General features: G+C 38.4%; 2 protein-coding genes across 4 annotated transcripts; both read left to right on the forward strand.

Annotated features, from left to right (window-relative positions):
- The first annotated feature begins 27,531 nt into the window (after positions 1–27,531).
- On the forward strand, positions 27,532–45,794 carry LOC117402191 (myotubularin-related protein 9-like). 3 transcript variants are annotated; one of them, XM_034003097.3, is made up of 11 exons: positions 27,532–27,626; positions 28,483–28,760; positions 29,200–29,308; positions 31,415–31,540; positions 32,052–32,225; positions 36,371–36,588; positions 36,809–36,970; positions 37,281–37,422; positions 38,266–38,486; positions 41,373–41,524; positions 44,121–45,794. In XM_034003097.3, exons 2-11 carry the CDS (start codon positions 28,579–28,581, stop codon positions 44,282–44,284), a joined length of 1,650 nt encoding a protein of 549 aa, XP_033858988.1. In that variant the 5' UTR covers positions 27,532–27,626; positions 28,483–28,578; the 3' UTR covers positions 44,285–45,794. The 3 variants fall into 3 exon arrangements, with proteins under 3 accessions (XP_033858988.1, XP_033858989.1, XP_033858987.1); XM_034003098.3 differs by having other exon boundaries at positions 27,537–27,618; XM_034003096.3 differs by having other exon boundaries at positions 27,539–27,689.
- Positions 45,795–54,921: 9,127 nt separating this feature from the next.
- Positions 54,922–63,706, forward strand: LOC117402212 (L-threonine 3-dehydrogenase, mitochondrial-like). Its single transcript, XM_034003132.3, has 9 exons — positions 54,922–55,073; positions 58,779–58,972; positions 59,295–59,337; positions 59,710–59,780; positions 60,045–60,194; positions 60,308–60,480; positions 60,686–60,776; positions 61,553–61,822; positions 62,374–63,706. Exons 2-9 carry the CDS (start codon positions 58,789–58,791, stop codon positions 62,511–62,513), a joined length of 1,122 nt encoding a protein of 373 aa, XP_033859023.2. The 5' UTR covers positions 54,922–55,073; positions 58,779–58,788; the 3' UTR covers positions 62,514–63,706.
- Positions 63,707–72,089: the final 8,383 nt, after the last annotated feature.

A 72,089-nucleotide genomic window follows, 5' to 3' on the forward strand; every position in this document is an offset into this window, starting at 1 on the left:
CCTTTCTCAAGGGTTCAATATGATTGCCATCTAGTGGTCACATTTAAGAACACAGGTAACACGCCACATAACAGGTCCGCACACCGAGGGAAAAAAAACGTGCCAACGTTAAATTCAATGAAAAACAACAGACTGTATTTATTAATGACAGGCTAAGACACAATGTGCGTACTGTGCAAAAGTGCAAAGTGCAGACGTTTCGGTCAAACATTGACCATCATCAGTGCTACCAGAAACAAACAAACACGTTTATGAGTAGTTGTTTCAATTAGCTTACTTGATGTGATACTAACTATGTGCAAAACAGGCAATTGAAAACAATTAAAAACAAGTGTTCGCGTATGTCGACATATATAGACCATATACACTAAGCATTATGCGCATAAACAGAAATAATACCATAGTAAGCAGTACAAGGATAGACAGCATGTTCACAGCTAGCAGGACAATTACATCTCAATAAAGTCATATTCAAAAAGTTAATTAATTACATAATTCCAGCGCATTGTTGTCATCTTCAATATATAATCAATGTTCATAGCACATGATTAAATTAGATCAATTACACAGTTTCTACCATATCAAAGTTAACAGAAAATAAAAGAAAATAGCTTATAGCTTATTAAGGTCTACAGGAAATCAGACAAACATAATAGCACAGTAGTCTATAGAAAACACGCCAATGCAAGTTCTTCGTTCAATCCCTCTGGTTGTACCGTGCGTAAATAAAAAATCAATTTTGATTCACACTGTAACAATTTTTGGTCAAGGTTTCCACCCCTACGTGCTTGAAAAATGTAAGATCCGAAACTGAATGTCTGTCATCGAGAACATGTCTCTTGGTGAATGGATTTCTTTTCTCCGGATTGAGCTCTTACGTTCATTAATGAGCAGTCTTAGCTGTCTGGTGGTTTTTCCAATGTACTGGAAATGGCAAGGACAGGAAATCAAATACATGACATTAGTCGAGGCACAGGTAATCACCTGTTAAATACTGTACTTATTCTGGGTTGTGTTGCTTGTGAAATTATTGGGTTTAACCGCATTAACACATGCAGCACAATTACTACAAGGAAAGAAACCAGTGGATTTGTTCAGTACTTGAACATTTAAACGAATCACACCTAACCAAATTGTCTCTCAGGTTTCTCCCTCTGTAATGAGCAAATAACGGTAATTTATTTAAAATCCTACTGCCAATAGTATCTGCAGGCAGAACATGCCAGTGCTTCCTAATTGTATTCTTAATGTCCACACTTTGTGTAGTATAAATGAGTGCAACAAATGATAGTGTTCTTTATCTTTTTTTTATCTAGATGAGGGAGCTCATTAATAGTTTTGCGTCGAACCTGTGAGATAGCTTTATCTAACCATACTCTAGGATAGTTTCTAGATAGAAATTGGCTGTACAACTTCTGTACCTCAAATTCAAAATCTCTAGGTTTTGAGCAGATCCGCTTAAGCCTTAAGAAATGACTGTATGGAAGTCCCCGTTTAAGGGGTACAAAATGAAAACTTGAAGCATGCAAAATGCTATTTTTATCAGTCGGTTTTCTATACAGAGTGGCAGCCTATATAGATTTCCCTCAGTGAAACAGACTCGTGTATCTAGAAAATTAACGGTACTGGTGTTATAGTCTAAATTAAATCGAATGGAAGGAATCAAGCCATTCAGATGGTTAACAAAGGCTTCCAACTCGATAGACGTACCAGTCCAGATGATAAAGATGTCATCAATGTAGAGTTTCCACAATGTCATGTAATAATTTTTTTTTATTATTTGTAAAAAAAAAAAAAACTAACTCTCTCTCTCTCTCTCTCTCTCTCTCTCTCTCTCTCTTTCTCTCTATAGTTTCTGTTTGTAGAAGTTTATTTAATTCAGTAATTGTTCATATTTATATGATAAGTCCTGAGCAGCCATAAGTTTAAGTACACACTATTTTCCAGGATTATTCATCACCTGTTCACTATTGCTATAGAAAAGTGGTTGATATTTAGCCTGGGGTTGACATCTCAGATCTTTGAGATACTGCTATGAGGTCTAGTCATGAATAGGTTTAAAAGAGAATACCGATGCAGTTTCCTCAGACAGAGTGGATAGTATCATAGGTGTTTCTTGTAAGACGGATATATTTTCTTTTCATTCCACTTTAACTATTCCACTTTATTACTTTGGTAGAATGATAGACGGCGATACGCTGATCGAATTGCTTTTAAGGAAATATCAAACAGAAAAGAAAAAAAAATCTTGCAGTTTCACAATCAAAACAAAATACAAGATAACAACCACTCAGAATTAAACATTTTGGGCGTAGTTTAGTTCATATTTTGAGGAAACAAGAAAAACGCCTTAATTCTTTGTCCCAGTCAGAAACAGTAAAATTGTTAAATCGTCCCTGTTTTGCGACGTCTGTTCAGCAAGATGATACTAGCAGAGTAGGCCTAATTTGTTAGGTTGTGCTTGTGTTAGCGCCATTCAAAAATAAACAATCTTGTGGATTATTTGTTTAATCATTCTGAGTATATGTTTATTATGTTTAAATGGTTACGCTGATAGCTGATCTCTTTTTTAAATCTGGCATTTTGTACATTTAACATGTTTTAAGATGACAATATAAAGAAAATAATTAGTTGTTATGGTCTGCAATAAATACACCCGATGTTTAATTATTATTATTTTTATTATTATTTATTTCTTAGCAGACGCCCTTATCCAGGGCGACTTACAATTGTTACAAGATATCACATTATACATTATTTCACATTATTTTTACATACAATTACCCATTTATACAGTTGGGTTTTTACTGGAGCAATTTAGGTAAAGTACCTTGCTCAAGGGTACAACAACAGCAGTGTCCCCCACTGGGGATTGAACCCACAACCCTCCAGTCAAGAGTCCAGAGCCCTAACCACTACTCCACACTGCTGCCCTAAATTTTTAAACTATTATTGTGTTATTATATATTGTTATTTTAATGCCTTCACAGTTAGTACGGCATCAATGAATTGAAGCAAATCTGGTAACCCTAATTAAATGCTACCTATAGAAAATAGTACCGGAACCGCGTTCTGGCGCGTTCCGGCTCGACGACACGGCTGCTCGTGGATGGAAACCTTGAAAGAAGCAAGGGCGTGATATTGAAGGGTAAGGGTGTACAGCATTCACGCTATAGTAAATGCAGAGTGCTGAAATTTGGTCCTGTCACAGAATAATACAAGGGGAACACTGTTGAAGTCCTTTCACATTAACTAACATAGGCTAACTATAATTAGCTGAGGTTTAAACACAAAGCTGTATACAGTAGCCGCTAAGTTAATCAACCATGTGATATGCACATATACTTAGGGCTTCTGATTTTTGGTTTTAACCGATAAAACACCCACAAAAATGAAATCGGTGGATAGCCAATAAACACCGGAAAAACTGTGGAAATGTTTAATCAATTCACGTTGACTTTACCCTATTCCCATTAAAAAATAAAACCTACAACAAAAACAATAATAAATAGGCCTACGTTTCCCAGTGCTGCTGGGCAATGTCCCGCCTTCCTGACTTGCATCTAGTATTGATTCGTTCTCAATACTTTAAACCCGCCCCAACTATTGAATGACAGCACATTCCTACATTTCTATTGGAGACCCCGCTTGCCAGATTTGAAACGAGATTACAATCAAGATGGAGGCTTGTTAGCGGGATTTCAAGCTATTTTACAGTTAACATACGGAGGATTTAACAGAATTGTGGCGAAATGTATAAAAATGCTTACACACAAAACCCCCAAAAGAATTTGCCCCTGACTATAGGCATTTCGCCATGGAAGACAGCAATGGAAAGAAGGTACAACTTAAGTGTGCAAGTACTGTCGAGTTACTACACATATTTTGACAGAAAAACAAGCAAACAAAAAAAAGACGCGCAAGCACTTTGGAAAGTAACCAAAAACACTAATTTCATACAGTATATCAAAAACGAAAGCCCCGAAAAAAACGATTTACATAAAACTAGCTAAAAATAAGTACCGCAAAATACAATTAATAAAACCCGAAAAACAGAAGCCCTACATAAACTGTAGGCTTTAACTTTTTTATTGCATTGTTGTGCCTATACCAAAATTCAGCACAGGCAGTGGCAAATTGTATTGACCAGAACAGTGCACTGGGAGGAGGACATTGACACTTGTTAAGTGGGCCCACCCTGTATTCATTTGTTCTGAACTTTGCTAAAATCTGATTATGGGTTGTCTACTGAGTTTTTACCAGACCGAGCATGGTTAAAAAAGTGTTAAAATTATCACATGTTCACATAACAGAGGGCATGGGATCCATTACATTAGTGACATCCCTGCACTGTAATTGATGTCAGTGGACAGGAGTGCTGTGCTGGAGCTGTCCACTAAATCCACGACGATGTGATTCACACAACACTAAATCTCAACAAGAGACAGCCTAAGCACTGCTTTGTAGTTTTTCACGGGTGGTATGATGGGGAAGAGGCTGATAGGAAAAAAAATCATTAAAAAGGAAAGGAGGGAAACTAAGGAAAAATAACATAAACACAGAAAAACAACATATAATAAACTCAGTGTTGCTGTCATTTTGAATATAATGGTCATATTATATGAACCATACATTGTTATATATGTATATTTATCCATCATATTGTTATTACATACACTACTGTTGAAAACGCCTGTTTCATATGGGTAGAAAGACAGCCCTTATTAAATGTTATTCCACTTGGATTCTGGCTAAGCACAATGAAGCCGCAACAGCTGCTGCCCATATTTAGACGGAATTACCTGGATTAGAACAGCAAAATGTAAACCACCACATAAATCTCACCAAAAACCTGCATTGCTTGTCACTGGGGGAAAAAAGTCCCCAAGCTACAGGTAGAGTCTAAATCCTCTCACAAGGCAGAAGCATTAGCAAGTGATAGTGTTTACTTTGCCAAAACAGACTCACACTAATTAATACACCAGCATGAGTATCTGCTTACAAAGAGGCCAGACTGTGGCGGTGGGTATAGCTAAATTGCATTTTTTATTCTGGGAAAGTTACATTGAAATTTTTCATTTCAAGTGTATTCAATCACAAATAAAATTTTAATAAACACACACACATACATATATATATATATATATATATATATATATATATATATATATATATATATATATATATATATATATATATGGGGTAGGATGTGTAGATAAAAAACTATTTTAATGCATTTTAATTCCAGGCTATAAGGCAACAAAAGGTGACAATTTTGAAAGGGGGTGTAGACTTTCTATAGGCACTGTATATATATATATATATATATATATATATATATATATATATATATATATATATATATATATATATATATATATAGCAAATCTCCAGTACTAATATGTTGGATACCACTCTGCTTTTAAGACAAATGGCTTGTTATACAATATATTTATATTTTTAGGTATAGGAGGATGTTTAGAAAGCAAGGTAAAACAGGAAACTAACGCCCCATCTCTCCATCATTTATGAAAGAGTAAGGAGCCCACAATGTCAATACAATTCATGTTTGATATTCCTTTAATTCTAGATGGGGTTCCAGTCAGTTTGAATGGTTCCTAATTCTGCTGCTCAACTATTGAGGTTTTTTTTTTATTTTTGTTTTCTCTAAACCTCCTTTCACCTGGTTTTGAGCTTGATTTGAACTTGATTTGAACTTGATTTAAGCTTGATTGGAGCTTGTCTGGGGAAATGAAGTGCTGGCACTGAACAGCCTTCCTCATATTATTTAACCCTTTGCAGTCCATTTATTAAGTGCGTGTCAGGCACGTCAGGTCCAATTTATTGTCACACGCGCAGTTAATTTTAGACGCGCTGTTTAAAAGTATTTTTTTCCACAGTCAGACGGGTTTAAAAGGCCCTGCATAGCACTCACTAGGCATCTCCAGCCCCGCCCCACCCTTTCGTTCGCTATCGCTTTCACATATGCTAAGAAATAAATAAATAATAATAATAATAGTCGTACATACCGATCAATCATCTCCTGATCACTCGTTTTATCACCAAACTCCTCAATAATGTGATCCAAGTCATGATTTTATTACTATCTCAAAAAAGCTCTGCAAATGTCCGTGTTATTCTCTGTGCGCTGATTCAGTAACAGTCAGCTTGTTTTCTTATGGCCGCCCCTATCTGATGCCAGGGGCAAGTATGACTATATGACTAGTATGAGATACGCCCTTTTTGGGTTTTTTTTTCGGCTTGTCTCGGCTCCTGTCGCTCCCACTCAGCCATTGAATGGTTTTCTCGGCTTTTTCCAGAGAAAAAAGGACTAGAAACCCGTTTTTGTTTTTGATGATGTCGGACAGGATCCGACATTGGACCGGATAGGAATAATCACAATGTCGGACCAGGTCTGACATAGGACCGCAAAGGGTTAAATAATGTGACAATGTGTCAGAATCAATAACCACAACTGTAAAACGTGATGCTGAAATGAAAAGTGAAAATCACTCTACGTAATACATGTGGGTTCCTAGATGGACACATACATACAGCCCTAAGTGCTCTCAAAGTTAGTTAACACAAAAAGTCTTACTTTAACATGGATTTGAACTCTAGCTCTTTGATGTAATTATTTAATGGGAAGGTCTGCTGATTGAAGAAGACAATGGAAAAGCAAAGCCAAAGGATCTGCTCCAATCCTGCTGGACTGGGAACTGAAGAGTACAGCTTCATTAGAAAACAAGCTGGGTAAAGGTTCAAACTAAAACACAGGCCTTATTCTAATTAGTTCATTATTCAAAGTAAAAGATTTCAGCAGAATAACTTGACATTTCCAAAGTGACAGGAGAAGATAAATAAGAGGATGAAAGGATTGTGAAAGACAATTTGTGTGTGTGCGCAAGCCATAGATACAACTGCTTGATTTTGAAGTTTGCTTTATTGTTGAGAATTATACAGTTTGCAAATTATGAAGAAAAAAAAAATTGTTGCAAAAAATAACTCTATATACATAACTGTATACAGGCTGGCTTGTGTGGTGATGCGAATTTAATTATAAATAAAACATTTAAACAAAACACTTTCCAAAAGAAAACGGCATGTTGGCCAAAATAGACAAAACTAAACACTAACTAAAACAAGTATTGTTCTGGTATTGAACCAGCACACGTAGCAATTGTTTTGTTTTAGTTTTGATTCTCAGCTCCGTCTTTCTCCCATTCTTTCTCACTCAACGTTCAGCCAAAGCTGCGGGTCTTTTATATTGTGGCAGACGGATCAATTGGCTATCAATTAGCTAGTTTACCCCTCGACCACATTCGGCACGGGGTTTCTCATATGCGTGGTCAACAGCCAGTTTGTCAATGATCACTCGCTGTTGACCACGCATTCTCATAAGTTTATCAGGACGGGGCATTTTAACCCCATCAAGGCTGCCAAACAATAACGATAAAATAATAACACAATAAATACAAATACAAAATAATACATATGCACACAGTGGTGGGGTGTACCCTATCACAATAATGTAAAATTTAAAAAAAACACTTTCCTATCCCATAAATCGTCCTTAATGGTGAGATCTAGTACCTTTCTGTTTACAAATGAACTCCTGAGCAGAAGTAACTTATTAGACTGGTATGATTCAGAAGCAGCTTCATTTCCAGCAGCTCAGCACACCACTTAGGTTATAATTGCTTACTCAACATTATGCGCTCATACATTTGAACAGATATGCTCTCTGTGCTGAATGAAGAAACATTGAAGAATCATTCAGAATAAGGAGTCCCACACACTATTGTTTCCTCTCTCCATTTACCACATACTGTGCCATCCTGAAACGAGTAACGTTTCTCTGCAGTTTTACTGTTCTTTACCATATTAACTGTATAAGCATTTAATGTTTACAAAACATGAATCATGCAGCCATCATGTGTTTCTGCAGTTTTGGGAATTTTCTGTGCTTGACTACAATGTGCAGGTAGTTTTTTTTCATGCCAGTTTGCACTGGAGACCTGCCACAGATTAGCTCTCCTCCATTATTAAGCAGATCCTATATACTCTACACGTTTCATCCACAGTCCCTAGAGAAACAAGTTTGCATTCATAAAAAATTCATGTATGAGGGGGGGGGGGGGGGGTGAAGATTTCTGCAGCCTCACAATATATTTTCTGAATAGTTAAGTGATTCAAAATGTTTCGACACAGGAGAGAACCAGCTGTAGGTGAATAACCCAGAGCCTTGCCGCTTTATTAGGAACTAGAGATGGCACATCATAAAATACTCCAGATCAACTCTGTAGACTTAAAATGGAAAGAAGCAAATCATTTTTATAATTTTGCAGACATAAAGGTGGGTGCAAGGGCATCTGTATTGCAGACTACAACTGCACCAGTATGTCTTACATGCCAAACTGATTGGTGTCCATGCGTTCAAAAGAGACCGAAGTGAGAAGAAGACAGATTCTTACATGCGCAAGGTATTAGTCAATAAGCACAATAACTCACACACTGAATGCAGAATGCTTCAAGCTGTGTCAGCAATTCTGTATTATATACTAACTAACTCCATTATTGCTAAATACATCCCTTGCACTCTTTTTAAATTGCATTTTATGCATTGACAAGTGAGTTAGAAGAGGTAACTGGTACTGAGTTTATATATTGTAGAATCACAATACAGTTATTGATTTACTGGCTAAATATGATCATTGTCATTGATAATCACAATCTTAATCTTTTTCTTTTTCTCTGTGTGCTTTTCACATTTTAAATTAAGCCATACAACTGATCTTACCAACAACTGAAGTAATTTCCCCTTTGCCCATATAATAGTCAGGAAGAGACAGCAGTGTCTCAGTGGGGCTTATCCTTTTTAGATTTATATTTGTAATAGGGCAGAGACTGGGAATGAGCCGACGACCCTGTGCACAGCAAGTGAGCATCTAAACCAGTAAGCAAAAGAGCCGGGATTGTCTGCATTCGTGGTTTAAGAGATTTTAACCTCCTCTCATATCACAGACAGGGGACAGAATCTGTAACGGCAGTGTATCACACAACACTGCCTGTTACATATTACTATAAGAAACACAATCATATTTTTTTCAGTATAATAAACCTCACTGCAAAGCAACGGCACCGTTTGTTGAATGAAATATCTACAAAGATTTGAAGCAATTTTGTACTATACCGAGCATCTCTGTAGCCCAACCAGAAACGCCTGAGCAACAATCTTCTGTCTTGTTGAGGGACAGGTTTTAGTTCTTTACAAATATATATATATATATATATATATATATATATATATATATATATATATATATATATATATATATATATATATATGACATTTTATTCTCCTGGCGAATGTTCCCCAGTAAGCGTTGAGAAAAGTATTGCCAGTTGATTTCTGGCCCATGATGTGTGATTAAAAATTCAAAAACGAGTATGCAATATGTTTAAATATATACCTCTGTGATACAACAGGTGACACAGCAAAGATAACAAAATATGTTTCTTTGCAGGCTATTTAGTAACACTTTCAATACTTTCACATCCCTGAAAACAACATCACTCTAAAAGCCAATCTCATCATACATTCAGTCTGGGAACCTCCTTATTAAGATACATGTAATCTTAGTCATTGTTTTATGTTTAACTGATACATCATATCCCAGACTATTCCACGCCATAGGGGCGCTGTAGCTAAATGCTGACCAGCCAAACCAGGACCTTCTCCAAGGCATTTGATCAATAAGTGTAAGACTAGATTGTAAACTATACTTGGGTATATTTACCTGTAGCAACAAACCTAGGTAACCTGGTAAGAAACCTATTACAGTTTTACACACAAAAAGTACCCAGTGTAATTGCCTTCTACAATTCAGCCAAATCCAATTTAAAGAAGCCAGTAACTGGCAGTGATTGATTTGAGGATGGATTTCTAATACAAATCTGGCTGCTTTGTTCATTAGTCAATCCATTTTTTTTAATTGCATGTAAAACTAAAGTATCACCATGATCAAACAAAGGAAAAATACAGCTCTTTATAACATGATTTCTACTTTGAATTGTAAACTATACATCACCTCAAGAGGCTCTCCAGTCAATGAATGAAGGATTAAGTCTTAGTTCAAACTTTTAAATTTAGGTATAAAAAAACAGTAACTTTTTTGTATTAAGCAGCAGCTTCAAATTCCAAAAACATTGTTGTACAATATTGAAAGCCTCTTGGAGTTTTTTAATTGTGTCTGTGCCAGAGTATCCAGTAGTATAAAGCACTGTATCATCTGCATATAGATGACAATGGACTCCATTCAGATTCCGAAACTCCTCATCAATATACAGTGAAAACAGTGTTGGGCCCAGGACAGAGCCCTGTGGTACACCTTTTTAATCTGTAAGATAGAAGACAACATATCTCCTCCCTTTACCTGTTGTTGTCTATCTGTTAAATAACTACGAAATCAGTCAATGGCTTTATCAGACAAACCCAATTCCCCCAACCTATCACATAATAATTTGTGGTCCACAGTATCAAAAGCCTTGGACAGATCAATAAAGATTGCAGCTGCCACCTGCTTACAATAACAAGCCTCTTGAAATATCATCAACCACTTTAGTCACTGCTGTTATTGTCCCATGGTCTGATCTAAAACCATTGGGGACAACAGGCTTTCAACTGATCCAGCACCACCTTCTCCAAACATTTTGCCAGAACAGGCAACAATGATATTGGTCTGTAATTGGCGACCTCCATTTAAGAGCCTCCCTTATATACTGGTACAACATGTGCAAGCTTCCACAATGTTGCTATAGTTCTAGTATTTAAGGATAGAATAAACAATATTACTAGCTAATGTTAAAAAGAAAGGCTCCAATTGATCAGCTCCAACCCCCTTTGAAGTATTCAAACCTTGTAGTAATGCACACACAGTTGATGTTGTCACATTCTGGGGCATATAAATAATTGGTGTTTTGTTTGTGTTTTGGTGGTGGTTGGCAGGGATAGGGTTAAGTCCTGTCCATGCCAAAAACATAGAATAATTGGTGCTAACTGGGAGCAGCCACATCACATAAAAGGAGAGCCCAGGTCTACATTAAGAGAGAGGAGTTGGTGAGTGTATCTGCATTTCGTGTTTTGTTAGTAGTAAAGGTGACTGTCCAACCTACATTTTTGTATTTTGTTAAACGTTTTGTTTTGGCCCTTTTGAATTCTGTTTTTGATTATTGTTTTGTTAATTTAAAAATGCACCTCAGCACTTAAACTTAGTTTTCCCAGTGTCTGGGTCTCCTTCCCTGCCGCTCACACCTGGGCCCACAGCGCTATCCTGTCACAAACAGTACCAAGCGTTTCTTGTCTATTAAAAGAAGAAAAGTGTCTTGAGAGCTGAGGTGGATCATCTTTCTCATACATACCAGAATTACCATTACATGCATTAATAGCTTCTATAAAATATTGTTTAAAGGCATTAATATTTCCCAGACCCTGAACTTGTTCAGTTCTATTGTTAAGTTCTGTTGATAAACCATTCAAAGAGCAGGTACTGTACCACCAATATCCTGAACTACAGACCAACATTTTGGGGGATTGTTTTAGTTTTTCCCTAGGAGATTATTAAAGTATTTAAACTTGCACTTTTTAGTTAACAAAATACACTGGGTTCTAAGTTCTCTATAATTCACCCAGTTCTTCTTATGACCACTAATTTGTGCCTTCTTCCAGGCTAGATCTCTGGACTCATAAAGAGCAATTAACTCCATGGAGAACGTTGACTACGCAGCCAATGTTTTTTTTTTAAATGTTGCATGCTTGTTGATAACTCCTCAAATAACGGGACAAGTGCTATTCTATTCCAATTCAGAATATTCAAGTCCTGTAGGATAGCCTGCTCATTAAAATGTTTAAGCTGTCCCCTCTCAATTATCCTGGGTTTCAGTTTAGGAATTTTACAATTTCTGACACAAAAAATGACCTCATGGTCACTCAGCCAGCCATATACCAAGCCCACTAAGCAGACTTTTGTTTGTGTGTTTGTCAAAATAAGGTCAATTGTTGTTGCTTTTTCAGGATATTTAGAATTACACCTGGCAGGTATGTTAATAAGTTCACTAAAATCATGTTCATCACGCAATACTTTACTTTACCTTGAGCCCCAATCTAAATTAAAATCTCCAACAATGTGTAGCTCATGTTTACACTTAAAAGGGGAAACTGCCACCACTATCTGCATTATAGACATTGTCAGCTGAGGGTCTGTGATAACAAGCTGAAACAGCAAAAGGTTTTGAATTTGGAAATAATTCTTCTGAAATCAACAATTCATACTGCTTAGGGCAGGACAAAGCAACAATGACTCTAACATTAAATCTCTTCTTACAATAACTGGCTACACCTCCACCTTTTGAAGATCTATCCTTTCTTAGTACTGCGTAACCAGGTAGAGTAACTGTACTGTCAGGGATAATCTCCCTAAGCCAAGTTCCTGTCAGTATTAAAAAATCAGGTTGAGCCTGTTCCATCCAGAGTGTAAGCATATCTAACTTTGGAACTAAATTTCTGATATTTATATGAGTGGTTTTTAATCCTCTCATGTTCCTGAGATCATTCATAGAGATAACTGAATTTCCCAATGGTGTGATTTCAGTCAGACTGGGTTTAATTCAATGTCCCTACATAGAAGTAACATACTTAACGTGAGCACCCTTTTAAAATGTGGCTGGTAATGTCTCAGTAAATATATATAAGTTCACTTACAATTGTATTTTCAATAAAATGCGCAATACTTTTTTTTTTTTTTTTAACACGTTTCATTGTTCAGTAATTGCTAGTGGTTGGTTAGTTAACTGTTTTGGTCCCAGATACAGTCTCAGCAGAAAACGCAGGACCTTCTCTTGCACACCCCTTATTTGTTATTTCAAAGCGATCTAAACTGTGTTGTGTTGTTTGAAAATATAAGCTTTTCTCAAGCTATTTTCCTCTACCACACCGCTTCTTCTGATATTGTAGCAAGCCGGTGGGTGCGATAGCAGCACTGCTTTGGATCGCTGCGACCTTTCACCCGCTTGCGAGCGTTCGACTAGGTCTGCGTGTTTTATATATGTGCAAGCACTGAGGACGCTCGGTCTGTTTCTGTTTGCAATGTGCTGTGTTGCTGAGCTGTCCTTGGTGCTGAACTATGTCACCTGCTGTTCCAATTCAATAAAGAGCGTGTTGTTTTCCTGAAAACTGGTGTCTTGTTTGAGCCACAGCGTAGCTCGTTGCAAAATCCCCGGTTGTGCAAATTACAAATCAAGTAGTACACACCAGTGGCGGAGGAAGAGAAAGATGTGCCCCGGTGCAGGACCTTATTGTAGTCCCCTCCAAACTCGAATACAATATTTTATACTTCATAACAATATGTCATTGTCAGAATGTTAACATGCATGCAACAGTTACCTCGTTTCCACGATTACTATTTCCATATCGTGTCAGCATGGTACTTAAACAGCACAGTAATGGAAGCATGCCAAGTTGTCCCCACGAAATACAGAAATCTGTGTAGATAACAGAAATGACAATACGGACAATGGTAACCATGGTAACACATGGTCTCGAAGACGCGTCAAGGTGGATATGTTGAATTTTTGTTTGTTTGTTTATTTGTTTTGTTTTGTTTTTAAGCGATGGTTTTATTTATTTATTTTTTTATATATTAAAAACACTTATAGGGAGAAAAAAATAGCAAAAGACAACGTAAAGCCGCTGTAGAAGATTCACATTTTCACTCAGAACAATTTTAAGTTATATAAAGTTATATTGTAAATTCAGATTGGTTTTGCATGAACACTCTTTGACAATAACGTTTTGTTTACATTTAATTTAATTATTGATATTATTTACAGAACATTTATGAATTATTAAACTATTGAACTTTATGAACAAAAATGGAAATGACCGAAAGCAGAATAAAAATGAACACATTCTCGCACACTGCTCTGGGCAGCTACCGTGCCGTGCCAGTATCAGGTACGAAAGGATGCTGGCACGGCATGGTGCTGACAGGTAGGGCACTGGATGGGTTTTTACAAAAATCATGGAAACAATGGGGCACGCTTTCATAACAGTGACAGAACAATGCCCGCACGGTGCGCAAGGTTCGTGGAAACGAGGTAAGTGCAGCCTACGACTACATGTAATATAAGAACGTGTTCTACTCACCTACTTGAAAGGAATTAAGAGAATAAGGGAAGATAAAAATTGAATTCCTGAAATCAACGTGCCACATGGTAGAGAAACTAGAATAATTTTTCATTTAACTGCGACAAAAACATAAATATCTCACTCCAAAATCCCCGACTTGTGTTAAAGGAGCAGGCAACACATTTTAAAAATGTGTTGTGGCACTTGACAGGGTAATTAATATATATATATCTGTTTTGTTTAACGAATCAGTGATCCCTGGCATTACAAGGAACAGGCTTACAGACTTGTATGTAAAATCTATAACGGTAATTGTGCCGATGTTTAGTAACCTTTAGGCTATTACCATGCATTAAATATATCAGTATTGTGTTGCCAGGTATTACATTTTTGCTTTCTTTCATGTAACTCTTCCAGTAGGTACAGGAATAAACCAGTGTCTTGAAATAAAATCGGCCAGCCAGAAAGCCCTAATTTATAAACGCACCTTTTATATTACATGAAGAAAGCTACATTTGTATAACCAAATGTGTAATATTCTGTAGTGTATCAAAAGCTTAAATAAAGTCTACAAGGCTTGGTTACTTACTCTATGTTCAAAGGAAAAATGAATTTCCTCCAGTAATAATCCACAGTGACAATGAGATGCTGTGATAACTGGCATATATAACACCAAGCTTATAAACTTCATTATTATTAATTGTTATATATAAGGAGCAGGCATATATATATCTATATCTATATCTATATATATATATATATATATATATATATATATATATATATATATATATATATATATATATATATATATATATATATATATATGCCTGCTCATTGAATTTGAACTTTAGAAAATGCCTGAGTAAATGAGATTTACCCTATCCCCCTCTTTGGCTGTTTTTTTCGGCCACAAACCTGATTTACCCGAGTAAAACCCCATGATTCATAGGTAGATCTCATTTACTTGTGTAAATGACGGAACACACGGGAAATCCACGCCCAGTTTCGCATGAAAACCTGCATTTCACGTGTAAATGTTAATGAGCGTGTTTATCCTTAACTATAAATATTGTAAGGGAGCAGGTCAATTGTTAAAGTGGATTCCAAGATGGCAGAAAGTAGTGGCTGATGGGCGATGTTTGTTTATTTGCTGTGTCTGGACTGTCATGTTGTATATCTCTTATGGGTTTACAGTTCTGTATAAAAACCACTTACCGTGAACATTAGGAAACATTAGGAACACTTGATTTTGCTTAAGTTTACAATTATTGTGCACAAAAATAGTTATACATTGTGGAAATTATGCGTTCCAAAATCAAGTGTTCCTAATATTTGCACCATAGATTTATTTTTACTGTGCGCTTTATAGATATCAGCTGATTACATTCCCCCCCCCCCCCCCCCCCATTTTTTTATTACCGTTTTCAGAAATTGGAAAACTGAAAATATTTTTTTGTACTTTTGATTTTTCAGGGTTTTTTTTTTTTCATCTACAGTTCGAAAATTGAAGAAAAAAGCAAACATCAACCCGCGGTAAAACGCACATTCGTGTTTTTTTATTTGCAAAAAAGCAAAAAAATAAATAAATAAATAAAGCAAGCTGTAGAAATCAATAGCAAGCTGTAGAAACCAATATCAAGCTGGGAAATGAATAGCAAGTTGGAATAGGGAACTGCAGGCTGGAATAGCGAACTGGATTAACGTGAGCTGGAATAAGGAACTGCAAACCGCTTCTAACTCACTAACGTGAGGTATTTTGCTTTATTACAGAAGCTTAGATTCACTCGTGTACCAGTTCTCTGCACACTGAAACCACATTTTCACTAGTAATCTTCAAAAACAGAACTTTTTACACATAGAATTGTGAGGGTCTGGAACCAACTCCCCAGTAATGTTGTTGAAGCTGACACCCTGGGATCCTTCAAGAAGCTGCTTGATGAGATTCTGGGATCAATAAGCTACTAACAACCAAACGAGCAAGATGGGCTGAATGGCCTCCTCTCGTTTGTAAACTTTCTTATGTTCTTAAGAGTACTTTACGCATAGTTAATTTACATATCAACCTCCACCTTTCCCATTCATTTGCATGACGTCGGGTGAAAAGCCTGGTTTACTCGAGTAAAATAAACTGAGCGAACGGAAACCCAAAAAAGCATTTTACACAAGACATTTTTTCTCATTTAAATGTCTCGAGTTTTAAAAAAAAAACTTTCACGGAAACCCCATGATTGATGCTACAATCCAGAGAAACACAGAGAGAAACCATGCATTCTAAACTGTAGGAAGGTGACAAAATCTTACCGGAAACACAATTGCAATGAGGCCTTCTAAACTTATTGCTCAAATATTCCAATAACATTAGCCTCAATTAAACTGAACTGTACACTGTTTAGTACATATTATTATCTGTGAAATTAATTATTTCTCCACAAATAATAAATAAGCTAAATAATACTGTGTGCAAATGAAAGAATAGTGTTATTCCATTACATGCCTGTTTACGCGTTAGTTTGTCTTCAAACTCTGTACACAAGTATTTGTAATCCGTGCTATAGCACCCTCTTGTGGCTTGAAACAAAACAAATAAACATGACTTCCAATGTTAAATTATTTTCTAAAATCCGCCATGACTACGATGACACATTTTCTAGGGAACCACTTCTAGAATATAAACAGTTCTAACTCTAAATCTGCTTCTTAGTGCACATATAGCAACACTCAGAGCTGCGTACGATTAAGTAGAAAGTTAAAATGAAATATTTTTAAAATAAAATTAGATAAATATTGTAGATACACTCATTCATTTAATGCACATACAGTGGCTCTCAAAAGTATTCACCCCCCTTGGACTTTTCCACATTTTATTGTGTTACAACATGGAATCAAAATGGATTTAATTAGGAGTTTTTGCCACTGATCAACACAAAAAAGTCCATAATGTCAAAGTGAAAAATAAAATGTACAAATTGTTCTAAATTAATTACAAATACAAAACAGAAAATAATTGATTGCATAAGTATTCACCCCCTTGAGTCAATATTTGGTAGAGGCACCTTTGGTAGCAATTACAGCCATGAGTCTATTTGGATAAGTCTCTACCAGCTTTGCACATCTGGACACTGCAATTTTTGCCCATTCTTCTTTGCAAAATTGCTCAAGCTCCATCAGGTTGGATGGGGACCTTTGGTGAACAGCAATTTTCAACTCTTTCCACATATTCTCAATTGGATTGAGGTCCAGGCTTTGACTGGGCCACTCCAGGACATTGACCTTTTTGTTTTTAAGCCACTCCAGTGTGGCTTTGGCTGTACATTTGGGGTTATTGTCCTGCTGGAAGATGAATCGTCTCCCAAGTCCCAGGTCTTTTGCAGACTTCAGCAGGTTTTCCTCCAGGATTTCTCTGTACTTTGCTGCATCCATTTTGCCCTCTATCTTCACGAGCTTTCCAGGCCCTGACGCAGAGAAGCATCCCCATAGCATGATGCTGCCACCAACATGCTTCAGGGTAGGGACGGTGTTCTCAGGATGATGTGCAATGTTAGGCTTGCGCCAAACATAGCGCTTAGCGTTGAGGCTAAAAAGCTCTATTTTGGTCTCATCAGACCATAGAATCTTCTTCCACTTGGTCTCAGAGTCTCCCACGTGCTTTCTGGCAAACTCTAGCCAAGATTTTTTTTTCAACAATGACTTTCTTTTTGCCACTCTCCCATAAAGGCCAGTTTTGTGAAGCACCCGGGCTATTGTTGCCGTATGCAGTGTCTTCCAGCTCTGCCGTGGAAGACTGTAACTCCTTTAGAGTTACCATAGGCCTCTTGGTGGCCTCCCTGACTAGTGCCCTTCTCGCCCAGATACTCAGTATTTGAGGACGCCCTGTTCTAGACAGATTCACAGTTGTGCCATATTCTCTCCATTTCATAATAATGGACTTTACTGTGCTCCGAGGGATATTCAATGCCTTGGAAATTTTCTTATGTCCTACCCGATTGGTGCTTTTGAAGAACCTTATTCCGGATTTGCTGTGAATGTTCCTTCGTCTTCATGATGTAGTTTTTGTTAGGTAATGTACTAACCAACTGTGGGACCTCCCAGAGACAGGTATATTTAATTTGAAATCATGTGAAACACCTTAATTGCACACAGGTGGACTCCATTCAACTAATTATGTGACTTCTAAAGACAATTGGTTGCACCAGAGCTTATTTAGGTGTGTCATAGCAAAGGGGGTGAATACTTATGCAATCGATTATTTTCTGTTTTATATGCTCAAATGCTCAAATATATGGGAAAACCATATTCTTTTATTCTAATACAATTGCTCAGAGAAAAAGCTTTTTATTAACAAGTAATACAATTTTTTCTCAAAAAGATAGGTGTCAGAATTATTGACACCCCTAAAGATTCTTATAAATAAAATCGAACAAAATTAAATCTGCATTAACATTCTACTTCTTTAAGTTCATCTCAGTCTTAAGGAACTGTATTGTGGCCTTCCATGGCTTCCTGTTTCACTGGGGTATAAAAATGAGGTAACACACATATGAAATCCATTTGTCATCCATCACCACGGGGAAAGGCAAAGAACTCACAGACGAAAAGAGACAAATGGGTACAAAACAATAGCTAAAAAACTAAATACACCATTTACCACTATTAGGGCAATAATTAAGAAGTTCAAAACCACTGGAACAGTGGTAAACTTGCCTGGTAGAGGACGCAAGTGTATCTTGCCCCCACACATAGTGAGGCAGATGGTTCGGGAGGCAAAGGGAAATCCAAGGGCCACCAGTTGGAGAATTACAGAACTTGGTTGTGTCTTGGGGTCACCAAGTCTCCAAATCTACAATTAGACGCCACCACCATGCCAATAGGCTATTTGGAAGGATTGCCAGAAAAAAGCCTTTATTGAGAGCAACCAACAAACGTAAGCGCCTGGAGTTTGCTAAACGGCATTGGCACTTTGATTGGAACCAGGTCAGATGGTCAGATGAGACGAAAGTAGAGCTCTTTGGCCACGCACACCAGCGGTGGGTTTGACGTCGAAAGAAGGATGCGTGTGCAGAAGACCCTCATACCTACTGTAAAATATAGTGGGGGATCTTTGATGTTATGGCGCTGTTTTGCTTCCACTGGTCCTGGGGCCCTTGTTAAGGTCAACGGCATCATGAACTCTACACAGTACCAGGACATTTTAGCCAAAAACATGGTTGCCTCTGCCAGGAGGCTGAAATTTGGCTGCAAGTGGCTCTTCCAGCAAGACAATGACCCCAAGCACACATCAAAATCCACAAAGAAATGGTTAATTGACCACAAAATCAACATTTTGCAATGGCCATCTCAGTCTCCGGACTAGAACCCCATTGAAAATCTGTGGTTTCAATTGAAGAGGGCAGTTCATAAGCACAGACCGAAGGATATCAAGGATCTGGAAAGATTCTGTATGGAGGAATGCTAAGATCCCTCCCAGTGTGTTCTCCAATCTCATTAAACATTATAGAAAAAGACTCAGTGCCGTTATCCTTGCAAGGGGAGGGTGCATAAAGTACTGAACACAAGGGTGCCAATAATTGTGACACTTTTCCATTTTTTTGGAAATAAATTTATAATTTGAGAAATGTGAATTCCATTGAATCATTAATAAAGTCAAATATATTCCACATGTTGGAAAATTACAGTATAGCTCAGTACTGGTATTATTTATTTTATACAGTCTTTTTTGCTCATCTTTATCAAGGGTGCCAATAATTTTGGAGGTGACTGTATAGATAGATAGATTATAGATACATAGAGAGAGAGAGAGAGAGAGAGAGAGAGAGAGAGAGAGAGAGAGAGAGAGAGAGAGATCATTTCACACACATTAGCATTTACAAAATAGCCACCCCACCCCCTTCATGCGAGGGTGGATTGAATACATTGTAAAACAATTCTCTAGAAATAAACTCTAAAAGGCATTTCTCTTATCAGATGGGTCACTGCAAAAAAATGTTAAAACATGTTTTTTACTTTGAACGGTTTCCAATCAAGTCATTTTTATAGACACGGATATATTTTTTTGTTTTACAGAAAAATCTAGCCTAAAACTGAAAACACAAAAAAAGTACATCGTAGTATTACATTTGTACTCCCAGGGCAATGTTTTGGATTGAACTGTCACTCTTTCCAGGTTTCATTGTTCCTCACTGAATGTTTTTTCCCCAAGCAGCAAAGTAAATGGGTCAAGTGATTAATTTGGCCTATGAAGAATGATTCAGAAGCATGCAACCAATAGTATTTATTCAATACAGGCAGTTTCCTTTAATCAGACCCAAAAAATTCCAAGATTAGAAATGCACCTTTTCATTTTTTGAGATGGGTGCTCAAAAAACTAAACAAACACCAAACTGAAAGAAGTCCTTCAATGAAGCCAAGTGATTGTAAAAAACTAAAGCATTTAAATCATCCATATTTATTCCAGGCTTATAGAAAACGGTTATAGAAACTAAAATAACTGACAGGACCCCCTTGTAAATGAGGTCTAGGTCTCAATGGGGTAAATTCCTGTATAAATAATATAATAAAATAATATAAATAATAATTATAAAAAAAAAAAAACTGTCCAAAACAGTTCTTTTTTCATGGGTAGCCCCACTGGTGAACTAACCCGGAGCAGTAATGTCAGTAATTTGCTGTAATGCAAAGTGAGGGAGCAGTGGGTCTGTGAGGCACAGCGACAAAGCTGAATACAAACTAAAGTAGTTCTGACAGTTTCTCTCGTTTTTATTCCTTACCTCATTTGACCTGTTCTGAAAAAACACTTTGTTGTTGCTTATGACTGTACAGCCTATTGACTATTACATTGCATTGTTCCGTGGACGATTTTGTTTGGATTGTAACTGGTTGTTTTTCTGTAACTGCTGCTGACATTCTGCCCTGTGTTTGAGCTCTTGGATCTTAAGTCTTGTTACGCTTTCTTAGAAAACGTAGATGTGGATCTGGATTGGACACCGGTCTTTAGACATTTTTTGTTGTAGAATTATGGATAACTTCAGTGCCATTCCAGAACAATTGAATTTTTTTTTACTTTCACCACCACAAGAAAATCTTGGCATTCCTATTAGACTAATATTGATGACTTCTTATTGTAACGAAAGTACCCTTTTTATGAAATGGCCTGTTACATTTTTTAGTAATCTCAAAAATTCAATAGTGGTATACAACGTGGAATCTGAATAAAATAAAGCTTACTTCATTAGCTAACAGCGGTGTACATGTACATCATAATACCATTTGGGTTTATATGATTGACATGCGTTGTAATATCACTAGATCACCCAAAACAACATTTCACCTCCTTTGAATTCACAGGTGCCTCATTTATATCTGTACCTAGGTTCAGAAGCATCAATTTGCCCAAAAACAATCAATTCACAGAAATACTGTAAAGAGAGCAAGAGATCCACCATGGGGTTCACTTAGCAATGGTGTTTTTAAAAAAAAATTAAAAAAATGTTGTTTGCCTTTTTTTCAAAACCTTTTATTTATAAAAATCGCATCCAATGATGTGAAAAATATGCTGATGTGAAGTCTGCATTGCAATTCAGTCAAAAGTTTTCTTAGTATAACCTACTTATAAATAAACACAGGAATCTGGGAACCCTATTTATAAGATGCCCCTCCTTCACCTTTACAACGGAGTACAAATCAATGGCAATTAACTTGCTGATTCAGTGTTTGAAAAGACGATTGGAAGAGAAGTTTCCTCTCATCAGGGCCGCTGACATTTTTACTGCCGTACAGAGGCAGTAAACTGACTGAAAAACTAGCAAATGCAACTGATTCGTCACACAGACGTGACCTTTCCTTAATCCTAACTTGAGCCACCGCTGTGGAAAGTGGGATATGTATTTCTTTGTGGAGTTTAATCACAGATAACACTTTCCAAGGCCTATGATCCCTCAATTCACAGTACAGATAACACATTTCTAATGAAACCAAGGAAAGCGGTAAAAAAAATGATTTCATATCAAAAGGATAAAAGGAATGCAAGACAAATAATCAGTTATAAAATATAAATGAGTTTGATACTTTGATCACCACAGGTTCTATATTAAATAACACTGTCAGACATTTATTGATACTCAATAATTGTGTAAAACAAGGGAAACTGGGGTACCACATTGTTTTGTGTTGAGTAATTAACATGTTTGATTCAATTTAATGAATACTTAATAATTAACAATGTTTTAAAGGAAATTAAGGTATTGGTACACCCCTAATGATGACTCTGTTAGCTTTAATTTGTTTATCCTGAATACAATATCTCATTTACTTCCAGTACATATCAACAGCATACAACCTCAAGAAAGTTTTTTGTCCATTGTGACAGGGTATTCGTGTCACGTGTGTGGGTAACTGCTGATATGCATGACAGAGCCATGGGAGTTGGGAGTTGAAACGCCACTCAGGCGCGCAGGATTTATTAACACACACAAAGTAAACAAACAGGTCATGTGACGCTACCAACGATAGTAGCGCACAGAGGACACATACAGCAGGCTGTACAAAAGGCAAAATAAAACAGTACAAAAACTACAAATAAAAGGTGCTACACAGGGCAAGCACTAGCCTTATAAATGAGGCGTCCCGCTCCAGGAACCGGCTACACTACGTAACCCTCGCTATACATTACTTGAGATCAATATCCCCTAAACTAACCTACTTATGAGCTGGTATCCATACGACGACTCCTGCGGCCTTGGCTGGTCATTGCTTTCACAAGTACTGTGTTTTTTCTACTAAAGAAGCTGGTCCTTACTGACACGTTAGATACTTTACTCAAGTCACTGGAAAATTGCAAGGTAAAGACGTAGATGTCAACGTAAGTTACTAACCCTACCTCGTTAGTGAAATTCATGTTAAAAGTAAACTTTCAGTGGCCCTAATCACACAACAGTAATTCATGAGTTGTTCAAAAAATGTCTTTTTGTTTTTGTGAATTAAAAACAGGTTTGACATTCAGAAAACCGTAATTCTTTCCAGAAGTGCATCTCGTACGGCACACGCCTGAGCATTCACCTGGGATTCGGTTGTTGGTGGAGGTGGAGGCTGAGGGTGACGGCTATCTGCGTCTCGGACAGGCACCATCCACTCCTGCCGGAAGACTTCTTCTTGAGCCTCACACACGTTGTGCAGAACGCAGCAAGCCATCACCACCTGGGGGGGGCGATACTGCGGTCAGGCTCCATGCCCTTCAGTACTATCTGCCACCGACCCTTCAGCCTCCCAAAAGCTTGCTCTGCCACTTCCAGCATGCTTCCCAGTGCTTTGTTACATGCCTCCTGTTTAGTCGTGAGATTCTCAGAGTGGTATGGAGTCCTTATACAGGGGAGCAGGGGGTAGGCAGGATCTCCAACAAAAAACATGCGCACACCCTGATCCTCTAACTTCTGCACTGCCTGGGAATAAAAAAAAAGAGATACATTAGTGTGAGTGTACTACATAAGTAGTATCTTGACAAAAATAAATATTGTATACAGAATAATAATATAATAGAACAGAGGCAGATAAATGAATATCCTGCTTTCTATAAAAGGCCATTCCAGTTTAAGTGGACTGAGACAAAAAATAATTGATAAATCATCCCTTAGAGAAACTTTTAAACTCTGAGGTTTGTTGACCTTCAGTTCCAAGGATATCACAATTGTAATGTCATCTGAAATTGCTTAGACAAAATAATAACTTGGTCTGAATTAAAGCTCAGAGCTCTAGGATTCCACTGAATTGTGAGGGGTTGAGTGATCACTTCACCAAAATGTGGTCCGCTTGACCTGCAGTGCATCTTAGTGTGCAACTTCAGTTTAAATTAGTTACATGTGGTAATTTGTTCCGCTTGATGTACAACTCTGAGTTCTCGAGGACAAAATCAGCAGGGGATGACCCAGGCATGTGGCACCTAACATCACGGAACCTGGTGAAGAGAATAAAAAGACACACTTAAAAAGGGTACATGTACTCAAAAATAACAAAGCTCTCTAAGTGCTCCGCTATTATTTGTGTTATTATAAACTCCACACAGCAAGAAGGTAGGGGATGTCTTACATGCCTTGCCAGGAGCTGCCTGCGGTGGATGTGTCCAAACATACGACAAGCCATTAGCTTACACTGTCTGAAGGGGGAAAACAAAAGGCATTGTAACATTTGTCAAACTGTTATTATGCAATTAAGACTATATTTTTTATGACACATGTGACATTAACACATTTATACCGATTTGATTGTTCTCCCTTGGGTGCAGGTCCCTTCACGTGCTGCCTGATCATGGCGTCCGTATAGGCCATTCCAGTCCTGGTTTGTGAACGACGTAGGTTTCCAGTTCAGCCTTGTCAGTAATGCATTTTAAATGTAACGTCTTTACATCTAAAGCAAGCAGTTTGTGTTTCTAACAACACAGACGTTACTTGTCAGTTTTCTACAAAACACACTTACTACAAGTGCACCAAGCATTTGGAGCCTTCTTGGTTCAATTTTCTCGGATTAGGCTGCTTGCAGACTCGTCCTTGTTATCCTCATCTGAATATTCACTATCGCTGCCTGACAAAGTTAAATTGGGGCAGTCGGACCTCAAAGGTTCATATAACTACCGTTCTATTTAACTTTTTTCATCGATAAAAAATTAGATAAATGCCATCTCAAATTACTGTGTTAGCTATAGACTAGCAGGGAAATCAACGACCCGACGTCATATCCTGTGCGCCAATGCATAAATGCTTCACATTGTTTTAATGCTTTTTAATAGTAAATTAGTTGCATATTAAGTGTCCTGCTGTCATCCACCACCGCCTGTATTTATTTAGCAGATTTAGCAGATGCCTTTATCCAAGGCGACTTACAGAGACTAGGGTGTGAGAACTATGCATCAGCTGCAGAGTCACTTACAACTACGTCTCACCCGAAAGACAGAGCACAAGGAGGTTAAGTGACTTGCTCAGGGTCACACAGTGAGTCAGTGGCTGAGGTGGGATTTGAACCAGGGACCTCCTGGTTACAAGCCCTTTTCTTTAACCACTGGACCACACACCCTCCTGTAAGATGGTCGAAGCCCAGTTCTTTTGTTTAAAGAATGCCCTTGTCTCTTGATTTGCAGCAGTCGGAATGTGGATGGCGTCAAGTATGCCCATGACTTGAGGGAGTCCATACCTCTCAAGAACACGCATTGCTATCTTCCGAGCTTCTCCTTCTTCTGGCAAATCTATAAAGCGATTTAAATGTCCAACAAGAGAGCGGCAAAACTTGTAAAGGTACACATGCACAGTACACACATATTTATCGCCTACCATCTTATGGTCAACAGCAAATGCAAGTTTATAGAAAGCTATAGCAACTCGCTTTTGCAGTGGTATGGGGGCACGGACGACGAAGTGGGCTGACGGCTCCATATCAGCTCTTACAAGTTCAACAATAATTTCGAAGGTAGTCCTGGTCACTCTGAACGTTTCCACGCATTGCTCGTCTGTAAAGGAAGGCCCAAGCACAACTTCTTCCCACCACAGGGAAGAGCGGTGGTGGGACCACACTCTTTCGCCTGCGGGCACGTGCAGCCTTCGGTGCTGGTGGACAGAGACAACGGAGTCTGGGCTGACAACGTGTTCCAATGCTTCTTTCACTAATCGCATGTCACACCCCCCGGTACTCAGCAATGCGCCTCCCTTGAGGATCTGAGGGATAAACCATAAAGTGCGCTGCAGGATTCGCTGCAAAACCCGCTTCCTTCATGTTCTGACAGACACATCCATAGTTCTGGATAGAGCTAGCGAATATTAAGCAATGTAGTAAAACACGAACCGAATGATGCGATGTACAGACTGCCAAACAATTACAATAAAGAAAATGGCTTTGCTAAATATTTTTACGTAGTACAACTAAATTCCCAGCTAACAAAATTATGTTGCTGCAACGTAACAAGCACGTTGAAGTTTAGTCGTAGCAACGTTGTAAAAAAACGTTGTAACTACGTTCAAATGAAGGAAGCTGGAATGTTGCCACGACGTTGTAATCCAACGCTATTGCGACTTTTCTACAACCATGTGAGGACATGTGAGACATTTTCACAACCTTCTGACGACTTATTTATGACAGTTCAGCAACCTTATTGTGACTTCTATATGACATTTTCACAACCTTATAGGTACATTTTAAATAGTAATAAAAAAGAAAGAACAGTATCTAGTTTTTGTTAAAATTATTTAACCATGACAAAATCGCTTTATTTAATAACATTTATGGATAACAATACATTAATCATAAAAATAAAATAAAAAATAAACTTACCTCAGGATCTCGACGATCTCCTCCAGCTACAAGTCCGAGTTCTGTTTCACACACACAACTTTCTCTAATATATAAAAAATTTAACAAACAAACATTCAAAAACACAAATATATATACAACACATATGTACATTAAATATCCATTAAGAAACAAATTATACAAATATAGCTATACAAATACAACAATTTATAAATGATCTCTCCGCTCACTCTTATTCTCCTTCACACTACTCTAAGCTCTGACAGGTGCGCGAGCATCTTCAGTTGATGCTCCTCGAGGAGCGTGCAATGGAACACTTTAGGACCAATTAGAATCAAGCTAGTAAAATGCTCTGTTTTTCAAGAATAAGAGCTATAGGCTTGAATACTACAATAATAATAAAACTGAAAACACAAATAAATGTAATAAAATAGATATTGCCAAAACGTTTATTTAAACCAAGTAATATATATATATATATATATATAATATATATATATTGCAACGTTGTGAGGACGTTGTGTTTTAACTGGGTTGTTACCACTTTCCCTCTTCCTACATTGTGTTTTGTTTTGATTTATTGTATGTGTAAATGTGAAACACCCACGAAGTATTCCGATTTCTACAATCTGAACAGGGTGATCGCTCTAAATTACTAAGTTACCCCTGGGGGGAAACAACATATATTCGTATTGAAAAGTATACACTATCATTCTACTTCTTACGACTATCCACAAGGTATACAAACGAAACGTGTGATCATAAAACTGGCGAACTACAAGCCAATCTATCAGTGCGTGTTCAGAAAAATAATCACTACCAGAAACACAGATTGTGATGCTTAACGTCCGGCGTATCTGATCAAATACATTTAAGTCACAAACGTACGAAAACCTATATATATATATATATATATATATATATATATATATATATATATATATATATATATATATATATATATATATATATGGCATACAAAACCAGTATTGGCCGGTTTAACTTCTCAGTCGGGCACTCGCTGCAACTCTTTTTATAACCTCAGCCGGAGCTCTGTTTCTCATCGGTTTGTTTTTATTCTTGGACAGTGATTGCCGCACTTCCGCATTCTGGAAGGGGAAGAAGAGGAGTACCGGCAGGAACCTTAGGTTTTATTGTGTGTTATATTTAAAAAATATAAAAACAGATTCACGGATTTAAAAAATAATATTACTGATATGTACGTAAATTGTTCATTTACCAAGAAAGTTATTTCAGATTGACACGGTTTGATTACCGAGCTCTAGTGTGAATGTAGAGAATTGTTACTCTAGAAAAAGAATGCAGAACAGTAGCAGCAAAAATAAATAAATACATTTAAAAAATCTGCTGCCGCTTTTATAACTTGTTCGGGAATATTATAAAATGAATAATGCATAAAGCTTTTAAATAGTCAAGGTATTTTTCATATTTAGTTTGGTATGGAATACTTCACCGCAGTTGAGAGATCTAATTCTGACGATTGATTTAGGCGCGATGGTTTTATTTACAACTATCAACCCATTCCCCTTAAAAAAAAAAAGTTCGTCATGCAGTGGTTTTCATTGGCTAGTTCCGCTATCAATTTATATATGCATTTATTTATATGTTGTTGTAATGGGCATCATGTTGACAGCTTGTCGTTAAGCGAGTATTTTACATGCCCAACCAGACTAAACAGTTTAATTTGTGATGCTGCAATACTAGATGTGACTCACACAACCTAGTCCACTTGTGTATGTATACATTAATATAATGCAGTAGACTGGCAACATTTTGGTCAGCTTAATATATGTGCAAGCTCCTTATCTCTGATTGTGCAATACAGTGGGTGAGTACACCGTGACTGGAGGTCTTGACATGGAATCTTGTGTAGCTACACAGTAACACTTTATGTCGCTTGTCCTTTTTGTCAGTCAGCCAGCATTGCAGGACCTGTACAGTTTTTAATAATGCACTGTTTTTTTTGTTGTTTTCTTTGTGTGTGTTTGTAGCTGCTTCAGTGAAATAGCATTCCCCCTTCATGTTTAAGTGTCATTATTTACATTAAGAAGATCCCTCCACCACCCTCAGTATAGCAGATTGTAAGGATGGAATTTGCGGAGTTGATAAAGACCCCACGGGTGGATAATGTTGTCCTGCATCGGCCCTTCATGTCAAGGGTGGAGGGGACACTGTGTCTAACTGGCCACCACCTCATCCTCTCCTCTCGTCAGGACAGCAACGAGGAGCTGTGGCTGCTGCACTCCAACATCGACTCCATCGAGAAGAGGTCAGTCTCTCCTAGATTGCGTTTACAGTGGATTTATCAACCCTTTCATTCTTTATAGTTTTCAGTATTTCTTTCTTTTATTATGAAATTCAGTTTATTATTACTAAATATTCTACCATTGAGTGTTATAAGAGTTATGTGCAGTATGAAGGTTCTCATTACCACATTATGTTTGGACTCAGATTCACAATTTCACCAAGCTCCATGTTTAGCAGTAGCCTGGTCTTCATTAAGTTATGCATAGTTATGGTTGTGGAGACACCATCATTTTGATAAATTCCAGACTAGGAAATAGCCATTGCATACATTATTCAAAAGCAATCAATCTCTTAAAAAAAGAAAAAACAGTATTTTATGTGTTAATGTCTATTCTTTTGTCCCAACTGCATTACTTCATATTTATGTACGTCATGCACCTTTCATGGGTATCTTGTTTCAGGTTTGTGGGCACATTGGGAACAGTTATTATAAAATGTAAAGACTTGAGGATAATTCAGCTGGATATTCCTGGCATGGAGGAATGTTTAAACATTGCAAGTTCTATTGAAGTGAGTAGAGCTGTTTTTAAGTTGTATGTTTTATTTATTTATTTATTTATTTATTTATTTATTTATATATATATAAATATACACACACACACAGAGTGCCTTGCAAAAGTATTCAGACCCCTGACCAATTCTCTCATATTACTGAATTACAAATGGTACATTGAAATTTCGCTCTGTTTGATATTTTATTTTAAAACACTGAAACTCAAAATCAATTATTGTAAGGTGACATTGGTTTTATGTTGAGAAATATTTTTAAGAAAAATAAAAAACTAAAATATCTTGCTTGCATAAGTATTCAACCCCCACACATTAATATTTGGTAGAGCCACCTTTCGCTGCAATAACAGCTTTAAGTCTTTTGGGGTAAGTGTGTACCAGCTTTGCACACAGTGTCGGAGTGATTTTGGCCCATTCTTCTTGACAGATTTGCTCCAGGTTGTTCAGGTTGGTTGGACGACGCTTGTGGACCACAATTTTCAATAGTGCCACAGATTCTCAATGGGATTGAGATCAGGACTTTGACTGGGCCACTGTAGGACTTTCACCTTTTTGTTCTTGAGCCACTCTGATGTTACAAGAAATAGACCTTGTGCTTGGGATCATTGTCCTGCTGAAAGGTGAATTTCCTCCCTGTATTTTGCTCCATCCATTCTTCCTTCAATTTTAACAAGATGCCCAGTCCCTGCTGATGAGAAGCATCCCCACAGCATGATGCTGCCACCACCATACTTCACTGTAGGGATGGTGTATTTTGAGGCATGGGCAGTGTTAAGTTTTGCACCACACATAGCGCTTTGAGTTTTGTCCAAAAAGCTCTATCTTGGTCTCATCTGACCACAAAACCTTTTCCCACATCGCAGCTGGGTCACTCTCATTCTTTCTGGCAAACTCCAGACGTGCTTTCAGATGGTACTTTTTGAGTAACGGCTTCTTTCTTGCCACCCTCCCATACAGGCCAGTGTTATGCAGAGCTCTTGATATGGTTGACTGGAGCACCATTACTCCTCTCCCAGCCACTGAACTCTGTAGCTCCTTCAAAGTGATTGTTGGCCTCTCTGTAGCTTCTCTCATAAGTCTCCTTCTTGTTTGAGCGCTGAGTTTTGAGGGACGGCCTTTTCTTGGCAGTGCCTGGGTGGTGTGATGCAGCTTCCACTTCCTGATTATTGATCCGACTGTGCTCACTGGGATATCCAAACACTTGGATATTATTTTGTACCCTTTCCCTAATCTATGCATTTGTATTACTTTATCTCTAACTTCTGTAGAATGCTCTTTGGTCTTCATTTTCCTTCAGATTCACAGCCTGACCAATGATCCTTCAACAGTGGGGTTTTTATCCAGAAAATGTGACAGCAACTTTAATGGTTCACAGGTAGAGGCCAATGGTAAGGTAATTGTGACCTCGTTAGGGCAATTTCTTTCATCGGTGTAAACTGGGAGTTTCCACAGCACAGGGGTTGAATACTTATGCAAGCAAGATATTTCAGTTTTTTATTTTTCTTAAAAATATTTCCCAACATAAAACCAATGTCACCTTACAATAATTGTCGTAAAATAAAATATCAAACAGAACGAAATTTCAATGTACCATTTGTAATTCAGTAATATGAGAGAATTGGTCAGGGGTCTGAATACTTTTGCAAGGCACTGTGTGTATATATATATATATATATATATATATATATATATATATATATATATATATATAATTAGTCAGAAGTTGTAGTCATCAGAAGTTTACATACCCAAATGGAAATTTATAATTTTTAGAATTATTGAAAACAAATAATTATTATAAGTTTTGCTTTTGTGGATGAGGAAAAAGCTACAAGAAATGGCACCAAAGGGTATGAATACTTTTGAATTAGCATTTTTGGATTGCTGAAATAAATAATTGTAGATGTCTATTTCTTGTAACTTTTTTTCCTCATCCACAAAACTTTTGCTACAAAAGATTTTTCCTAAAATTCTTTGTTTTCAAGACATTTCTAGAAATTATTAAGTTCCATTGGGGTATGTAAACTTTTGACTACAACTATATATATTTCTGTATTCAAGTATTTAGTTTGTTTTTCTGAATAAGGGTGTTTTTGGGCTCTTCAGGCACTGTCTACTCTGGATTCAGTCACCCTCATGTACCCATTCTTCTATCGGCCCATGTTTGAGTTGATTGAGGATGGATGGAATACGTTCCTTCCTGAACAATCGTTTAAGCAAATTGAATCATTGGTAAGTTTTAATTAAAATAGTTAAGAAAACTGTATCATTTCAATAGTTCAAGTTTTATAAGGTTTTCTCCTTTCAATATAGATATAAAAAAAGTGAATGGGCTCTGCTTCTCCCATGAATTTAGACTGATTATTCCATAGCTGAGCAGCCAAATGTCAATTTTTTCATGTGCTGAGTTGTTCACTGTGACATGTTGCATAAAGAGAAATTCTGTGACCTCAATCCATAGCATGCTGAAAGGTTGACACCCGTGTATTGTTTCATCAACCCATGCTTTACTGAAAATAATGTGGTAACATTGCTAGCACTACTAATAGGTAAAACCTTTGTAGCAGTCCTTTAACTATTTCATAACAACTGGAGTAAAACTGTATTTGTGTAAAGTTTTGAAATTGAACACACATTTTGAAGAGAAATCCAACATCCAAATGTGCATTTCTCTTCAAAATGTGTGTTCAGTTTCAAAACATTGCTGGTACAAAGTTGTATAATCCCTGCTTTCTTTCCCTAGACTGACGAGTGGAGATTGAGCTATGTGAATAAGGACTTCAACGTCTGCCCCTCCTACCCCCCCATTCTGGCTGTACCCAAGTCCATCGACGACGACACAATCCGGAAAGTCGCCACCTTCAGGCATGCTGGCCGCTTCCCTGTTCTCAGCTACTACCACAAGAAAAATGGCATGGTGAGAGGGGGTTTTATTTTTATTTAATGTCAAACCCATATACTTGTGTCTTGTGCAATTGAAGAAAAAAGAACTTTTCCATTTATATATATGTGTGTGTATATATATATATATATATATATATATATATATATATATATATATATATATATATATATATATATATATATATATATATAATATACACATACATACATATATACAGTGCTCCCTCGCTATAACATGGGTTTCGGGGGACACACAATATTAGCATTATAACCGAAGAGCGTTATAAACGGGGGAGGGGTGGGGGGCGCCGCGGGACACATAACAACACACATCTGACTAAAATACAAAATAAAATAACTCTCTCAGTAATGCACATATAGTGAAACAAATATGTAACTTTCCGTGAATTAACCATGCATAAAGCACCATGTAATCGGCGCTATATTTTTTACAAAAAAAAAAAAAAAAAAAGGTAATGTTCCCACTCGTGGACCATTTCAATTAGCAGTTTTAAAACTGTCAACAAAATTTATTTAGTTATAAAACGAATGCTGGATAAGATGTCTGTGTTATAAACTGCCAGCGCAGCTTTTCTTCAGTTCAGATACTGTATCAAAAGGGAGAGACAGAAACAGAAGTTAAACTGAGAAGTTGTTTACAATTTGAACAACATCGGTACTGTATTTAATGTAGAAATATTGCATGAATCACTAGTATAGGGAATTGGGGGACATGCTGTAGGAGGTGCATTATAACTGAGAGCCTTATAGCGAAGGGAGCACTGTATATAACTGCGCTAAGGTCCGACTGGAAATTACATTAGTAGAGTCACGCAACAAATGCGTAAGGGAGGCTGCACCTGTGTTGAAAACTGGAAGAAAGTGGGCGGCAAAGAAAGCCATGGAAGATGCAAAGGCTGCCCTTCGAATCGGTGATATCATGGGGCAAGTTCAGCATGGAAGAGGGGGTCTTGGTCTCAGTTCAGCTCCTCCTACATGGCACAAGGTAGCTCCAGCTCAACGGAGGAAGCTGGTAGTCAACGAGGTGCAAAAGCAGGAGGAGGGGATGAGGTGCGTAAAGGCCGTTTCACAGGCCAAGCAGGGAGAATGGATGAGATGGGAGAGTGTGGAACAACGCAAGATCGGCTGGCAAGACCTATGGACAGTGGAACAGAGCAGGATCAGTTTCCTCATCAGGTCAACATATGATGTTCTCCCATCACCACAGAACCTAAACTTCTGGGTAGGAGAGGATCCCTCATGTCCTTTGTGTTCATCACCTGCAACATTAAGGAACATTTTGACAGGATGTAAGGTGGGTCTTAGCCAAGGACAGTTTACTTGGCACCATGACCAGGTGCTGTGATGTTTGGCCTTAGCATTGGAAGACAAGTGTAACATGACCAGTAAGTTGCCACCAGTTCCATCAAAACATTACACACAAAAGACAACATTCCTCTTCCCAGGAGAGCAACTGCCAAGAAAAGGTGTTAAAACCAAGCCTCGCCCAGGACAACTGGTAGCTGCTAGAGACTGGAAAATGCTGGCAGATGTTGGTCAACGGCTTATTTTTCCACCTGAGATTGCCACCACTAACCTTCGACCAGATACTGTCTGGATCAGCACACCTTGTTCACCTGGTAGAGTTAACAGTGCCATGGGAGGATGCTGTAGATGAGGCGTATGAGAGGAAGAAACTGTGGTATGCTCAACTAGCCGCTGAAGTGGAACAGCGAGGATGGAGAGTCTGTGTTTACCCAGTGGAGGTTGGTTGTCGAGGATTTGTGGCCAACTCTAAAAATCAGTTTGTCAGAGACGTCAGATTCAGTGGCCAGGAGTTGCGTCGCACAGTGAAGCAGCAGAAAGGAGCAGCAACTCGCTGTGATTGAGACGGAAAGATTCTGGTTGGAGACCTCAACCACAATAGTAAGAAAGAAACGCTGATGTACGGGTAAGTAAGCTGAGTTGAGTTGAGTGGGGGACGGAGGGGGGTGATGCTGGGATACCAGAATCACCGTTGAGCCCTCTTGAGGTATTGTGGGCTAGTCGACTTGAAGACCCCAGAGATGTACCCTACTTAGGTCAATCCAGACCGTTGTCATGCGCTGGGGAGACTGCACTGTGGTTGATCCCCGGAGCCAGCAATGCAGCCGTTGTGTGTGCTGATGTGCTGGGGAGGCAAAATAAGCTGATCCCTGGAGCCAGCATTACACTTCAGCCATCAACACCAGGCAGAAGGATATCTACATCATCAGATGGAAGGAAACGCAAATGGATGGAGACGTAGACGGATCACATTAGTTTACTGTAAAGCTACGTCTTAGTTGGTGCTTATTCCCATTTGGGAACAGAACTTGAAATCTTCTTCCAATTTCATCTGTATTTTACAATTTTTAGTTTTAAAGGTGCAGAATACAGGTTATTCTTTCTTCGTATTTTTCTATATTATTGCACATACATGGTGTGTCTCTTTTAAATGCTGGGACAAAAGTACCAAAAATATATTTGGCACCTGTGGAGGAGGTTGGATTTTATTCACAGAACAAGCTACTACAATTTGACCTGGGGGGTAGGGTTTAAAATTGTATTGGGTAATTTGAACAGCGCAGTTCAGCCAGATGCAGTGCTGTGCTGCAGTGTAATTTGTTGTTTAAATCTCCCAATGTCCAGTATATTATCAAGGTTCCGTTCTACAGTTTCCATGGCTACCCCAGTATTGTATGTGTCAGATAGTCACTGTGGTGTTGTAATATAACATCAGGAGCTGGGCTTGCATGTCTTGGAGGCACCAACATTTCAAATGTATTCAATCCATGCACCGCCAACACAAATTCACATCATTTATATCATTTACTTTAAAGCAAACATTGCAACATTGTAGTTCAATACCAGAACATACATTAAAATAAAGATAGCAGCTTTAATAAGTGACATGTATAGCTCATAAACAAAGGATGTAGACACTCTTTATAAGGTCTAATAATATAATGATGGTTCTAGTCTATGAACAGCTGATAGAACCTCAGATTTCATACATTCTGCCTGTGCCTATCATTAAATCAAGACTATGCTGAAAATTACCTGATCCCCCCCCTCCCACCACCCCCCCCCCCCCCCCACACACACAAGTAGCAGTTCAGGAAAGCGTGAATGTGGATTGCTGTGCCTTTTCACTGCAGTTGACTTGTGGCTGGCAGGACCTGCAGTGTTGATTGCATGCCCCGTGCTTATTGATTAAAGCCTAACAGCTTACGCATTGAAAATGAGGTGATCAATCATACAGCTCCCCAGGCTGTCCACTCCTCTCTCACCGCCCACTAGCCCACAGCAGCTATTTTCTCGCTCCCTTTTTTGCAAATTCACTATGATGCACACTGGTGTCACCCATTCCTGCCCTTCCATCATCTGTTGACTGGAAATGATGTAGATTAACCCATGATAATGGTCTTAAACAGAAGTGTTTTGAACAGACGATTACTGCAGGCACACAGCAGCTGCTTCTTTAGTCATATCCTTGAGCTTGGACACCAAACTAGAAGGGTGAATGCAAGTAATATAACATTCAAACAGATAAAGCATCCACACTGTATGTACAGTATATACCAGTATCACTGTAAATCAATTGCTTTATTATCAATTTAGCTACCTCCCCTATCTGTCTGTATATCTATCTATCTGTCATATTTATATGTTACATTGTGTATCTACTGTACATAAAGTACCTGCTAATCCCACACTTTTTGCATATTTGTGTATTTCTGTCTTTTGTTCTGCTGCCAAAAACTAATAATAATGCAGCTTGTCCTACTTGAGCCCAAGAAAAGTCTGTACTCTAGTGTGCTGAAGATTATTCTCCCTTGCTGTAGATGCACATCTTTTGTCTGTACGCATGTTACACTTACATTTGCTACATATATCTAGAAGACTGCTTATTCAATTTTGATTAAACTTGCTAAGGACTTTAGTGCAAGCGGAGGCGCCCTAATTTTGTCCATATTTAGATAAGCGCTTGTTCAATTGATGAAACATAGACAGGACATGTAAATCATGTAACTGAGTTTCTATGACCATGGCAGGTGGTGTTTGTCACTGACATACTTGTTATACAATGTAAGTGTCCGGTTTCTCAGTCCTGACCCAAATCCAATATACTTCCAGGTCATGATGCGGAGTGGGCAGCCTCTCACAGGCAGCAATGGGCGGCGCTGTAAAGAGGACGAGCAACTGATTAATGCCACCCTGCGGGCAGGAAAACGTGGCTACATCATCGATACCCGCTCAATAAACGTGGCACAGCAGGCCAAAGCCAGGGGAGGGGGCTTTGAACTGGAAGCCCATTATCCGCAGTGGAGGAGGATCCACAAGACGATTGAAAGGTAAACCACCCGCTCTGTGTGCGCATGTGTATACACCAGTGGCGTTAATTCTACGTTGGGGTTTTCCTATGAGGCGGCACAGAGATTTAATGCACTTTGATGTGACACAATGGTGCTTGTTCTTTTAAAGTTTTTCTAAAAAAAAAAACGTATTTGCTAAGTTTAGTGGACATGTCATGTAGGTAATGGTAATGTAACAGACTTGCTTGACTTCCCCCAGGTCTAATATTCTACAGGAGAGCTTGATTAAGCTAGTAGAAGCCTGTAATGACCAGTCTCATAATATGGACCGCTGGCTTAGCAAGCTGGAGGCCTCCAATTGGCTGACCAACATCAAGGAAATACTCACCACAGCCTGCCTCGCTGCACAGTGCATTGACAGGTAAAGACATGTACAGCCTAAACATTTACATTCAATAAACATATCTTTGTTCCAAACAATTTCTCAGTTATTTAAGTGACCCTGCTAAGTATCAATTTCAAAAGTAAGAATCAGGTTAGAACATAGCCTTGCAATGGAATGGACTGGGAAATACTGAGGTTTCCTAGCCCTGCTTTAAGCTTTTGGGGTTTTTTATTTTATCGTTTTGCTACAAAAAGTAGAGGTGCACAAGAAGGGGACTTCTTGAGAGTAAGGTGTTTTTATGGAATCTGTTTGTACAGAGTGCATTGTATGTCTGCTGCTGTTTTAGGGAGGGTGCCTCGGTGCTGGTCCATGGAACTGAGGGGACAGACTCCACACTGCAGGTGACCTCGCTGGCACAGATCATTCTCGACCCGACCAGCAGGACAATCCGCGGCTTTGAGTCTCTTGTGGAGAGAGAGTGGCTGCAGGTAAGTTAAATAACGTACCTGTAATTTTTCTTTTCATTGTGAACATCCTGACCACTTTTTACACTTATAACTTTAAAGTCTTTCAAAGCTCTTTTCAAGGGGTTTCAGACCTGCAATGATGGGCCATTTTCGATGCATTCATCCTGAAGCCTTTTTGTGGGGTCATAAAATCAGACAGTAAAGTAGGTAGATAGTAGAGCTGCAAACAGAAAGTCAGTTAACTTATGAGCACACCTAAGCAATCTGAAAGTGATATCTCTTCTACTTTAGAAGGAACATGCACTTAAAAATCACTCAGGAGTTTGACAATTGGACACATTTTCAATTTTAAGGCCCCCAGCAACACAGAAATACTAAAGCAGTGGTACTTATTTTGCATGACTTCTACAGAAGCTGGCTATCTGTATAGATAGCCCCATTCACAGGGCTACTGACATTCTAAATATCATTTTTAGATCCTCAAATCACTCCAAAATGAGACACGTTTCAAGTATGACTACAACCCCCCCCCCCCCCCCCCTCCACAAACACACACACAAATCTTCATCATTGATGCCTGACCTGTATCTGTATCTTCCACACACAAAATAAAAGCAAAATCCAAATCTTGAGGTGGCTGAGTTGACATGGAATGACCCTATTATTATTATTATTATTATTATTATTATTATTATTATTATTATTACGTTACCTCCATATGCCACAATAATGTTATTATTGAAAGTTTTCATAAATGTTTTTTTTTTTTTTTTTTTTTTTAAAGGTTTAACTAGATCCCCTTTATGGTTTTCTGAGTCCATGTTTCTCAGTTGAAGCTTTTTAATTGTTGTTGGTTTTCTGCAGGCAGGCCACCCATTCCAGCAGCGCTGTTCTCAGTCTGCCTACTCCAACAGCAAGCCCAAGTGGGAGGCTCCCGTTTTCCTGCTGTTCCTGGACTGTGTCTGGCAGATCTTACGTCAGTTCCCATGCTCCTTCCAGTTCAATGAGCACTTCCTCATCCTTCTCTTTGAGCATGCCTATGCCTCCCAGTTCGGCACCTTTTTGGGGAACAACAGCTTTGAGAGGTCAGTACTCTCCCTCGCACTCAGACAAACACACACAGAAGTTCCTCCTAACTTCTGAGATAAGAGTCTGTGAAAACCAGGTTGTCATTTTGGTTCTGAATTGAATGCCATGTCAAACGTCCAGTAGACACAAGTGTATGACATGGCATGGTAGAAACAAAAAACACTTAACCCCATTGGCTTCAGTTTAAAATGGGACTCCACCAGCCCCAATTAGGATTGCGTGCTGTCAAAAATCTGCTTCTCCAAACCGCTTTGAGGGAGTTATCCAATGTGTCCAGTGCAGAAGCTCAATTGCAGGAAAGAATAGAGAGCTGTCAGTTTTACTGTCTGGTAAATACCAGAATGTGTTGAACTTTTCAATAGGAATGACACAAAAACGTGATACATATAGGTGATATGTGACTGTTTCAGATTTAATTGTAAGACCTATGGGACCTATTGCAGCCCCAGGTTGATATTGAAACAAGACAAGGTTTACGGGTGCAGATAGAAAACATTTTATCAAACATTCCCTTTCAACAGGAGAATCAGTGACTTGGGTCAGTTTAGTTAAAATAATGAACTAAAAAATACCACCAGAGGGTGTATTTCAATAATAAATGAATACCACCAGAGGGTGTATTTCAATAATAAATGAATACCACCAGAGGGTATATTTCAGTAATAAATGAATACCACCAGAGGGTGTATTTCAATAATAAATGAATACCACCAGAGGGTGTATTTCAGTAATAAATGAATACCACCAGAGGGTATATTTCAGTAATAAATGAATACCACCAGAGGGTGTATTTCAGTAATAAATGAATACCACCAGAGGGTGTATTTCAGTAATAAATGAATACCACCAGAGGGTGTATTTCAATAATAAATGAATACCACCAGAGGGTGTATTTCAATAATAAATGAATACCACCAGAGGGTATATTTCAGTAATAAATGAATACCACCAGAGGGTGTATTTCAGTAATAAATGAATACCACCAGAGGGTATATTTCAGTAATAAATGAATACCACCAGAGGGTGTATTTCAGTAATAAATGAATACCACCAGAGGGTGTATTTCAGTAATAAATGAATACCACCAGAGGGTGTATTTCAGTAATAAATGAATACCACCAGAGGGTGTATTTCAATAATAAATGAATACCACCAGAGGGTGTATTTCAATAATAAATGAATACCACCAGAGGGTGTATTTTCCCCATTGACCTATCCTGCAGTTTTCCACCAGGCAATAGCTCTAAGAAATGCACACCACCTGGTACAATTAAATGAGTTCATGGCTCAGGGCATTGAAGTTGCTGAAATCTCTCACTTGTGTTGTTGGGAATTCAAAGACTGAGATGCTGAAAAGGCAAAGGACATACGGTGACACACATGCCATTGAGGGTATGAGTCATTGCAGATAAGTTTAAGTAGGGGCCAATTAACCTTTTACAGTTTTTTTTGTTGTTGTTTTGTTGTTGCTGCAGCTTTGCTCGGACCCTCAATGAAACTGTTTGTGTATCAGAATCGCAATTAAACCGTGTAAAATAGTACATTTAAAATAAGTGTGTTCTAAACCTGTGTCTCGATGACCCCTGGTCTGGTGGAGCAGCCGGCTCTGGTCTCTCTGAAGACTTACAGTTAAAGGTTCAGTCACTTGTGATGACAGGTTTATTTTCTTTTTTATTATAAAACACAAAAATACAGATATAAATGCAAATCAAAATACAATACAGTACTAGAAATGAAAATGAAGTATTATATATATATATATATATATATATATATATATATATATATATATATATCTCAAATTACAGTAATATAAAGTAACATAAAGACATACAGTAATGAATGAAAATAAAAAATATATGTCATAATGCAGTGTGTGTGTGTGTGGAGCAAGTGGACTAATGGGGAGCCCCATTAATAAGGTGCTCAGCTATAATATTAGCTGCAGCTGACCAAGAAGGTCTTGATGACAGGTTTATGAAAGGGGGTCGCTGGGAGCTTTGCTGAGACCGCATGAACTCACTGACCCACTGTACACTCGGCTTCACATACTGTACTGTCAACATGTGAAAAATGAATAAGCCAGTGGTGAGAGACTAATCTTATTGATCAGTTACTTTAACGTCCTGATTTCAAACTAGCTCAAGAAGCTTGCCTTTTTTCATGGAGAGCAGAGTGATTCAAGCCTGGAATTGTTAATATTTTACCTAAATATTGCAGTGTCCAGTTCATGCTTCTCCCTGCAACAATGCTGGTGCTCCTGATTGAAATGAGTGGTGTGTTGTGGAAACAGAAAATCAGCCTGCAATGTTTTTTTTTTCAACTGGCGAACGTTCCCGATGTTGAGAAATGTATTGCCCAGTTGATTTATGACTCGTGATGTGGGATTCTTTTTTTTTTTTTCCAAGAGACAGCAATATGTTTAAAAATATAATACTATGATGTGGACAACATGGGGCACAGCAAAGGTAATGCCCTGTATTTCTTGTCAATTTTGCAGGATGTTCTGTAACACTGTTTGGTATTACATTAGTTCACTGGCTTATAGTACTAGATCTTCCGGCAGTTTTTAGTGGAGATATATTTCCTAGACCTTTATACTGCAGAGTTGAAATAGTTGAGATGATTTGAAATATTAACACAACTTGTACTTCCACCTATGGTTATACTGTCCAATTTCATATATGAGTGTTTTTTCAAAAACAAACCAGTTGAATTTCAATATAACTTTTAACCATCTATCCACAATGTTTTTCAAAAGCATCTTTTAAAATGTTGACCATAGAGCTGCATAATTGTATGTGAAGTGGCTTATTTAACTTTACTGGTCTGCTGAGCCCTCAGTTTGTAGACCGGGTCTGACTCGTGTGTTGTATCTGCAGGGGAAAGCTGAAGTTGCCACAGAAGACGGTGTCGCTGTGGTCCTGGGTGAACCGGCCCCAGGACACGGAGAGGTTTCTAAACCCCCTGTTTGAAGCAAACAGCCTGGTGATCTGGCCCTCCGTTTCCCCACAGAGCCTGCTGCTCTGGGAGGGTAAGAGCGTCTATTCTTATTCTACGTTTACTTCAGATTTGTCGGGGTACGCACGTCATTGTGCGTACCCCGACAAATCAAATGTTAGTGTTTTATGCAAAGGTGCATGTATGTGTGTGTGTGTATCTATATATATATGCAAACCACTAGTATATATATACATACACACACAGTGGTTTGCAGAAGTTTTCACCCCCTAGCAAAGTTTTCACATTTTGTTGGCACCTGTACGTACTCCACGACGCTTTCAAATTAGACTTTACATGTGGAATCTACACATTACTACACAACTACTCCACATTGATAAAGTTAAAAAATGCATATAGAATATAAATAAGTAATTTGCCAAGAAAAACAGATTAATCTCAGTTGCATAAGTATTCAACCCCTTTGCTACTGCAGCCCCATCAATGATTTGTTTGAAAGGTCACAAAATTAGTGAAATGGTTTCAGCCTGTGTGTGCTCAAAGTGGTTTAACTTGTAGATAATTTCCTTCAGGTATATAATGACTTTCAAGCTGCAACTCACATAGTGATCCAACAAAGCAACCATGAAGACCAAGGAGCTTTCAAAACAAGTCATGGATAAAGTAGTAGAAAGGCACAGAGCAGGAGAAGGGTACAAGAAAATTTCAATGGCGCTGAATATCCCTCTCAGCACAGTGAAGTCCATCATTAAGAAGTGGAAGATGCATCATACCACCCAGACACTACCCAGATCAGGTCACTCTCCCAAACTGAGCAGCCGGGCAAGCAGGAAACTGGTTTGTGATGTCACTCTGAAGCCAACAATGACCTTGAGATATCTGCAAAGTTCTGTGTCTGAGAGTCAGTGTTCACACATCAGCAATAAGCCGGTCCCTACACAAAGCTGGCCTGTATGGACGGGTGGCCATAACTCAAAAAGCCTCATCTTAAAGCACGCATGGAGTTTGCAAAAAAGCATGTAAGTAATACTACAGACATGTGGAAAAAGGTTTTGTGGTCAGACGAGACAAAAATTGAACTTTTCAGTCTAAATTCCAAGCGCAAGCCCAACACTGCACATCACCCAGTCAACACCATCCCAAATGTCAAGCATGGTGGTGGCAGCATCATCTTATGGGGATGCTTCTCTTCAGCAGGGACTGGGAAGCTTGTCAGGATAGAGGGGAGAATGGATGGTGCAAATTACAGGCAAATCCTTGAGGAAAACCTGTTTGAGTCAGCCAATACTCTGAAACTGGGGAGGAAATTTACATTTCAGCCGGACAATGACCCAAAGCACAAAGCCAAAGCCACACTGGAGTGGTTGAACAAGAAGAGAATTAATGTTCTTGAGTGGCCCAGTCAAAGTCCTAACTTGAATCCAATCGAAAATTTATGGCGAGACTCGAAGATTGCAGTCCATCGACGATCCCCAACAATTCCTGTGAAGAATGGGCAAAAATGTCACCGTCCTACTGTGCAAAGCTAGTAGAGACCTATCCAAAAAGACTCATAGAAGTAATTGCAGCAAAAGGTGCTTCTACCAAGTACTGACTTAAGGGGCTGATTACTTATGCAACCAGTAAATTTCATTTTGTACATTTTCTTTGCAAGTTTTGCTGACATTTAACCTCCTCCTCATATAACAGTGTTCAGTTTAACCACTATAGCTTTGAATAAAAAAAGTTTATTTGAAAAACTGTGTATACATTATTTGTAATTCACGTTATACGTCCCCTTGTGGTGCTACAACTGTTTAAATAACATACCTGCCATTTTTATTTTAATTGTTAACATCCTGACAACTTTATACACTTATAACTTTGAAGTCTCTGTCAAAGATCTTTTCAAAATGACCACCCTAGTGCACTGGGGTTTGAGATCTGTCCTTTAAATCACTGCAGGAAGAGGGATTTAAAAACATAACAAGAAGTGTAAAAAGTTGTCAGGATGTTACAATGAAAAGAAAAATGACAGATACGTTATGTGTACTGTTTGTTTAATTTAGCACATTTCACCAGGACAGGAGTACAAGCTCTACATGCTTTGACACAGCAGGCTTTGTCTTACCAGTTTCACTTCCTAATATACTTTTTCAACCAAAGGGACAGCTGCTGAAAAGCTGAATTTGTGAAGTAGTTTGAAAATAAATTAATTAAAAATGATGAAAAAGTAAATGGTTTAAACTTTCAGTGCCCATGTGGATTCTCCAACAGTGATATCAGGTATATAGATACAGGTGATTGGACCTTTGTCTTAAAAGTTAATGTGACTCGAGTACCACCAGTTTAGCCTGTCAAGTTGAAATACAGACTCATTGTGGTTTATCTTGGCCTCTAATTTCTTGTAGGAATATTTGTTATAAAGTGTGTTTTTTTTATTCAAAGGTTTATGGCTGAGATGCAGAGCTCCCGTTGTAATGCTGCTTATTTGCAGCTCCTTGCGATGCTTGACATGAAATGTGGTTAGAAAAGTTGTTTAAAATAAGTAAGGCACTAGCCAAAACCTAAGTAAGTTTTACCAACAATCTAGTCTGCTTTTCAGCGCCTTGTGTTCCTGTTCATTTGAATGTATTGTATTGTAATATATTGTATAATGAATTGTTCCTTTGGTTACTGGTTTCCTGCAGGTGTGTTCCTGCGCTGGAACCGCAGTTCCAAGTGCCTCGATGAAGCTTATGAAGAGATGATCCACATCATTGAGCACAACAAGGAGCTGCAGAGCAAGGTGAACACGCTGCACAGGCAGCTGGCTGAACTAGAGACGGAGGATGTGCAACTGGAGACCCCATAAACCATGACAGAGGTGTTGGACCAGCAGCTCTCAATTCTTCATTTAAATTACACTAGGATCTCCCCCTTCCCCTTACAAAACACTAGAATGACAGAGATGCACAGGGACTTGCTTCCAGCAAGAAAGAGGTTGAGCAGCCATTCCTCAGTCCATGAAATTCAAAGAAAAAAATCTGTTAACAAAAATAGTTTATTCATAGATTTCTAAATGAAATTAATAGCTAATCAAAAACAAATGTGTGACATTATAGAAGCATATTACATGAACAGATCTTAAGTTAATTCTTAAGCACAGTTCTTCATGTTTTTTGCGTCACTAGCTTGTGTTGTTTGTATTAGGGGGATATAGTTTGATAAGCCTTGGGGTTAGAAAGTCCTCTTGCAAATGAATCGTATGTGGCAAGGACACTGGTAGAGTGAACTAACATAACAAGCTGGTCAAGCTGTACTCTTTACAAATGTTACAGATTCAAATTGATTTATACATCTGGAGGGTAAGAACAAGGATACAGAACATTTATTATAGACTTTGGATTTTGCATGAATTAACATTTTAGAAATTAGGAAGTAATAACTTTACAAACAGTGGATGATGAGTTGCATTGCAGTTGGAACGAGTCGTTTCTTGTAAGACCAGTTATGAACGCGCTTTTACACATTGGTTGGAATTCACTGCTGCCAGATGAGTACAAAAAATCCAGAACATTGGATTAAGGTTCTGACCACATTTAAATGATTTAAATTGGAACATGCTTTAATATGTTTATTGAACACTCCAGTTACTGTACATGAGCACAGGTGTAGTCCCTTTCACTACGGTGTCTTGAAGAAAGGTTTTGTGAGCCAATATCATAAAGACACTATATATTATTGTTAACAATGTGCTTAACTGCCATTATGCTCCATTGCTTTCAGTTTGAATGTAAAACAAAAACAGGTTGATGAGCAGTAAAATCATCCTGGGGAGCAAGCATTTAAACTCCATAGTTAATTCCTTAATTTGTGAAAGAGATATTCACTTTTATTTCAGAAAACTTGACATTGCGCTGAACTTGCATCATTTTGTTTTACCCCATTTAGAAATCATTACAAATGATTTTTTAAGAACTGTCAGACAAATGCATACCCTAAAAGCATTGTGTAATCCTATTAGCATTGTGTAATGAGAGGGTAGAGGGTAAGCCCTAATGTTCTAAAGCTGATTCATTCTACTCCATCTTCTTCTTTAAGTCTTGGTTTAAAGTCACTACATTTCCATCCAAAAGCATACAGTTTTTGCAAATACAGTTAGCCTTTATAACTCTAAATAAATAAATAAGTGAAGTTGGGTGTAATCAGGACCACTGTAGAAAGGACTCCTCCATCACAGTATTTAATTATTATTTGCGCCTTAAGAATGTTTAATAGAAATATGTTTAGGTGTTGCTGTTTTAAAATCATGTGTTTTCTGTTCCGTGATGTGTTGTAACAGCACTAAAATGTACTGTGCAATAAATGATGTCACCAAATGATTTGAAGACTGTGTTTTTTCATTTTGTTAAATCGTGAATACACAGACATACTGTAGATAAGTGTGTTACAATAGCAAAATTACTAACATACCACCAGTCTCTCTACCCAAAATCAATAAAGATAAGCATTTTATAATCTTTTTTTTTTTTTCGACAAATTATACATTTGGCTTCTAAACAATATCTACATAAATATTGTAATAAAAAGCCAGCATCTTAAAAGTATTGTAAAAATATACTGGTGCAGGGCATTATCCAAGAGATCAGTGGGTGTACCACAGGGATCAGTGTTAGGTCCTCTGCTATTCCTAATCTACATTAATGATTTAGATTCTGGTACAGTAAGCAAACTTGTTAAGTTTGCAGATGACACAAAAATAGGAGTGGCAAACACTTGCAGCAGCAAAGGTCATTCAAAATGATCTAGACATCATTCAGAATTGGGCAGACACATGGCAAATGACATTTAATAGAGAAAAGTGTAAGGTACTGCATGCAGGCAATAAAAATGCATTATAAATATCATATGGGAGATACTGAAATTGAAGAAGGAATCTATGAAAAAGACCTAGGAATTTATGTTGACTCAGAAATGTCTTCATCTCGACAATGTGGGGAAGCTATAAAAAAAAAGGGCAACAAGATGCTCGGATATATTGTGAGAAGTGTTGAATTTAAATCAAGGGAAGTAATGTTAAAACTTTACAATGCATTAGTAATACCTAATCTAGAATATCGTGTTCAGTTCTGGTCACCTTGTTACAAAAAGGATATTGCTGCTCTAGAAAGAGTGCAAAGAAGAGCAACCAGAATTATCCCGGGTTTGAAAGGCATGTTGTATGCAGACAGGCTAAAAGAAATGAATCTATTCAGTCTTGAACAAAGAAGACTACGCGGTGATCTGATTCAAACATTCACAATTCTAAAAGGTATAGACAATGTCGACCTAGGGGACTTTTTCGATCTGAAAAAAGAAACAAGGACCAGGGGTCACAAATGGAGATTAGATAAAGGGGCATTCAGAACAGAAAATAGGAGGCACTTTTTTACACAGAGAACCAACTCCCCAGTAATGTTGTTGAAGCTGACACTCTGGGATCCTTCAAGAAGCTGCTTGATGAGATTCTGGGATCAATAAGCTACTAACAACCAAACGAGCAAGATGGGCCGAATGGCCTCCTCTCGTTTGTAAACTTTCTTATATTCTTATGTTCTTATGGGTGAGCTGATGCAAGTATAAAATGGCATTTTATTTCCACCACAGCTGTCACACCCCTGTGGGTGTGGAAATATGTAAAAACTTCAAGACTCTTATGTGTTTCACAAAACACTTAGCAAATCATAAGTCTAAGAAGTGGTATTCAAACCCATGTCTCCAGGGTAGACTGCAATCTGGACAGACCACCTGAAACCAAATAACAAATAACTTTTATTATTATTATTTGTTTATTTAGCAGACGCCTTTATCCAAGGCGACTTACAGAGACTAGGGTGTGTGAACTATGCATCAGCTACAGAGTCACTTACAACTACATCTCACCCGAAAGACGGAGCACAAGGAGGTTAAGTGTCTTGCTCAGGGTCACACAATGAGTCAGTGGCTGAGGTGGGATTTGAACTTTTCTTTAACCACTGGATACCTTTTCTTTAACCACTGGACCACACAGCCTCCAACTTTGTACTGCCTATTTCTCTCAACATGTGGTGTTAGTATATAGATCTGTACAGTTTACAATTGTAAAAATGTTGCCAATACCTTCAATTTTTTCCATTAAGATTAAACTAATTTTGTGTTCACAGCGTGACAGGGAATGCTGTATTCCATGTTACTTGTTTGACTGCTCACCTTATTGTGAATGTGCTGCTCACATCGGTGGAATACGTTCTCTCAATACTGAGTATTAATAATGGAATATTAGGCTGCATGTAAACGTACTGATTGTATGATTCCCTGTAAGCCTCCTTGTTGCTGGCCTGGCTGCACGTTCAAGAGAGACAATACTTATAGAGTTATTTATATTCATACAGTTGCATGAGTCACTAACATGACTCCTAAAAAACCTACCCTCGACCCCACCTCCCTCCAGAGCTACCGTCCTGTCTCACTCCTACCCTTCCTCTCCAAAACCCTCGAGTGGACTGTACACCGCCAGCTCTCTGCTTTCCTGTCCAACCACTCTCTGCTCGACCCTCTCCAATCTGGCTTCCGCTCTGCTCACTCCACTGAAACTGCCCTCCTGTCTGTCACCAACTCACTTAAGTCTGCCCGAGCTGCCTCTCTCTCCTCTGTCCTAATTCTCCTCGACCTCTCTGCTGCCTTTGACACTGTTGATCACTCTATTCTACTATCATCTCTCGCTGACCTGGGGATCTCTGGCACTGCTCTGGCCTGGTTCTCCTCCTACCTCACCAACCGCACTTACCAGGTAACCTGGCGTGGAGCAACCTCCACACCTCACCCTCTCTTAACAGGAGTCCCCCAAGGGTCAGTCTTGGGTCCTCTCCTGTTCTCTCTCTACACCCGCTCCCTGGGCCCCCTCATACCATTTCTATGCTGATGATGCTCAGATTTTCCTCTCCTTCCCTACCTCTGACTCCACCATCTCCTCCCGTATCTTTACCTGTCTGTCTGCTATTTCCTCCTGGATGCACTCGCATCACCTCAAACTCAACCTCTCTAAATCTTACCTCCTTTTCTTTCCCTCCTCCTCCCCCTCCTCTGATCTCTCTATCTCGGTTCCTCTGGAATCTACCACACTCTCTCCCTCTTCCTCCGCTAAGAACCTCTGAGTCACCCTGGACCCCTGCCTCTCTTATTCCCAGCACATCTCCACTCTGGCATGCACTTGCCGATTCTTCCTGAGCAACATCCGAAGAATCCGACCCTTCCTCACCAACTACGCAACCCAGCTCCTGGTCCAGGCCTTGGTACTCTCCCGCCTAGACTACTGCAACTCCCTCCTGGCTGGCCTCCCTGCGTCCGCCACCCGTCCGCTCCAGCTCATCCAGAACTCTGCTGCCCGCCTGGTGTTCTCTCTGCCTCGCTTCTCCCACGCAATTCCACTACTCCGCTCACTCCACTGGCTACCGATCACCGCTCGCATCCAGTTCAAGACTCTTGTACTAGCCTACAGATGCCTTGACCAGACTGCACCCAGCTACCCAGCTCCGCCTGCACTAGAAGACTGGCTCTACCTCCTCTACGCTACCCTGCCTCCAGAGCCCGCTCCTTCTCCACCCTCGCTCCGCAGTGGTGGAATGACCTACCTACAGATGTCAGGACCGCCCAGTCCCTGACCACATTCCGGCGCCTCCTTAACACTCACCTCTTCAGACAGCACTTGTAGAACTCCTCTGTTTTTCCCCTGGGACACTATCACCCTTCCTTATTTGCACTTTATTTGCTCTTATCTGCCCCCTATTTTACTGCATTTAATCCTGTACTTCAGAGTACTGTAATCTGCCAAGTGTTTAATCTGTAGTATTTTGTAGTTAATCATATCTTGATGTAACTATCACTGTCACTGTTATCTGCTGTAGTATTGAATTGTATTTTGTCACACTTGTACTTGCTTGAACCAAAGTCATTGTATTTATCTTGCTCTTATTGTATTACTTGTACTGTAACACTTGAAATGTATTTGCTTACGATTGTAAGTCGCCCTGGATAAGGGCGTCTGCTAAGAAATAAATAATAATAATGTTCTTTAAAATCTAAGCAGCGTGTCTTATTTCTCCATGCCTGTACCAACATGCAAAATGTGCAAGAATGTTGAACTGAAAAGTTTACAAAGATTTACAAAAATATTGTTTCAATTGAGCTGTCCCTTTCACATACCAGTTGTATATTGGAAAACGTGACAGCATGTGAGACAGGAAAAAAACACCTAAAAACAGCAGTGCCATGCAAAACCATGTGAAGTGTCACTTTTAGGTGCAACATATTTATATAAATGTGGTCCTAACTTAATACATTAATTAGATCTAATAAAACACATGTTTCGTGTGAGTCCCAAAGGTATTTTCTGTAAAAACAAAACAAAAAAAAAACACACGTGACCAATACAAGCTTGTTCTGTTTGCTGCTTTGGGGAAACTAAAATGCCACCAAAGTGTGGAAGAATTGCAATGGCTTCAGGGAGTTAGAACTCAAGAAAAAGTTCAGAAAGTTCAGAATCTTTAGTTTTTTTTAGGTTATGACACTTAATAATATTGCACAAATACTATTTATGGTTTCCTGTAGCTGCGGCAGATTCCTGGAAAGCACCAGCTGAACAGTAGTTTTGGTAAGGGGTGGAGGGTGTTTATACCGGAGGAAAGATGACTTGTCTTTTACTTTTATTCATGCTGTCACTTGCCAGAAGTCATGTGACCTTTTTATATTTTTTTAAATGTTGTTGAAATTCATGAGGGACAATGATTGTGTCTGGTTCTGTGAAGAGACTGGTGCCACTGCTAAAATATGTTTTAGTAACACAAACAATATCATTACTGATATCTCTTCTGTTGAAGATTTTTGGGTTGTGCCTCCTGGTACCTCTTCATGTGTTATTGTTCAAACTCCCTCAGCTGATATAGCTACAATCAGACCCATGTGACCTATTGCAATGGTATCAGTAGTTTATCTATGGTATGTATAGCATTATATTTGAATATTTGCATACCCTGAAATAAAACGAAACCAAACAAGTGGTGATCCAAAAGATTCTCAGCATAATTGTTTAGAACGTGAATATTGCACTGCTACTAATATAGACAATAAACACGGAAAGCATGAAACCTCACAGGACGTAACTGGGGCAACTTCATAAAAATGAGCATGAGGCAAAGTCATTGTAAAGTATGGAAAACAATGGATGCTGTGATGAGAGTTCAGAATGTTTCTGGGTTGTGCAAGGGTGAAGTGTGGGATGTGGACCACCTGTCAGTGTCCAGCAGACAGAGTTCTGTTCTTGTGATGACCTGGATATCGGTGTTCCAATCTCTTGCTTTGTAAATATCTGATTTTTTTTTTCTGCAACAGATGGCCTACTATAAAGCAGTGCTGTGCACTGTAAGTTCATTGTAAAATATGTATAAGGTCTTATATTATATCTGACCAGTACTAGCATTTGTATTATCGATTTTTGTTCTTTTTACTGATTAGCCAATGTAATTAGCAATGTGTGTGCTAAGATTGTGTGCGCTCATCTGTCTTGAGTGCTGTGTATATTTTGCATGTTTGGAAGTGTGTCTGCATGTGTTTAGTTTGAGGTATCACCCAGGGTAGTCAAATAAGAAATGCAAAGTAGAAATATTTATTTAAGAATACGTTTATCCGGTGTCATGTTAATTTGTGGTATGCGTTAAAAAGCGGTACACCATGTACTGCGTTTGCTCGGGCATGCGCAAATGATTTTAGCTCAGAAAACAAGGAAATGCCTGTCTGAAAGGGGTACCATATACTGAGTTGGGCCCTTAAAGTTATTTTTAATATCATCTTTTTCACAATTCAGCAAGTGTTTGTGACTAACTGATGAGCAACAAATTGCGTTATCTAAAGTTGTAAACATATACTATTTTGTGTGAACTAGTTTGTCTTGTTCATAGTGATTTGTGCAGTAGTCAATCACAGCACTTCTGAATCAATGATAGCGTACCATTTTCTGACGTTACACAGGTCAGGTTTTGGTACGCATACCTCATTCTGACTATGCACCACTTTCTGGCCCTACACCTGTTCTCTCTACACTACACACCTTCTACACAACAATGATTTTATACAGGCAAAGCCTGTCAGTTTGTACTGGAATTAATGGTTCCATAGTTTCTTTATTCATTATGAATTTGTAAACTAGGCTGCTTTAACGTACTACCATAATGAAATCATCGGTGTTTGCATTGGTTAGTCTGATGTGGTGACAGCAGCTTTAAATCAGTGGGAAACACTCACCGGTTTCAGTTGTTGTAGCTTGATATTGTCATCTCTCACCCAGCAGTCCAGATGATGCATTCAAAAATCCGAAATACGCACTAAATTAAAAAGGAATGCTTAAAAAAAGCATAGCAATTTTGCTGCACAGCTATAGTGCCCCTAAAACTTCCACCTACAACTACATCTCCAAGAATGCAATGTCTTCAGTTACTAGGACACTATACACAAGAAAAGCCAACCTAACAACAGGATCCAATCTCTGGCTATCCCTGTTGTCTTTGCAGGGAACTGATCACAGTAAGAACTAGATTTGCATGCATCTTTATCGCTTCCAAGCAGTTAGCATGAAATTTAAGAACATTGGTTGTTATAGATGAAACGTTAACATCACAAATCATTTTGGACACAGCTGACTGTCAATTTTGACAAAAATATTGGAATCATTGGTTAGATGATCAATGCTGAAATCTCATTGGCCCACAGCAGCCATGTTTTGTACTGTAGCAACTTCCCTTGAACAACCGTAAAAGATAATCATACTTAGATAATCTATGGTCATTTTTGCTTCAATCGGATAAGCAGTTTCTCAGAAGAAGATGTTTGTGTGTTATTGATGTTAAGCGACATGGCTGCCATACCACACAACTGATCAGTTTCTGATGCACGTGCCCCAGTCTTGGACTATCCCTTAACATGTATAGCGAGTTTCAGAACTCTGCATGTTATATAACCACCATCTGCAGTCAAGAAATTATGGGAAGGTTTAAGACAGCTTTAAATTTGACCTTTAGCAGAACTTAACCATACTATATAAAACTATTTATGCATTACACTACTTGCATTACCTATAGTGCTCATATAAACACACCAGTTTTGTAAAACAACAAAAGTCACATCTAATAAATTACAAACATACTTTTTTTCTATACCTTGCTATATTTTTTCTATAGCTTGCTGACTTTTCCATGTTAACAGCTCTCCCCAGTGGTTGGAATGTGTCATTTTAGGGTGAAAAATTGGCAAACTGTCATACCACCCATATTGATTGGCTCATGGCGATCATGTTTGTTATTATTATTATTTATTTTTTAGCAGACGCCCTTATCCAGGGCAACTTACAATTGTTACAAGATATCACATTATTTTTTACATACAATTACATTATTTTTTACACATTATTTTTACATACAATTACCAATTTATACAGTTGGGTTTTTACTGGAGCAATCTAGGTAAAGTACCTAGCTCAAGGGTACAGCAACAGTGTCCCCACCTGGGATTGAACCCACGACCCTCCGGTCAAGAGTCCAGAGCCCTAACCACTACTCCACACTGCTACATGGTTTGGCATAATAATAATAATAATAATAATAATAATAATAATAATAATAATAATAATAATAATAATAATAATAATAATAATAATAATAATAATAATAATAATAATAATAATAATAATAATAATAATAATAATAATAGGCTTCCCCAGCCTACACAGCCTAATAAGAAACATTCGAAGCTACACAGGGTGAAGCGTTATTGCACAAACACCCCAGTCCAGCTACCAATCCAACTGGAACTATCGTCAGAGACAACCGCTAAAAAAAGGTGCCTATAGTATTAAACTAACTTCTTAATGCATTTCCTTATTTTATTTAACTGTATGGCTTTATGTTGAAGTTTTAACGTGTTCACTGATTTTAAGAATGGGATGTTAAAATATAAGTAACGTAATTAATTTGCAGTCAGTGTGATACCTCCAAAAAAATCGCTGAGCCGATAAAGAACCTTGTAAAACACACGCGTGGTTGTACAGTAGTTCAAAGTAAATTTGCAGTTAAAACAGAAGGCTCTTTTTAATGCCTACCCCATTACCATTAAAGATTGTACACTATTTATCTGGATTACTCAAGGTAATGTGAATAACCAATGTATTACTTTTAAAAGAAAATCTGTTAACACACACACACACACACACACGCACACACACACACACACACACACACACACACACACGGTTCTAAAGTAATGTAGTACATGTCTTTGATATGGTGGATTGTAGGGGTGACTTTCTATCGTTTAAAGATTTTTCAAAAAAAGTTTAATATAAACAGCTCAGGAAAAGGTTTCAAAATGGTCTGCAATTCTATTCCAAACAATTTCTTTGTATAATTAAAAAATATTTGACATATAATTGTAAACGTCTGAGTATTCCTTCATTACTGCGGAATGGACGAAGCTTAATAGACACAAGTTATAATAATACATTTATTAGAGATATTTTAATTGAACGTAAGACATCCCTCCCATCCTGTATTGGTTATTGGACAAGTAAATGGGGTTCAATTCATTGGAAACTTGTCTTGCTTAGACCTCAGAAATTCATGTTACCTTATAAAATGAAAGAAGTTCATTACAAACTATTAGTTCGATATTATTCCTCTAATGTAAAGGTAGGTATAAGAGAGATATAGATGTCTTATGTTGTTTTCGTTAGAGGCATTCAGAAACCACAGAATATTTATTTTGTTACTGTGACATGGTTAACGTATTTTGGACCGATGTTTTGATATTTTTGTATAGGAATGTAGGGGAGAGGTTTATATTAGAGTTAAAAGATACAATTGGATACTTTAGTAAATCATTTAACAATGTAGTAAATTATATTTGCAATTACTTCAAAGAATCATATACACAAGTGCATATTTTTAAAAACTACACTTAAAATCAACATATTTAAAAGAGAGTTAACACAATTGTTAGGAACAATTACAAATACAATGAATACAAAAGGTGCTCGGACAATAAGAATGTTTCAAAAATATTTATCTGCATTATTATTAAAATGGTTATTTTTGTATAACGAGTAAGAAAGTTCCACATATGCTAAGTTTATTAATGTAATTTCTCCTTGGTTCTTTTTTGTTTTGTTTTAGATAATAATAATAAAATGTTGCATTTTACCCCCTGAAAACACGTTTTACTCTCTCAGTGAAAACATTAGAAGTTAAGTTTGGATCCCCAGACCTAAAACCTTATCTGGACCGCTGCTGTCACCTATCCTTAGCCGTTTGCGTATGTTTCTGACACCTCAAGAGACTACGTGCGTTCCAGTCCTGATACCTGTGACATCATAGTCAACTGAAGAGGCACACCTCCGAGAATCAGCCAATCAGGACCGACGCCGGCGTCTTTAGGTAGCAGCTAGCTCGTAGTATATATAACCGATGTTCTGTAGGCTGTGCAATCGTGTGCTGGCTAAAGGGCATACTGTCAAATAAAGTATATAAAAATAGTAATCAAGGAAAAGGGAATTGAGCCTATTCGTTTACTTCTATTAATACACACTTCGATTGATTAGTTTGGTAAGTAGCCCTCTTTTAGAGGTTCGTTCTTACATTAATTGGTAATTCTTAATTGGAAATTGTTATTCATCAGCATTGTGAAATAGTCTTTATATAGTAAGCTATATAGCAGTTTGATTATGATACAGACATTGAAAAACACAATAAAAAACAGTACCTCCTTACTATTGTAATGTGTTTCACCCTATAACTGCTGGGTGCGGTTTCCGTATAGGCTGCAGGCTACTAAAGCAATACGCAGCAGAACTGACTAAGCGCAACCCAACACTGATACAGCCGAGGAAAGTTTGGACGCTTATGTAACCTGTAAGTCTATACTGGGCTGTGAGTAACATGGCTGTGCATTGTGGAATTTCAACACCATGCTTTACTCATTGTACCGCAAAATGCTCTAAAGTATTTATATATAAGCTGTTAGGGATAAGCTGTTTGGAACCAGTAGTTCCAATTAACACAACATGTCCCAGCTGTAAAAAATAAATTCGAATACAGGCACAGTACATACAAATCACTTCTGCTTTAATGTTTGGCAAAATATTACTGTATATGCTATGATGAAGTTTTATAGAACGATTTAAATACGGTTTCTATTCATTTACACCCGACACCGATTACTAGTACCTTAGTAGATTAGGCTACTGTATTAAAACAATAGATATATTCAAGTTCAACTTAACTGATCTTTCTATTCTAAGTCACAATTGTCTGTTTTTTCTGGTGCTTTATTGTGTCCAGGCCGCTATAAATATAAATAGTAAACAGTTTTGTTTTTTTTAATTAATTGCCTAACTATGGCATTTTTGTCATATCTGGAGACAAAACACATTTTACTTTTAAAGCCAGTGTTAGACTGTGGGGTGGACGCGTTCCATTATTTTTGGTGAAACGGCATTTTCCACACTCTCTTCACTTGTCTTGAATAGTAGCCTACTTTATTCCGCACCAATACTTCTATTATTTAATGTTCCCGACGCGTGCGTCTGCTCTCTGGAGCATATGCAGTCAGTCACTGGAGTCTTTGTACTGAAATTGACAAGCGGCACCGTGAACTGAAGTTGACATGACAACTGTTTTGGGCGAATATATATTATTAGTATTATTATTATTATTATTATTATTATTATTATTATTATTATTATTATTATTATTATTATTGTAAAGGATGTTATTACATGATAATAACGCGCTGAGTTAGTTAAGACATTTCGAAAGTTAACTATAAGTGAAAATTAGCATAACAGCTGACCTTCCAAACTGCCTCCATCATCGATCCTGCGTTCATAGGAAGATCTCTCTCGATTTGCTAAAAATAATTGTGAAAGCTTATAATGTAGCGAAAGTTATTTAATATCATATCAGTATTTAATAAGACTGCACACTCATGTTTACTATAATATAAAGCATTCTGTTCTATTATACTGCACACATTTTGTCATGTTAGTTTTTATTTGTGACCTGCTATTTTGTCCGATTTGAAATGTTTTATTTTCTTTTTGTAATTATGCATACTTTGTAAGAGCTTTAAGATCCTTATAATGAAATCTATCTAACATAAAGATTATGATGAGCTATTATTATTATTATTATTATTATTATTATTATTATTATTATTATTATTATTATTATTATTATTATCAGGAAGGATGTTCTTCCTACAGTGAATATGTGACGTCAGGGCCTTGTTATTTGCCTCTCTTTTTGCTGGTGATATATCTTTGTTCTACGGTTTTAAATAATCATTGTGTAATCCTAATATTTTTTTAAACATTATACCAGACAGTTTATTGTAAATGCTTAAACACTTTTCTTTGGGACCAGTTAGGAGATGTGAATAGTCAGATTGTTTTCCAAATGATTTCATGACGTGGGCACAACAGGCAGTAACATTTTTGAAAATTCAGTATTGGACCAAATATAGCCTTGCAGCTGAAAAAAAAAAAAAATCTCAAGAACAGGCAAGGATAGGCCTCCTAGTTTAGAGAGTGATAATCTACCCAACAGTGAGATTGGCAGCATTTTACAGTTTAGCATGTGCTGCTATTAGTTTTAATTATTATATGGATTATCGGTAGCCTCAAACAGTTCCAAGCTTCACATAATATTGTAGCGATCTTAGTTAACGCAGACAGGCGCATCACACAGGGTGATACAATCCACACACAGACAGAGGGTGGGCACAAACTTGGGACCTTTCACACTAAAGCATAGCGCCGATACCGCTGTACAAAAGAGCTGCCTCTTTTGGAAGGAGCGTATATCGGGCTTATTATTATTATTATTTATTTCTTACCAGATGCCCTTATCCAGGGCGACTTACAACTGTTACAAGGTATCACATTATTTCACAGTATACAGATATCACATTATTTTTTTTACATACAATTACCCATTTATACAGTTGGGTTTTTACTGGAGCAATCTAGGTAAAGTATCTTGTTCAAGGGTACAGCACCAGTGTCCCCCACCTGGGATTGAACCCACAACCCTCCAGTCAAGAGTCCAGAGCCCTAACCACTACTCCACACTGTTGCCCCACTGATTATGACACCTACCAGCCCTGCTGCTGCCTCCCCCCCTCCCCATGCACGCAACAATATAATTCTTTACGTGCACATTTACATTTTCCCATCCAACAAACAGTGTGATTTTTCATGGACCCAGACTCCCCAATTATTAATATTGTCATCTTTTTAGCTGTAAAATTGGCTGCACTGACACTGGAAATGTGAAAAAAGATTCCCAGGGGGCTTTGCCCTTGAACCCCATTGGGGGCCTTCTAGGTTCGAGACCCCTTGCGCAAAGGAAAACAAGCACCGTTGGTCCACATTGCACAACCATTTAGAGTCCACTCACTATTTTGTGTAGGAGTCTAACCCTGTTTAAAACCATTTGTTTTTACCTTATAAAAAGGGCTACTTCTTGGGTGGTTCGTGCAACAAAAGTTGTTTGATTCGTCAGAGCATGGATGCAGGGACAAGCCTTCCTCGCCACATTAAATCATGTGTGTCAAAAACTGTTTGTATAAAGCTAGTACTGTATAACGATTGCAGGTGTAAACAGGGTAAATAAATGATTTGGTTACCGGAGCCAGTATAGCCAGTCATTCTGTCTGTCAGTCTTGGTTTCTAACATAACATCCAAAGCAGAGTAGCTTTACAAAGACATTCGTTTTCTGTCGACGACCTCCCAAATTTTGGATAGTCCTAAATCCTGGGGTTTTCAGGAATTGCTATTTTGTAATTCAGCCAACCTTTCGAGTAGCGCAGGACTGCCTCAGGGCCCATATTATCACTGCTACGAGGGACAGCACTCGCTGTCCGCCTAGTCCTCTGATTGGGAAGAATCGAAAGCAGTGGCCTATACAGCCTATACAACTGCGTAAAACGTAAAAGGTCATGCAATTTAGCAAAAGATAAAAAAAAAAACAGTTTCCAGAATTAAAACAGTATCCAAAAATTCAGTATTCAAAATTACCGCTACAGTAATATTCTGGGATCTATTTATGGGTAAAATATAGCTGCAGCTTTGGAAAATGAATAGGACACTCTTTTGTAATTGATAAATCAATCAATCAATCCTCATTTCATTATGTTCATTAATCTGAGTGCTATTTAAATGCTTGTTTGAAGTATTCTGTTCCAATTAATCAAAACGGTTCCTCTTAGAACCCAAGCTGAATATTTGTACACCTCTCTTTGAATGTAGGTAACAGAAAATGCCAGTTATGAGGGCTCTGACAAAAGCTGCCAAGCAGGCGCTCCTAACCCCGGGATGTGGATGTCGGACCGCGGCTTTTGCTGTCCGGGCAATCAGCTTTTCTCCACGCCAAGTCACCTCGGATGCGAGTTTCCACTCCGTTTCCTTCTCAGAGACTGATCATCCAAAAGTTTTAATCACAGGTAACTTGTTAGTTTGGACTAAAGACTATGAATTACAGGTGGTGTCCAGTAGAATTATCCATTTTACTGCCACATTTTAACCTATACACACATTAAACAGCAACATGTATTTTCCTAAAGCTACTCCTTTGGAAATCTAGAAGACTGCACAATCTAAACTGAAAGAGAAAGTTTCCATAGTCACTTATTTACGTTGGTGCATGGTTGAACTGCTATGGCAGTCTGGAGCTATGTCACTGTACTGCAGCAGTATTGCTTTGTCACTGTGATGCACATGGTTTGTTAGTTGTGTAAGCATATCTCACTGACTGGTGTTTTACAGGTGGTCTTGGACAACTTGGGGTGGGCCTTGCTAAGATGCTGAGGTAAGGGCTTTTTAGACACTTTGTTTAACAACAACACTGATTGTTATATACAGTGCTGTAGCTGGTTAACTTGAATATCCTTACAAATTTAATGTGTTTACACATTACACTTTTGTAAAGGCATTTAATGTGGATATGTTAAACACAATTCTATTAACAGGAAGATGACTTGCCCTCTGAAAGTACAGTATATGCTTACATAATTTATAAAGCTTGTTTATATATATATATATATATATATATATATATATATATATATATATATATATATATATATATATTAGTGTATATAGTGTTTAGTACCAAATAAAAACATAGGGATTGAGATTTTTCACCTTGAACAAGCTTCACTAAATGACTTTGTTTCCACAGAAAACGTTTTGGCAATGACAACGTCATTCTGTCAGACATCAGGAAGCCACCTAGCCACGTCTTCCACAGTGGTAAGTAATCCTTCTCAGACAGCTGTCTACAGTGTGCTCACTTAAGCTGTCCTATCTCTTTTCTATGATGAACTGAGGGCATGGAGCTAAAATGTGCCTCAGTTTTACCCTGAATAATCATAGTTCAGAGATAAAGTAATGTAAGAAGGTGTGAGATCCTGGGTTTAATCCCAGTTCCGCTACAAGTGAATTCTGTTGCAACCTCTCCAGAGACAGGCACTGAAGTGGTTTCTTAATATATCTCCTCCTCCCCTTCTTTTACAGGACCTTTTATCTATTCTGACATCTTGGACTATAAGAACCTGCGTGAGATTGTGGTGAACAACCGCATCACCTGGCTTGTCCACTATAGCGCCCTCTTGAGTGCTGTTGGAGAAGCAAATGTACAGCTGGCCCGGGAAGTCAACATCACTGGTGAGTAGGCTCAAATAAATCCGCACAAGATTGTGCTGTTAAGCAGCTCTAGGAATGCAACCAGCTATACAGAGATGAACTAATTCCTCTCTTTACCTTTTTTTTTTTTTTAGGTTTACACAATATTCTGGATATTGCCTCTGAACACGGACTGCGTCTGTTCGTCCCCAGCACCATCGGAGCCTTCGGCCCCACCTCCCCACGTGACCCCACTCCTGACCTGTGTGTGCAGCGGCCGCGCACGATCTACGGTGTCTCCAAGGTACACGCCGAGCTCATGGGAGAGGTAAGAATGCCAGGGCTGCTTAATGGATAAACCCACATTTCATTTTTGGAGATCTGAAGCATCTGCTTCTGGAATGGAAGAATTCAGGAAATGGTTTAGTTATGCCAGAAAACCATTAAACAAAATCAGGGGGGGGGGGGGGGATAATTTCTCTAAAGTAGGGAGAAGAGGCTAGTCAATAACTTTTTTTCTTCTTCTTTGTCAGTACTACCACCACAGGTATGGCCTGGATTTCCGTTGCCTGAGGTACCCTGGCATCATCTCTGCTGACTCCCAGCCAGGAGGCGGCACAACTGGTAGGTCACTTCTTCTGCCATCAATTGGGAAAGGTAGCTGGGCGAATTGAAACCACCACATCATTGTATCACGCTCTGTATTGGGTCTACCTAACTGTGATGAAGTATTGACCTTTAGATTGGAGGTTTCATTGCTATATTAAGCTAACTGTAATTAATGTGTTTGAATGTCAATATGTACATTACAAAGCTTCAGCATATTGTTGTACTTGTCCAAACTCCTAGCTTGGCTACCAAGCTGTTACACACAGGTGTTGTGTATCCAGGTGTCTTTCCCCCCCAGGGCCACCTGTTAGTAACAGCAGTTTGCATGGTATTCCCTGCAGGGCCAGAGGGATGAGACATTTTGGAGCCCTATGGGGGTTTATTTGTAGCTGCTGAACCCTTGACATTTAAAACTGAGGGTGGGTAAACCTAAAGCCACAGGGAGCCTATAAATTTGACATTCTTGCTCCAGGCTTAACTGGGTAACCATGTAAAATAGTACCTTGAATTGGTAAAGGGCACACTTCACAAATCATAATTTATAAAGTCTTGTATAAATGTTACAGCCGTTTCCCAGGCTGCAAAACTGTAGAACTTTCAAGCAAAACTGAAACTGTTCCCGGCAGTTTATTTACATATATGATGAAATCTAGTGAAGAAAAAGTTAAGCTTTTGTCAAAGCAGTAATAGATTAGAATGCATGTGCAAATTTACAATAAGATGTAGGTGAAACCTTGACCAGAGACTTCCCCCATGCATGAACTCTGCTCTCCTTCCTTACTACTTACTAGACTATGCCGTGGCCATCTTTCATGATGCCAGCAAGAATGGGAAATTTGAGTGCAACCTGAAGCCAGGCACACGCCTGCCCATGATGTACATTGACGACTGCCTGCGAGCCACGCTGGAGGTGATGGAGGCCCCGACAGAGCAGCTCAGCATGCGCACCTACAACATCAACGCCATGAGCTTCTCCCCTGAGGAGCTGGCTGCTGAGGTCAAGAAGCAGATGCCAGACTTCCAGATCACCTACAACATCGACCACGTCAGGCAGGCCATTGGTAAGAAATATCTTAATACTAAGACATAATTTTAAAAAAAGCAAGTTATTATGTAGTTAATGTCAGGCAAACAGCTGCTTTGTCTTGGACAACGCCAACAACAAAAACATAAATGAACTCCACAGTTGGTGGAGACTTGGTGCACACTGGCTAAAAGCTCCATTGTCCTGGGTGCAACTATTAGTCATAGGGACTTGAAGCATACCCTGGTCAGATTAATGCAGAGTAGGCAAGGGTGTTAAGACCTGAAATGTTAACAGGTTTCTTGAGTGAAAGGCATGAAAACTGAGAGCTTTCTTTAACTGAGTGTAATACCTGTACACCTTATATAGATAAGAACATGTCTGGTGAATATAAAAAAGGAAAAAAAAGGTGTTAGTATTAAGTTTAGTCACTGTCTGCTGGTGCAGAACATTTAACAAACCAAACCAGGGCATAGCGATTATGAAATTAAAGCCAGTTACCAAGATGGAAAATTGACTTGCTTCCTTCAAATATGTGTTTTCTTTATACAGATTGTAAACTTAGTATTTTTGACCCTCCCTCTCTAGCTGACAGCTGGCCGATGAACTTTGATGACGACAACGCCCGCAATGACTGGGGCTGGAAACACGATTACGATCTCCCCGAACTGGTAACGACAATGCTCAACCTGATCGGCTCCGACTCCCGCCTTGCTCACGCCAACTAAACCACATGGAGGACCAGAGTCTGTGTACATAGTGTAAAGACATATCTAAAGATTATACATATATGTGTGTATGGAGGCATTGATGTGTAAATAGTCTTTTTTCTCCATATTATATTAGAGAGGGACAATCACACTCTCAGTTTCTCAGGGCTTATCTAGTCTGACGCCAGATATAATAGAAGCAGATTATTGTTTTTTTAGTTAACCTGTAAGAACTTATGCAAAAAAGGCAGGTACTTCCTTAAATGGTTAACTTGGGGAACATTATCAAAGCGTAGTTGTGCAATTCTTAATCTTGAATAGACTGGAGTGTGTTGAGGACATACAGTACCTTATCATGTTGCCTTATGCATCAGAACCCTGGAGAGACCAGTGCTGGCTCTGACAAAATAAACTACAGGAAAGATTTTGCCTGTGTGCCAATGGGTTTCATGTAACCCCTCAGGTAAACGGAAGAGATAATTTTGTAATGAATGGTGAATTTATATACAAGTCTATATATTGGCAGTTGCAAGACAATGAAATGTGGTTTTGAATTTTCCTTTTACTTGAACATTTTTTCCTTTTGTGTTGCTATTTGTCTTTGGTTTGTATATTGTGTAGACTGATTTATTTTGCAGGGCATCTACAGTGGGTTTTTACAGTGATGATTTGATTTGAGAAAATGGGTCATGTTGTGGTTTTTCAAAGTAAAATGATTTCATCCTGGCTCAAATTGAGGTACAGGGTGCCCATGGTCATACCTTGCTCTGGTGCTTCAGAATTATGACTCTAAAGAACTTTCCTTGTTTTCTGGCAGAATAGAAACCTTCATAGAGGGTGTGTCCTTTGTTTGTTTGTTTTGTCTATTGGAGCGCTATGAGAAGTGGCTGCCAGGCTGATAGACTAGTGGAGTATCAATAGACCAATAAAACGGATACATTCATTAACCAGAAAAGCATGTAATAACTCAGAATGTGTGGCAGTTATTATTTAGAAAAGGCTTCAACTACAGTAGTCCCACTGTTACCATACCAACTGGCTAAATGAGTTTCAGGTTAATTAGTATTCAGGTTGTTTTTTATGTTGTTGTCCGCTTGTTAAAATAACAAAAAAGAAAATAAATGTAAAATGCATAGGGCACATATTGTATGTAATTAAAGTGCTGGATAATATCTCAGCTTTGTAAGTAAAGTTACATTTTTTCCATTCAACCCTGTCTGTTTGTTTGTTTGTTTGTTTTTACAGTATTGTCATTTAAATTTTAATCAAGAGAAATGGTAAATTATCAAATTTCACAACCTCTAAAAATAATGGGAACAGGACATCTGTAATATAACTAAATAAAAAAATATATTTATTTGTTTTTTTTATTTACGGTAAAATGATTTGTCTGTATTTCGTCAGTATTCATTACATACATACCAGTACAAACATATAGCTTTCAGCTTGTTTGTACGCTGTACTCGTAATAATGAAGCGCATGCAGAAGACAGAAAAAAAAAATCACTCCCGTAGGACCGGCAGTGCATTTTAAAACTCACTACTCAAAGGGTTAGTTAGATAAAAATTAATGTTAGCCTTGGCTGCGGAAGTGGCCGTCCCAATTCTAAATGAGTGAGGGGTATAGAATTGAGGTGGAAGGCCTGCTCTGGAGACAAGGGTGGTTAGAGGAGATGAGAACCAGTGTCATGATATGATTGTGTGGGAGGAGTCAATGAACAGCAGGTCTGACAGGAGGAAGGGTTTCTTGAGGGAAATGTACTTTGTCATGGAGGAGTAGGAGCATACTGGAGTGTCAATTTTTGACAGTTGAATAAAGTGTCCTTAATGAAGTTGGTCGGTTTTGGAGGTGCGGAGTCAGATGAGGAAGTGCGAGGAAACAGGGAGGGGTCACAGGAATGCATGACTGATGCAGGAAAGCTGGTGTGACGGAGAACTCTGAACAACTGAGAAAGCTGAAGAATGCTGTTAAGCAAATGACTTCCATAACCAGGTCCTTGAAGGGGGAGAAGCTGCCTTTCCAGAGAGTCGAGATTAAAGAATGAAGAATGTCTGTTGATATAGGTAAACAAGAGGTTGGGGCAGGGGGTGAACTCTTGAGAATCCCTCAGAGTGTCAAACGAACTGCAGGAATGGAAAGGAGTGTTGGAGAAGGCACGGACACAAGGCGGTAGAAGTACTGGATTCCGGAAATATATGTTTTGATAGTAGCGGGAGCCAGATGAAGAGAATCTCTTGCATGGACGATGAAAGCTAAGATCCAGTCTTGATTATACGGGATAGGTTGGATATGATTTTGAGCACAAAAGGTTGAAAATGTTGAGCAGCAAGTAGTGTAGGATGATTTGGTAGCAGGAGCTAGAGCCACGGCCATGTAGCATCGGGCAGATTACAGGAGGTTGGAGAGTGTTGAGTTCAGCCGAGCAGCAGATGTCAGAGATGTGGAGTTTGAAGAGGGAATGGGGATGCTGAAGGAACCAGTTGATGAAATCAGGATATCTGTAAATGAGAAAGAGCATCAGCAGCATTATTGTGGGTACCAGGAAGGTGACAAGCTTGAATTATGAAATTGTGAGAGACTGAGATCCAGATTAAACATCAAAGTAGCTGCATGATGAGAGGGGAGGAAGAGTGCCCTTCATTAATGATGTGAATTGTGGGGTTTATTGTCACTGTAAAAGAGAATTGATTTTCTTGTCCAATGATGACCCCAGAGGTGAGTGGCATTATACAGAGATTCGGAAATTCAGTGTACCCATCGTATTAAATTAGTTTCTTTAATATTAAATTAAATATTGCAAATTACCAAGAGACGTACAGGTCAGAGCCCCAGTATAATGTGTCAATGTATACACTCATGTAGAAATACTGTACTACAGTACATACCATAACAGGGAATGGTTATCAAAGTCTTTTGTTTGAGCAGGTAATAAATTCCATGACTGTAGGCAGCTATAGCTTTAGATAGATTGCTGGCCCAACCAGGTATCCAATTATGCAACATGGTTGACCTGTAATACTGCCTTCTGTTACCACAAACGATCTTGTTACACAGAGAAATGAAACACCACAAATATTTCAAAATACCTATGGAATTAATTTGTAGCACTATTTCATTGTTATCAGTACTTCACTGTTCATATCATTGTTGACTGTACTTTGTGTTGACATAGTTTTTAATCTATTACTGAAAAGGACTTCTCAGTTACATATTTGTTTAAGAATGGTTTCATTTTTGTAAGGTAAAATCAGTTCAAAACAGCTACACAGGGCAAGGCTGTACGATTCGTTCAAACCATACAGAAAAGTCATTTCTTTCAAGCAATAAAGTTTTGTCTCATGTAGAATTTTAGGATTGAGACATCACTTATATATATATATATATATATATATATATATATATATATATATATATATAGCCTGTGTTCACAGATGTGGATGGCCATCTATTTGTGGACTGATCACACCAGTGTTATTTAACAAATCACCAACGTCCAGGAAATCTGTGCTGGCTACACATCTAGTACAACAGCTAAATGGCTGCTGTCCAACAGCTGTCTATGGCTCACCTTTCAATGCTCAAGCCCTCATCCAACAAAACTGGTTTGACCCTGTCCTAAGCAGCACCAGACCCTTCTTGTAGTGCAGTCTGAAGGTCCTTTCACACCAAATCCTCAGCATCCAGCGTAACATTCATTATTTTGAATACTGTACATCTAATGGAGACTGGCATGAATGTACTTATTTAACCAATATATTGTAGCGTTGCGTGGAAATGAAGGAGGCTCACTCAGGATTTGCAGGTTCTCAAATTCATGGTTTATTAAGCTGGGACTCTGCACTGGGCCAGTGGTACACTTACAGCTGAGCAGCGTAGTGCTACTCAGACTGTGACAAATAATAAAATGAAAGAAAAGAAAGTCCAAAGCACACTGTTTTAGCTGTGTGCTACAGCCAATAAGTGCAGTCTCTGGTTCCTTTTAGTCCTGCTTCTCTTGGGTTCTACTGGGCTTTGTCTTCTGCTCTTCTCTGTCTCTCTATTCTTCTTACTCCAGCAGCAGCTCAGCAGCAGCAGCAGCCCACTACATATCCCTGCGTCCAGGGCACGCCCCCAGTGCACCAGCCCCCAATCCCAAGCAGACATGGCTTCCTGCTCTCGATCCCCTGATAGTTGCAACATCTCGTCACTTGATTTGTGCTAATAATATTGCAACTGGATACCACTTGTGCGGCAAGCCGAGCCCCTGATTGGTGGCAATTCTCCCATCTCTGACGTCCCTGAATGCCTGCTGCAATTGAACCGTTGACCCCGGGTCCCAGAACCTTCCCAAACACAGTTACAATAGACCCAGGGTTGTTACAATACCTATATATATATATTGAGCCCTGTCAGAGCCCTGCCTGGAAATAAAGTGTTGATATCTATGTGTTGTGGTGGTGGTTGGCAGGGATGGGGTTAATTCTTATCTCTGACAAATACATTTGAGAATGTGGCTCTTCCCAAATTAGATAACTGATGGTAATAAGGAGGCTGTGTGGTCCAGTGGTTAAAGAAACAGACTTGTAACCAGGAGGTCCCAGGTTCAAATCCCACCTCAGCCACTGACTCATTATGTGACCCTGAGCAAGTCACTTAACCTCCTTGTGCTCTGTCTTTCGGGTGAGATGTATTTGTAAGTGACTCTGCAGCTGATGCATAGTTCACACACCCTAGTCTCTGTAAGTCGCCTTGGATAAAAGCATCTTCTAAATGAACAAATAATAATTGGGAACAGCCACATGAGACACAAAGGGGATCTTGACGCTCTGTTATAGAGACTACCAGGGAGCTGGGAATACTGTTGTGTTGAGGCTAAGGCCTGGGTGTGTGCTGACCTGAGATAAAAGGTATTTAATGCTTATATATGGTTGTCCAATATAGTTTAGAACTGAAGTTTAGTTTTGTTGGCTTATTTTGTGTTTGAAATTGAATAAATATACAGTACATGCACTGCCCTGTTTTATTTCATTCTGTGGTCCAGTGTTTCTATTTTACACCAAAAGTGAAGAAGGTCCTACAAGTGGCAAACTATACAGTGTGTGTGTGTATGTATGCGTGTGTGTATATATATATATATACACACACACACACACACACACCGTTGTTATATCGCCCCTCGCTATACTGTGGATTCTGATATATCGCGGTCCTGGAATTGGCTCCCCCTTTTTACTGTCCAACTGTGTATGCCTTAGCTGCAATATACATAAGCACTTAGAATTACTGTTCGTTTTATTTCGTACTGCACATCACAAACAAAAATATACAAAACAATTAAAAACAAAAGACTAATATCGTACTGTTATCACATACACACGTATTGCACAATAACACAAAGCAAATTAAATATCTACTTGCTGAAGCGGTTTTTATTTTAGCCAACGAGGTGTTCACGTGTGGCAGAAATGCACTAGCAAAAACCACAAGGCAGTGATGTCAGCTTCCTAGCAACAAGCCTCCTGTGTTTGGAAAGGGATTCTTTCAATGCAGCGGGTTTGTGCATTTGAGAAAGGAGAGAAAGACTAAAGAAATTAATTGGACTGAAGTTGATAAGAAGCAATTACCCTCCTCAGTACGAATTAAAACGGTGTGCTGCTTTTTACACGAAAAATGAGAAAAAGCAGGTTGCGGGAGGATTTATACTGGACCCTGACGCCCCCAATAAAACGAGGGAGTGGTTGTCCAGTATTTGTTAGCCTATTTGTTTTTCTATGGGTCTCTCGCTATATTGCAGCCCTCGATATACAGTGAACAGGGAAAGTGAAAGAAATAAAGACACAGGGTCGAGAGTGCCCGGGGTAAAATCTCCCACAGTAGGCAAAGGAAACCAAATAGGTTTTCTAAGTGAAAGGGAGTTCCAGGAATCCACGGACAAAAATAAATCAGAGGGAAGAACAGAGACAAATTATAAGTCAGTATTACTTGTGAGTATTAGGACTTGGTAGAAGCCTGGTGTGGAGCCAGGTCCATGGTAAATCCTGGTCTCGGAGACGGACTTAAAATCCAATGGATGCGGTCCTAAGGTCCTGGAGACGGACTTAAAATCTGATATTGTGAGGCCAGGTGAGCTCAAAAATCTCGACCATGAGACCCGTTGAGGAAGACAGAGTTACGTAGTTTAAATCCTAGTATGTAAGACCCATCGAGGCAGCCTAGGTAACCTTTTGCAGTCTGGACACTTTCAGAATAGTATAATGATGAGACCATAAGCAAACTCTGAACTAGGGTTAAGACTACCCATATGTAACCTCTTAACTATAAAGTCAAGTTACTGCACGTAATCTCTGAACTATATATATCTGAACTGAGTTAACTTACTTCACGTGACCGCAGAACTATAAAAATAAAATGGCCAACGAAACACTGTACGTTGAACAAGCACTAATGAGTCAAGAAACAAAAGAAAGAGAAAAAGGATTTGATCTGTTTGAATGTAAAACAGAACAGGAACTGTCCACCTGGTGGAATCAGGCAGTAAAATTAGACATAAAAAAGCAGAAGAACTGCTACTTTATTGACAATCGTGCTAGCAGAAATAAGAAAGAAAGAAAATGAAGAACTAAAAACTGGAGTAGAAAGTATATTCTCTGAAAAAGACAGAGACCTATCTCAATTAACAACTGTCGAGAAAGAACGAAATCAATACAAAAGACAATGTCAAGATCTAAAAATAGAAAGGAATAGGATTAAATTTAAAACCTCCAATATATGGCGTCGTAAGTCTGGAATAAATTAAAAACTAAAGTAGGTGAAGCATTCGTACATTTGATATGAGACGGAGCAGGCCATCATGTACAGAAAGCTCAAATGTATGGCGGACCGGCCGACCGCATATATCGTAAAATAGCTGCAGTTAATCAGTTGAAAGGAAAAGGCAAACACAAAAAGAAAGGAGCTGCAGATGTGTGTTCAAACTGCGGGAAAAAGGGGGAGGGGAAGCAGGAAAGGGGCCTTGTCAGCAGCAGTACCAAAAAGGACAACCAAAGAGCCCCACACTGCCAATTTAACATGTTTTTCAAAATTATTTTGGATAATATAAATATGGTGCCTGTATGCCTGTTCTAAGTACTGTATTTTTAATGTCCATGCACCAAAACATATCAGAAAGCATTTTGGGATATTGGAGGATAAACAAAAAATGTAGTTCGGTATTACAGCATCCACACTTCTGACAAACTGCACTACCTGATGCGATCTAATTTAGAACCAGACTCGAGACTACTCCGAGGTGGTCTTGAGTCCGGTTCCCGAGTATGGTATTAAACGCTGCGTAGTGTAGACACTAACCGTATTCAGCACTTAAGATGGTTTGAAGGCATAGTGTGGACAGGGCCTTGGAGGGCCAAGGTTTTAAAATCCATCTCATTAGCACTGGTTGTATTATATCACTGATTCCTCATTTATTCCGTTATAAACCTTCTGGTTCTTTGCATGTAGTCTATTTTTCAGTTTGAAACATGGAGCTATTTCAAAGATAATGGTAAAAAAAATACTGTATTAGTGAAACCTTTCTGTTGCTTCCTGTTACCTTGTCACTTCATGTATTGTTCAAAGTCAGTTAGCTGGCAATAACACCTGACCTACAGCGAAGCTACCAGGATACAGCAGTTTATCTATTTCAAAATTTCTCAACAAAATAAAAGCACATGAATAATAATAAAGCAAATGAAAATAATACATTCACCTATTACACAGTCAATTGCCACCCAATATCCCTTTATTTTAATGTATGCAGGAATTACTGACATCTGAAGTAGGTTTTCCACCGATATGGGACAGTCAGGCCTCGCTGCTGTCTGTGACTTGTTTTGTATAGCAGGAAACAGTGTCCATGTGATAGTGCTATAATGTTACTTTGTTGATGCCCATTTTCAGAAATTAAGACCCTGCACATTTTCACAACAACATAGCAGACTTCACCCTATACTTCCACTGGGAAAGGGCTGTGCTCAGCTTGTTATTTTCTGTTTTATTCTGTGGATATATAATTTTAAACAAAGAAAAACTAAGCAGCTGATCTAAAAGATGCAAATATTTGTTCGAGGTTTAGTACAAACAAGTCTGCCAGGCTGTAATAGTGCTAGTGCAGATGAAGGACATTGCTCTGGTGTTGAGGCTCCTTTCCAATTCCTCAGAGCAGTGCGATGGAGGAGGAACCTCTCCTTTCAGGACGTATCTGTTACCATAGCTACAAACCCCTCCCACCCAGGCTGAAAATAACACCATCCTTGGACAAATATTGTATCATTTATTTTATTAATATTACAATATTAGATTAACAAATATACTTGTTTCAGAAGCTTTGTTGAACTTTATAGGAGGGGGGTAAATGATATTAAACCAGCTAAGTCCTCAGCTTATCTATACAGTATTTATTTATGAATGATTGTGTAGCTCTTTTAATTAATTTGTGGTGATTGTTGGTGACTTTAACTCTCCAAACCCCTTGTCCCTTTGGGTATATTTGTACCCCATGTAAATATTCCCATAGAGTAGCAGTGTGGAGTAGTGGTGAGGGCTCTGGACTCTTGACCGGACGGTCATGGGTTCAATCCCAGGTGGGAGACACTGCTGTTGTACCCTTGAGCAAGGTACTTTACCTTGATTGCGCCAGTAAAAACCCTACTGCATAAATGGGTAATTGTATGTAAAAAATAATGTTATTGTATGTAAAAATAATGTGATGTCTTGTAACAATTGTAAGTCGCCCTGGATAAGGGTGTCTGCTAAGAAATAATAATATTGCTAGTTCTGTAGATATCAGCATACACAACATAGCTAGTTTGAACAATGATGTTGTAATTAGTGCTGGGATAATTAGAAACAAGTGTTGTCAGAAAACTTTATCTAACTTTATTTGTCTCCCTTAAGAAATGGTTGAATATTTTTGTACTGCTAAAATAGACCTAAAGTACAGAGTTGTATTAATTTGAAGCGAATTGTATTTATTTGAGTTATTTTTGCAAATTAATGACTTATGAAAAGTATTTTTGTACTGCTCAAAATAGACCAACAGTGCAGACTTATGTTCATTTTAAGTGAATAGTATTTTACTGTAATTAATAATTGTTTTACTAGAAACAAAGTAAAGCTGAATAAAATGTACTAGAACTATAATGCACTGCTTGCAAATTCACTAAATAAACAGTGCAAAGGTGGATTAGATTTATCATCAGTGATGTGTTAGTCAAATCAAATTTGCTGTGTAATAGTGAATTAAATTCACTGAAAAGGAGGATATTGGAGTAAAGGTCATTTGTTAGCTTTTCTGAGCTGGGAGTGAGTCAGTATAAAGCAAATGTATAAGAAGTGCTGTACTTTCTTTTTCTCAAGTCAGTATATTTAAATGCTATTTGGGGACATTTACTGGCAGTTAGCAGCCACCCATTAATCAAGCTGGTCAATAATCATTTTTGGCTTTTCGTTTATGGCTCTTGGGTCACTAGTCAACTGGAAAATGTTTAATTAGAACTGCTATCTTCCATAGGAACCCAGTGACTATATATTGATCAAGTTGAGGTTATTGGCTAACAGTAGAACAAAATGTTGTACAG

Source organism: Acipenser ruthenus, chromosome 5, assembly GCF_902713425.1.
Source record: "Acipenser ruthenus chromosome 5, fAciRut3.2 maternal haplotype, whole genome shotgun sequence".
Classification (NCBI taxonomy): Eukaryota; Metazoa; Chordata; class Actinopteri; order Acipenseriformes; family Acipenseridae; genus Acipenser; species Acipenser ruthenus.

Bases quoted from the DNA above. Each gene is read 5' to 3' on its own strand.
- LOC117402191 (XM_034003097.3), top strand. From the start codon at position 28,579: ATGGAATTTGCGGAGTTGATAAAGACCCCACGGGTGGATAATGTTGTC. The intron at 29,309-31,414 runs GTGAGTAGAGCT...TGGGCTCTTCAG, and splicing joins ACATTGCAAGTTCTATTGAA to GCACTGTCTACTCTGGATTC. The intron at 36,971-37,280 runs GTAAAGACATGT...CTGCTGTTTTAG, and splicing joins GCTGCACAGTGCATTGACAG to GGAGGGTGCCTCGGTGCTGG.
- LOC117402212 (XM_034003132.3), top strand. From the start codon at position 58,789: ATGCCAGTTATGAGGGCTCTGACAAAAGCTGCCAAGCAGGCGCTCCTA. The intron at 58,973-59,294 runs GTAACTTGTTAG...GGTGTTTTACAG, and splicing joins TCCAAAAGTTTTAATCACAG to GTGGTCTTGGACAACTTGGG. The intron at 59,781-60,044 runs GTAAGTAATCCT...CTTCTTTTACAG, and splicing joins TAGCCACGTCTTCCACAGTG to GACCTTTTATCTATTCTGAC.